Source organism: Mytilus edulis, chromosome 8 (assembly GCF_963676685.1).
Source record: "Mytilus edulis chromosome 8, xbMytEdul2.2, whole genome shotgun sequence".
Lineage (NCBI taxonomy): Eukaryota > Metazoa > Mollusca > Bivalvia > Mytilida > Mytilidae > Mytilus > Mytilus edulis.
Window position 1 is genome coordinate 8,800,024 of NC_092351.1, and position 72,089 is coordinate 8,872,112.

The window sequence follows — 72,089 nt, forward strand, 5'->3', positions numbered from 1 at the left end:
GCTTACAACAACAAGGGGACAGAACTCGTTAGTCCTTCGATTTGGTTCCAAATTTTTAATAAAAAAAAACTTTAGAAATACAAGAACAAGAAAAATACCCACTTACTCTTATTACAAAATATAACCAAATGGTGAAAAACTTTATTAAAATTATAAGAAAACATTGGAACAATCTGCAAAAGAATGCAGTGAAATTTTTACTCAAGTGTCTATTATAGCATATAAACGTAACAAAAATATGAAAGATTAACTAGCGAAATCAGAGAAACAGTTGGAAGACTTTTGAAAAGGGACACATGTTTAATTACTGGTAGTAATGATCTGAATTATAGGCAACAAACTTATGAATATGAGCGATGTTGAGTCTTGAAATTTATAACGAATGTTGGTTGAAGGAATCGCATTTCATTATAATGACAAGAGTTCTTGAGATCAAGATATGAATCTGTTGAATTATCAGTCATCTCATGAATATTCATTAGTAATTTGCATATTAATCTCAGTATGTATTTTTGAAATCTCAGTGTGTAATTAACAATTCTCAGTGTGTGTTTTTCAGTTTATTTCATCTCAGTGTGTCTTTTTAAAATCTCAGTGTGTAATTTTGAATTCTCAGTGTGTGTTTTTTATTTTTTTAAATCTCAGTGTGTAATTTTGATTTCTCAGTGTGTTATTTTAGGTTTTTAATTCTCAGTGTGTATTTTTTTTTTCGAAAAAAGGGTTTAAACATAGTTTTGACGAGAACGGCTTGCCATAGTTACTCCTCTAAATTAGGTCATTGTAGATTCATGCTAATGTCGTTACTCCTCTAAATTAGATCATTGTAGATTCATACTAATGTCGTTACTCCTCTAAATTAGGTCATTGTAGATTCATGCTAATGTCGTTACTCCTCTAAATTAGGTCATTGTAGATTCATGCTAATGTCGTTACTCTTCTAAATTAGATCATTGTAGATTCATGCTAATGTCGTTACTCCTCTAAATTAGATCATTGTAGATTCATGATAATGTCGTTACTTCTCTAAATTAGATCATTGTAAATTCATGCTAATGTCGTTACTCCTCTAAATTAGGTCATTGTAGATTCATGCTAATGTCGTTACTCCTCTAAATTAGATCATTGTAGATTCATGTTAATGTCGTTACTCCTCTAAATTAGATCATTGTAGATTCATGCTAATGTCGTTACTCCTCTAAATTAGGTCATTGTAGATTCATGCTAATGTCGTTACTCCTCTACATTATATCATTGTAGATTCATGATAATGTCGTTACTTCTCTAAATTAGATCATTGTAGATTCATGCTAATGTCGTTACTCCTCTAAATTAGGTCATTGTAGATTCATGCTAATGTCGTTACTCCTCTAAATTAGATCATTGTAGATTCATGCTAATGTCGTTACTCCTCTAACTTAGATCATTGTAGATTCATGATAATAACGTTACTTCTCTAAATTAGATCATTGTAGATTCATGCTAATGTCGTTACTCCTCTAAATTAGGTAATTGTAGATTCATGCTAATGTCGTTACTCCTCTAAATTAGATCATTGTAGATTCATGCTAATGTCGTTACTCCTCTAACTTAGATCATTGTAGATTCATGATAATAACGTTACTTCTCTAAATTAGATCATTGTAGATTCATGCTAATGTCGTTACTCCTCTAAATTAGGTCATTGTAGATTCATGCTAATGTCGTTACTCCTCTAAATTAGATCATTGTAGATTCATGATAATGTCGGAACTCCTCTAAATTAGGTCATTGTAGATTCATGCTAATGTCGTTACTCCTCTAAATTAGATCATTGTAGATTCATGCTAATGTCGTTACTCCTCTAAATTAGATCATTGTAGATACATGTTAATGTCGTTACTCCTCTAAATTAGATCATTGTAGATTCATGCTAATGTCGTTACTCCTCTAAATTAGGTCATTGTAGATTCATGCTAATGTCGTTACTCCTCTAAATTAGATCATTGTAGATTCATGATAATGTCGTTACTTCTCTAAATAAGATCATTGTAGATTCATGCTAATGTCGTTACTCCTCTAAATTAGGTCATTGTAGATTCATGCTAATGTCGATACTCCTCTAAATTAGATCATTGTAGATTCATGCTAATGTCGTTACTCCTCTAACTTAGATCATTGTAGATTCATGATAATAACGTTACTTCTCTAAATTAGATCATTGTAGTTTCATGCTAATGTCGTTACTCCTCTAAATTAGGTCATTGTAGATTCATGCTAATGTCGTTACTCCTCTAAATTATATCATTGTAGATTCATGATAATGTCGTTACTCCTCTAAATTAGGTCATTGTAGATTCATACTAATGTCGTTACTCCTCTAAATTAGGTCATTGTGGATTCATGCTAATGTCGTTACTCCTCTAAATTAGATCATTGTAGATACATGTTAATGTCGTTACTCCTCTAAATTAGATCATTGTAGATTCATGCTAATGTCGTTACTCCTCTAAATTAGATCATTGTAGATTCATGCTAATGTCGTTACTCCTCTAAATTAGGTCATTGTAGATTCATGCTAATGTCGTTACTCCTCTAAATTAGATCATTGTAGATTCATGATAATGTCGTTACTCCTCTAAATTAGGTCATTGTAGATTCATGCTAATGTCGTTACTCCTCTAAATTAGGTCATTGTAGATTCATGCTAATGTCGTTACTCCTCTAAATTAGATCATTGTAGATACATGTTAATGTCGTTACTCCTCTAAATTAGATCATTGTAGATTCATGCTAATGTCGTTACTCCTATAAATTAGATCATTGTAGATTCATGCTAATGTCGTTACTGCTCTAAATTAGGTCATTGTAGATTCATGCTAATGTCGTTACTCCTCTAAATTATATCATTGTAGATTCATGATAATGTCGTTACTTCTCTAAATTAGATCATTGTAGATTCATGCTAATGTCGTTACTCCTCTAAATTAGGTCATTGTAGATTCATGCTAATGTCGTTACTCCTCTAAATTAGATCATTGTAGATTCATGCTAATGTCGTTACTCCTCTAACTTAGATCATTGTAGATTCATGATAATAACGTTACTTCTCTAAATTAGATCATTGTAGATTCATGCTAATGTCGTTACTCCTCTAAATTAGGTCATTGTAGATTCATGCTAATGTCGTTACTCCTCTAAATTAGATCATTGTAGATTCATGATAATGTCGTTACTTTTCTAAATTAGGTCATTGTAGATTCATGCTAATGTCGTTACTCCTCTAAATTAGATCATTGTAGATTCATGATAATGTCGTTACTTCTCTAAATTAGATCATTGTAGATTCATGCTAATGTCGTTACTCCTCTAAATTAGGTCATTGTAGATTCATGCTAATGTCGTTACTCCTCTAAATTAGATCATTGTAGATTCATGATAATGTCGTTACTCCTCTAAATTAGGTCATTGTAGATTCATGCTAATGTCGTTACTCCTCTAAATTAGGTCATTGTAGATTCATGCTAATGTCGTTACTCCTCTAAATTAGATCATTGTAGATACATGTTAATGTCGTTACTCCTCTAAATTAGATCATTGTAGATTCATGCTAATGTCGTTACTCCTCTAAATTAGATCATTGTAGATTCATGATAATGTCGTTACTCCTCTAAATTAGGTCATTGTAGATTCATGCTAATGTCGTTACTCCTCTAAATTAGGTCATTGTAGATTCATGCTAATGTCGTTACTCCTCTAAATTAGATCATTGTAGATACATGTTAATGTCGTTACTCCTCTAAATTAGATTATTGTAGATACATGTTAATGTCGTTACTCCTCTAAATTAGATCATTGTAGATTCATGCTAATGTCGTTACTCCTCTAAATTAGATCATTGTAGATTCATGATAATGTCGTTACTCCTCTAAATTAGGTCATTGTAGATTCATGCTAATGTCGTTACTCCTCTAATTTAGGTCATTGTAGATTCATGCTAATGTCGTTACTCCTCTAAATTAGATCATTGTAGATACATGTTAATGTCGTTACTCCTCTAAATTAGATCATTGTAGATTCATGCTAATGTCGTTACTCCTCTAGATTAGATCATTGTAGATTCATGCTAATGTCGTTACTCCTCTAAATTAGGTCATTGTAGATTCATGCTAATGTCGTTACTCCTCTAAATTAGATCATTGTAGATTGATGCTATGATCATGTTATGCTTTGCATGGGCAGAAGTCAAAAGTCAACATGGTCAACTTGGTTTGTCAAATTTAGATCATTATTAAAACTACTGTTGACCCCCCACTTTGAAATGTAATCAATTGTGTCATCGACACACGAGTTTGAATATCTGTTGGTATATTCGTCTTTTCTTTTATAATATCTTAAGTGTTTAAACAACTTTTAAAATAACAAAAACTGATCACTCTTTTTTTTTAATGTTTCAAGTGGTGAAGTCGGCAAATCCACCCTTTCGTTAATGTTACCCGAATATGACCTACCAAATTAGACTTATTACCGATTTGTATTAACATGAGTAACACGACAGGTGCCTTATGCCGAGAAGGATCTGCTTAGAACCTTCTGGTGCAACTAAGATCACTCATACTCTTTGTTGGGTTCGTGTTGATCAGTCTTTAGTTTGTTATGTTGGCTTTTGTGTACCCAGCTGTATCAGTGTGTATTGTCTGTTGATCTAAGCAGGAACAGATATACTGTTCCCATGTCTAATTTTTCTAATTTAAATTTGCCATTGCGTTGTCGGTTAATTTTCGACTTCAATGAGTTTGAATGTCACTTTGGTATCTTTTGTCCTTTTTTGTTTCAACTTAATCATGTTAATGTTTCATCTCAAATTGTTTTATACACAAGAATGATTGACAATTTTATTTTTTTACATTAATCAGGACACGTGATATGTCATTGATAAATCGTATAATTTAAATAGTTATCATTGAATTAAACGGGAAACACTAAATACCCTGTTATAATTTGTAATATATCTTTTTTACCTTGAATGTGATAAAAAAATCCACAGCAAGAGAACTTTGAGAAGGATTTCCAAATATAATTCTTCAAAAAAACAAAAAATATTAAGTCAGCGTTTACTGTTGTAAATGGCCATTTGAAAATAGCATACACATTTTTTCTTTTCTTTCTATATTTCTATAGTGGTTATTGTACCTTTGACTTTTAAAAAAAATCATAACAATTCCATTTTTCGTCGCAGTTAATTTTTCCATAGCAGATAAGATTGAAAATGATGAAACAATCTAATATCAAGAAATTTCTTTTTTAAATCAATAATTTCTGTTGTCAACTGCATTTTGAAATGCATACTCCAAACCTCCGTTCGACAGATGTCTTGTGTACAGTATACAAATGAATCGACATAATAGAAAGGTTGACGTTATAAAAGTTTCTGCTTTGCCCACTTTCATTATTTAGAAATAAAAAGTTGTAATTGTTTTTGAAAGTTTTATCGAATTTAAAGAGATTTGATACAAAAAAAATGTATCAAAATGACGTTGTTTTTTTTATGAATTTGATATACCGTGCATGGCCATGATATATTTCAAGTAAAAAAAATGAACAATAGAATAACACAGATACATTTAAAACCGAGGTCAGTATGTTATTTTTTTAAATTTATGAAGATTTTTTTTTAACTTGGGTTATCTCGCTTGGAAATTTCCAATATTCTTGAACATGATGTGATGAACGGTTATTGTCATGTCAAATCATCGAATCATGTCCATAAAAACCCTTAATTGGAAATAAAAGTCGATTTCATCTCTTTTGTAGAAAGTTTAGTCTTCAACAAATCCTTTTTATCTTTAAATGTTAATCGATATGCAGTGGCAGATTTACCGTGGGTGGGTGGGGAGGGGGGGCACAGGGGGCATGTGCCCCCCCCCCCCCCCCCCCCCCCCCAGTTCAGGTCACAAAAAAATATATTCTAACATAATTTTATTGCTACTGAATCTTCTAATGAATCACAGCTTGATTTGACTTCTTAAACTGGCCGTTTCAGAATCTAAAGGACTATGGGTTATTTCATTGTTCGTACCCCAAAATTAAAATAACGTCACGTCATTGGTTGAATTTCGATTGTTTAGGACGTTTTAAACCAATCACCACGCTTTGGTGTACACTTTTGAAAATATTACCCAGAACGCATTAGATTCTGAAACGGCGAATTAATACCAGCGTCCACATGCGTGATTTATGACAACTTATCGATGGGTGTGTAAATATTGACACCTGTGTGTGTATAACGTCCAGTGGCAAATATTTGATGCATGTTTAAGACGAATATGACAGATCAATTAATTCAGAAGAAAATACTGTTTAAATAAAAACTTTTATTTAGGCTTAGCAGGTAGTCATAATTATATATACATATGTCAAGAATATAATACAAATGAAATACAAAGTGATCATAGATTATAACTGACAAATAAACTCTGAATTAAAGAACTACTAAGTAGTATCTTAATAAATTTAAAGAATGAAGCATAACAAATTAAAAATTCTATGAAATACAAATGAAATATAAATTTCATACCCGCCAAACCGAAGGTCCGCCAAAAAAAAATCTCAGAAACTGCAAATTGCAACTTTTATAATAATTCTAAAATAATAAGAGAGTAAGTCTACACCATCTTCTATAATCCAAGTCGAGGACTCGAACCTCGATCCCCCATCACAAGGACAGGTGTACTAACCATTGTACTACCAAGGATGCATGATAGAGTCAACAGTGTAAACCCTCAACAATAATAGAAAAAAAACAGGATTAAAAGTCTACTCTCTCTCATGCGGAGATTAAGAGTAAACCTTCTCCTAAAATTAAGCTGCAATTTACTAGTAAATTTAATTTAAATACTTAATCAAATTTCAAACACAATCAAAATTCATCAAAGAATTTAAACATGTGCAAGAGTATTAGCTATAAAGCTAAAAACCTTATTAAGACCAGTGGTGGACAAATGCAATTTGTCAACTGTAAACAAAGTGTTAATTGGCTTTCTCACTCTACTATAAAAAGTCTTCTCACATTGCATGTATTTGACATCAGTTAGAGAGGAAGCCAACTGTTTTAGAACATTGTTAAAATTGAAGACGAACAATTCAGAATGATTAAAATCACATGGTCTAGGTAATACAGAAGATAAAATAATAACACAATCTGGATTACAAATCCTCAATTCATGTATAATATCACGAATGTATTTTTCAAATAAATTAGCATTTATATTAAATACATCATTTGTACCAACATGTACAATTATATTGTTAAAATGGTACCAGGTGAATACTCTGTTTTTTTATTTCCTTAAAAGCATTTCACAACTCAGACCCCGCAAAGGCCTGAAGTTGCGTATTCCTCATCTCTGGAAGATACTTTAAAATAGAATCTGATATAACTAAACTGGGTTTACCCCATGCCTTCAAACCTACAATATAATTTAAAATATCAACTAATCAAATTATAACACCAAATAAAAAACATATATCACAGTCTACCCATCATTTTTGACGAGACTTGCATCTTGTCATTTAAACCATATCTAAGATACAATTTATAGGCGTCACTCTTCCAATCCCCTTGTAATTGAATGAGTTCAGAAGATACACCACATTGGAATGCCCAAGTTGCACCTCCTCTTCTGAAGCTATGAGAAGAGTATTTTGTTGGATCTAACCCAATTTTCTCCACAATGTTTTTCAAAAAACTCTGTAACATATTGTAGGACACTGGCTTAGTTTTTCTACCAGATAAAACAAGAAAAGCTGGGGAAGATGCTGAAGCAGGAAATCTTATGCACATGGCCTTAAATGCACTAAAAGCACACAACGGAGAGGATAAATTTTTAACAATTGGTATTTCTAAAACTCTCTCCCCAAATTGTATAGTCTTAGACCAACGAAACTGAACTAGTAAATAATCTTCAAAAACTGAAATATTTTCTCTATGCAAACATTTAGAGCTATCATCTACTGTCCCAACCAAATTGGATTTTCTACAAATCAAATAGAAAGCAAAAAGAAAAATGCACCAATATGTGTAACTATTGACATCATCAAAATTTAATTCCTCCCTTATTTTTAATAAAATACTAGGAGTGATTGGAAGAGCTGCCCGAACTGTGTGGGGATTGCATCGTTTTAATCCCTTCATAAATAATCTAACATAGAATGACTCAAAATGAATAAAAGGTAGATCAAAAAGTAGATGTAACACCTTAACTCCATTCAGATAATTTCTGATTGAGTCTACACTTTTGAATGATCTACTTAAAAATTGTGCAAACAAGCAAAGTGTATTTAACTCGCAAGGCAATGTCTTTAAATTATAAAAATGACAAAACAAGAAAAAGGCTTTCCACTGTATCTTCAAATTTTTTCTAGTTCCTGAAGCGTGTGCAGATTTCAAAGATTCTTGTGTTTGTGTTTTAAGCTTGAGAAGATCTACAGATAAACTAAGTTCACCAATTGAGACAGAATCTGAAAAAATTTGAATCTACATTAACATGTTGAAAATTTCTACCTTCAATTGCTTTATTAAACTGCACAGGGTAAATATCTGACAAACTCCATCTGGACAACATATTTGGTAACCTATTCTCAATACCGTCTATATGAATAGCTCTTAATTCACACTTTTTAATATTGCACAAATAAAAGATATTTCTCTAAGACAAGCTTGTAAAAAACGACTCCTTGATTTCCCTTGATTGATAACTTGAACTGAAACCATATTATCACACTGAATACATATCTTTCTGCCTCTCTGTCCCCACAATTTCAAACAAACAATAACTGACAATAATTCCAAAGCATTTATATGTAAGTTTTGCTGTACAATAAAATCTGGAAACACACAGTGAAAAAACTGTCCATTCGAAACTCCTCCACAACCAACCAAACATGCATCTGAAGTCATATACTCGTCTGGTTCTGTCCACTCTTGAAGATTCAACAGTGAAACACCATTATATATCTCCAAGAATTCTGACCACCAGAGAAAATCATGCTTCAATTCCACGGAAACCTCTAAAATACAATCCTCATTTTTAAACTCCCTAAGAAAATTTAAAATTCTTGATATAAAAATACGACCTGATCGAACACAACTAGCAATAAAATTCAGTTTTCCTATTAAGGACTGTACTTCTTTTAAAGATGCTGTGTCTTTGTTTAACCAAAATGACACTAAGTCGAAAATTTCCACTAATCTATCAGGAGTGACTTCCATAGTCATTTTCTCAGTATCAAACCAAACACCTAAAAAGCTCATTCTGTGAGAAGGACTACTAGCTTTCTCTACAGATTCTTCCAAACCACAAAAAAAAAAGAACAAACGACGAAACACAATGTTCTTTAACAAATTAGCTACGCTGATAGAAGTTTCAACGACAAACTAAAACATATTTAAACATAAAAATTCTAAATTATTAAAATGTTGACTACCTGTTTTCTGGTGTTTCTGAAAAGTGAAAATCAATAGTGAGTTCTACTTTTAAATTGAAATGTTTATCCAATATAAATTACTGTACTGCTTGACCAATAAAAAACGTGTTTAAATTAATTTAGAAAGCAGAGCGACTAAACCTTGACCAGAGATGTGCTCACTGTTAAATGAAGTGGGACCAATTGTCCATTTACCAATACTAAATTATTTTTCTGATTCCTCATTAATTAATCATTTTTAATCAAAAATTTACAAATTGGCAGGAAAATAAAGTATAATGTGAAATAGTAAAAAAATAAAAGATATAGAGATATAGAGATATAGAAACGATAATCTGCCCCCCCCCCCAGACATCAAGGTTCTGAATCCGCCCCTGATATGAAGTATAGCCAGTATAATTAGTTGTATATATGTGGTGACGTTTGTCAGTAAAGTACAAAGATAAAAGTGAAATCCGGAAAGTTTTGTCCGTTACTAAACTAAAATTATTCCTACCACGAACTGGATTTTTGGATTCTGATCTTACATTGCTCTTGGAAAAACTACAGACTGGTATCCAGTTGTAAACATCACACGTGCGAAAATCTCCTTGAAATTGAGTAAGAATTCTTATTGTTTGTAGATTTATAGCATATCATGTATATCCAAAGTAAACATGTCACAATCGTTTTAGTGATAGCCTTTTCGGACATTCGACATTAAAAAAAAAAAAGAAGAAAAACCGCTTCCACCCGCAAATCCAAATAGGAGTAAGAATTCTTATTGTTTGTAGATTTACAGCATATCATGTATATCCAAAGTAAACATGTCACAATCGTTTTAGTGATAGCATTGTTTAATTTTTCTAATAACTTCAACAAAAGGTCAGCACACCTGTCACTTTGAAGGGGGTCTCATTTGTGGGGTTCTGATCCCGGATCCCGCTTACTGTTTTGTCAGATTCCTGTATCTATGTACGTAAGCAATTCTCATTTTTTTTGTAATTTCCCGTGTCCCGCTAGACCTCATTTCCCATGACTTTCCCGTGTCACACTTACTAAAAATCGGCAATCATGCGTCACGCTTAGACCCCAATGAGACCCACTTTGAAGTAATTACTAAATTAATGTTGATGTACCATTAGTTCAAATAATTAGGACGTCTTGGAAGGCTATTTAAAATTTTTACTTTGACGCCTTCCTGCAATGATGTAAGGCATCAACGAAAAAAATATAATTGCTTTTCAAGACGTCATAAGGCCAATTAAAATTAATTGATAGATTTTCATCCCCGCCCGCCCCTCTGAAATCGTCCTGCCCCGATTTTTTTTATTTTTGAAAAATTAAAGATTTCCGGATTTTGTTCATCTCCGTTTCCAGTAACCATCAAGATTTTTGTTTCCTTCCAAACTTCCTGTTTCACATTTCTGTTGTCGTATTTCTTCGAGTAATTAAAAAAAGATTCTGTAGCTCTATGATGACAAAATCATCTAACGAGAATAGAGATTGATTTCGAGAAGTGCATGAAATAATTGTGCTACAAGTAAAACGCTGTGTCCAAGATGGCAAATCGCGGCATGACACAAATTTCTGTGATTAGAAAACGTTGATTTTTTTATTGATATAAAAACGATTTTGTGGCCGGAATTTTGGACTGTGAATTATACCCAAAGAGCAAGAATTGTGAAACACATTGGTACAAAAACATCACTGTATAAACAAAATGATACTAGCACGAACTTGTTAGATTTATGACAGTATATTGAGTTCAAAAAGTCGGCAAACATACACTTAGATTTACTCATTGCTGTTTGGTTGACAATCAGCAAACACCTTCTGTCCCAATACTCTCAATAGAGCTATTAAACAACTTCTCCTTTTTGGTGTAGTTCATGTTTTACATATTAAATATATTTACATCTATAAGAAGAATCATAAAAGCACCAACCCTATTGTTTTCATAAATGTTTCATTTTATTCTGTACTCTTAATTCTTTAGTTGCATATTTGTTTCATTTAATGGAGACGGGAGAAAAAATGTTGATTAGAAAGTCATATAAATTTGGTGAAGGTAGTCCTAAACTGAAGAGCATTCTTTTTTGTTTTGTTTTTGCTGTTAAGGTTTTCCAAAGGCGCAATTACATGTAGAACAGTGGTTGCCAATCAGAGATTTTTATGCATGTTATGATTTGAAATAATATGTAAGATTCCTTATACATTAATATACATGATATAAGCTTATTATTACACTTGCATATTTGAAGAACACGTCACAAGAGGGTTTAATCAGAAATAAAAAATAAAAAATAAAATCCTCCCACCCTCCCCATTTTTTTCAAAAATTTGGATGAAAATCTACTAATTAATTTTAGTTGGCCTAATTATTTGGACTAGGGTACCATATGATGATATTGAACTGACCTCATACTCAATAGACAATACTTTTGATAAGTAAAATATACGTCAATAGACAACATGCAGACATCTTATACGTTCAGGTATTTCACATCCAATCTTTTATAGTAATCATGGTAATGTTCTTTACAAAGCCCAAAAATGTCAGCATGTCATGTTTGCCTCAAAAGCTATCCGAACATTTAACATGTTTAAACAGACTTATTCGGAAGGTTTATTAAGGTTGAAGCTTGATAAGTCAGAACGGATACATGTCAACTTGTACTTTCGGCAACTCATACTCAACCAACTCATACCCTTTTTTACCAACACTTACCTCTACCAACTCGTACTTCTACCGAGTTGTACCCAATATTTTAAACATTATAATGCTTCATATTTTATTATTTTGTATACGTAGTTGATCTACTGATAGGATTTATATCTAAAAAAAAATCCTCAAGTCATGCAAGTGTCACATTGTGCTTGATCCATAGAATATTTGAAAATGATAATTTTTACAGAATATTGGGATGGACACGTTGTTTTGTTGATGTGTTACATATATTGTTTTTCATTCATTTGTTTATATAAATAAGGCTGTTAGTTTTGAATTGTTTTAAATTGTCATTTTGGGGTCTTTTATTAGCTGACTATGCTGTATGGGCTTTGCTCATTGTTAAAGAAGAATATCTATTTAAACACGACCAATGAGCGTGTTCAATACACGTGATAAATTTGAATACACATTGCGAAAGATATTTACGATGAAAATACAGAATGAGAGTATTTGTAGTTGAAAAAATTAAGATAAACTTTGATTAACGATAACAAGAAGTGATTTATTTTAATTGAAAGTGAAAAATGTTGCTTGCAAGGTAAATTGGTCTCAAACTGTCATATTTTTAGAACTAAAATGATCTTTGAACATCGATCGTGAATCCGTGTTGGAAATATGTGACAATTAACACGGGTACGAAATCGTAGCAGCTTAATTCTGTATAATGTCACCAGTAAATACTTTGAATGGTCTTAACTTTAACGAAGTTTTGTTTATATCTACTTGCCAAAGATAGGTTTTAACAATAATGCACACGGAAGCGTAAATAAATGTCAAACTACGGAAAACTGTCAACTGTTCATTAAAATATTTTTGTTTTAAAAAGTTGTATACCAAATATTAACCATATTCGATTTTATTAATTCTGAATGAACATGCTCTCTGCAAATAAAAAAGGGGTGAATTGTAAGCAAAAGGCAGATGATGAAAGTAGAAGTATTTTTTCAGACCAATGACTTCTAATGAAAAGGGAAATACTTCTCCGATCCGTCTACACTCAGCTGTCAGTATACGCAGATATTATTGCTTCCCTTAATCCCAACCGAGCTAAAGTTTTAGCAAGTGATAAAAGCAAGCACCATGTTTCTGGTTTCAGTGACAAGTGGCTGACTGAGTTTTCATGGCTTAGAAATGTAAAAGGGGGTATAAGCAAAAGTTATTGTGAGAGGGGGTTTTCAACCCCTAAAGAGGATAAAGACAAAGTTGAGGAACAGACTGTCCAACAAAATAGCATTATCTTGAAACAATATCCCTAGAAGGAGTAGAGAGTACAGAGATGAATATTTTTATTTTGACATCTTTAATGGACTGAATATAAATAACTTTTGTGTTTAAATCAATTTATTTCATATATATTACAGTCTGCGCCAAAAACTTTTTCATCTACTAGTCCGGACACTAAATATCAAAACTTGTCCTTATATGACTATATAAAATTTTGAAAATTTTCACTAGTCCGAATCAATTTTTACTAGTCTGGGGCATCGGACTAGTGGCTAACGGTGCAGACTGTATAATATTCTTGTAATTCATTAATACTTTGCATTATTAAACACACAACACAAAAGATTATAACTCATATTGCATGTCATGATTTATGACTGATTGATTCAGATCACAAAAGTTCAGTATAAAAAAGAGTTACGCGCCCTTGAATTTTGTGCCTTAGAAAAATCCTGGGGTTGAACACTGGTGCAGATAGGGCATCCTTGTACTGGGGACACATTCTTGTTTATTTATATGTTGCTATATAATGATATACGAAAGAAAGTTACAACAACTATGCATACAAATAATATAAAATAAAGCATGTGTACGAGTTGGTAAAAATAGGGTATGAGTTGGTCGAGTACGGGTTGCCGAAAGTATGAGTTGTCGTGTACCCGTCAGAACTAAGTTATGAAGTAAATACATATTTAAGTAATGACATTCACAGTTTAATTGAAATTCTCAGTGGGAATGTAAATGTTTTGTTGGTCTTAAATTTTTTTTTGGAAAGATGCAAATAATATGTATTATTTCTACTACTGAAAATTTACACAATTGATTTTTGTCGTATTTTTTAGAGGAATGTTCTATTAACAAATGATTAATTTGCAATTTATAAGCTATGTTTTCATAGATTATTCTTTATCAAATTTTATATCCCATAAAATAATATATAAATAGCATGCGACTAATTTAATAAAAAAAAAAAAAAAAAAAAAAATCAAATCAAATTATTGTGTTTTTGATCAAAATATTGCAATTCTTAAAAATGTATTTTAAATGTTAGATTAAATAAGGACAAATAAGACATAAAGTTTGCATCTTTCTTTCCAGGTTTTAAAACTCAATTGTGAAGACGGACAGAAGAGTTTAAAACTATTAACAAGAATGAATATTCCGTGTATGAAACCTAGTAAATTTCACCAAGCTTTATCACACATCGACAATGAGTTTAGAGATCCTAAGATTCTATTAGAACAATACCCAACAGATATTCCAACAACCCATGAATTAATTTATCTTATACAATCACAGTATGGAGACATTGAAGGGAAGATGATAGCTGACCTAGGATGTGGGGTTGGTGTGTTAGGTATAGGGGCAGCACTTTTAGGAGCCAGTTATGTCCTTGGAATAGATATAGATCAAGATGCATTAGAAATATGTCAAGAAAATATTGAGACATTAGACTTGGAGAACATTGATTTACTTCAGTTAGATGTTACAAATTTAACAAGTGAAAACAGCAGTTCTACTGTAGAAAGTGATTCTAGTGATAGTGGGAAAGATTGCAGTTCAATCTCGGGAAAATTTCATAAATGTTTTGATACAGTTATAATGAATCCACCTTTTGGAACCAAAAACAATGAAGGAATTGATATGAAATTTGTGCAAATAGCACTTGATATGGCAAACAATTCAGTTTATTCATTTCATAAAACATCAACACGGACATTTATACAGAGGAAAGCTAAAAAATGGAATATTGGAATGGAAATACTTGGAGAAGTCAGGTTTCTAATTCCACAGATGTATAAATGTCATAAAACTAAATCTGTAGATATTCAAGTAGACTTTATAAGATTTTATCATAAATAAATAATTACAAGTTTACTTGCGACTTAGTTTTAACCTTAGAATTTTCAATGACAATTGTGTTTTCCTGGTAGTTTTAGAGGAACCTAGGTCAAGGTCAAACTCTTGAAGGTCTTAAAAATAAAAATGGCACTAAAATACTAAAAATGTGAGGATTTTGGTGAAATCAGTATAATAGTAACCTCTGACATGTCTAAGGCTCTAACCAAGTTATTTTCAGGAGAAAGTCCGAGTTAAGTTACTTCTGTTGAACATGCTGAAATATCTGGATAAGTTATAAGATAAACAAAGTTACTGGTATCTAAAATCAAGCACCCAATTATTTTGATGGTAAAAGTTTAAAAAAGATCTGAGAAATAAGATAGTATAATATATAACTAGTGTTTTTGATGATCAGATCTGAAGTTGAATGTTTATAGTTACTCAGTAAACATAACTATCGACCAAAAAATTAAAAAAAAAAAGCATATAGATAATGATAAACATTTTGTAATGGAATCACAAATCATGTAATGTATATATGTATTTCATGTATGTACATCATGTATTAAAATTTTAATTGAGTTAATTGTATTAAAAATGCCAACACTTTTTGTAATTAAGGCAAGTACTTTTTTTTAAAGCATTTATTTTGATTAATCATTTACATTTTACACCTACATTCAATCTTTATCTTTTTAATTTTTGTAATATTTATCTTACTAAGAAAGCTATGAACTCCTTTCCTACTTTTTAAAACAAGATAAGTTGTCACATGCATGGAATGCTTTGGGTGAAAAATTTGGGTTCATTAATAACATGAATAAAGAATCACTATAGCATGACAGGAGTGGCCCCCTCTTAGGCTGTTGGTGGGCCCCACTTATAAAAATTTCTGGATCTTCCACTGCAAATGTTGAATTTGTTACCATGATTGTTATCTTTTTTTTGTGTTGTGGACTTGCTGTATGGATATTGAATAATGAATGGCTTAAATATCAGATGAACCATGGAGGCTTGGTACTAGGCACCATAATATAGATATGCATCGAAATTATAAAAAAAAGGGCAGTACTTACTAGTTGATACCAAGGGTGGCAAGGGGACAGTCGAAATCTTTCAATAAAATTGAGAATGGAAATGGGGAATGTGTCAAAGAGACAACAACCTGACCAAATAAAAAAACAATGTTCAGCAGAAGGTCACCAACAGGTCTTCAATGTAGCGAGAAATTCCCGCACCCGATGGCGTCCTTGAGCTGGCCCCTAAACAAATATATATATACTAGTTCAGTGATAATGAACGCCATACTAATTTCCAAATTGTACACAAGAAACTAAAATTAAAATAATACAAGACTAACAAAGGCCAGAGGCTCCTGACTTTGGACAAGCGCTAAAATGTGGCGGGGTTAAACATGTTTGTGAGATCTCAACCCTCCCCCTATACCTCTAACCAATGTAGAGACTAGTCGAGACAGGTCTAGACTGGTTCAGACTGAGTCGAGACTAATCGAGACAGGTCGAGACAGGTCGAGCCTTGGTCAAGACCATTTTAGACTAATTAAGTAAAGTCGAGAACTAGTCGAGTACACTTAAGTACAGTTAAGTCCAGTCGAGACAATGTCGAGACAAGTCGAGTAAAATGTGTGCTCGATTTTACTGGTCGAGCACAAAAACTGGTCAATTCAGACTCTGAGCAGTTTGTAGTGATATATAATGTGACTACAGACACAGTTGCTATTAATTTAGTGTATCTCAAATCTAATTCCCTTGTACCCCCAATAGGTTTTTCATTTGTACATTTAATATATTTTCAGACTTTACAATGAAACCATGGAAACGGATATTTGTTATTATTTGATGTTGTTGCCTAGTACCCTGATTGTCTTGGTTATTTGTATGTTTATTAGATGGTTAGGACTGAAGTTTTATCAGCATAATTAGTGTTTGGTAGAGAATTATACACTTGTTATACAACTACAGTATATCAAGCTTAAGTAAGGTAGGTTTTGGTAGAGAATTATACACTTGTTATACAACTACAGTATATCAAACTTAAGTAAGGTATGTTGAAATTTTTAGTAAATATTAGGTTAAAAGTTTCTATCATGTTATAAAATTGAGAATGGAAATGGGGAATGTGTCAAAGAGACAACAACCCGACCAAATAAAAAACACCAGCAGAAGGTCACCAACAGGTCTTCAATGTAGCGAGAAATTCCCGCACCCGGAGGCGTCCCTCAGCTGGCCCCTAAACAAATATATACTAGTCCAGTGATAATGAACGCCATACTAATTTCCAAATTGTACACAAGAAACTAAAATTAAAATAATACAAGACTAACAAAGGCCAGAGGCTCCTGACTTGGGACAGGCGCAAAAATGTGGCGGGGTTAAACATGTTTGTGAGATCTCAACCCTCCCCCTATACCTCTTTTCTAACCAATGTAGAAAAGTAAACGCATAACAATACGCACATTAAAATTCAGTTCAAGAGAAGTCCGAGTCTGATGTCAGAAGATGTAACCAAAGAAAATAAACAAAATGACAATAATACATAAATAACAACAGACTTCTAGCAGTTAACTGACATGCCAGCTCCAGACTTCAATTAAACTAACTGAAAGATTACCGTATGATTTCATCATATGAACATCAGGCACAATCCTTCCCGTTAGAGGTTTAGTATCATACCATCATAACATATATGAGAAGAACATAACCCGTGTCATGCCAACAACTGTTTTTAGAATAAATGTGTTTAGTTCCGATGCAAAGACCTTATCAGTGACTCAATATTAACGCCAAAATATGCAATCTTTAATGACTTGACAACAGTATCGTAATTATATCCCTTCTTAATAAGTCTATTCAAAGGTTTTGTAAGTTTCTGAGGTGAATACTGACACCTTTGTGCTTTATAAAGAATATTTCCATAAAAAATTGGATGTGAAATACCTGAACGTATAAGAAGTCTGCATGTTGAGCTATATTTACGAATGATGTCTTTATACCGATGATAAAATTTAGGAAATGTTTTGACTAGTTTGTGATATCGAAAACCCTGGTGTAATAATTTTTCAGTAATACATAAATTTCTCTCGTTAAAATCTAAAACATTGTTACATACACAAGCGAATCGTAAAAGTTGAGATATATAAACACCGTAAGATGGTGACAAGGGAACGTCACCATCTAACAATGGATAATTAACGATAGGAAATGAAAAATCATCCCTTTTATCATAAATTTTAGTATTCAGCTTTCCGTTAGTGATATAGATATCAAGATCGAGAAAAGGGCAGTGGTCATTGATAGTATTAGCTTTATTTAAAGTATTAAGTTCAACAGGATAAATTTCATTAATATACATACTGAAGTCGTCATTATTGAGAGCCAAAATATCATCCAAATATCTAAAAGTATTATTAAATGTGTTTATCTGATGTTGTTTCGATGGGTCTTTGCTTATTTTTGTCATAAATTGTAACTTATATCAATACAAAAACAGGTCCCCAATAAGTGGTGCACAGTTAGTCCCCATTGGAATTACGATAATCTGACGATATACGGAATCCCCAAAGCAAACAAAAGTGTTATCTAGTAAAAATTCAAGGGCATATATAGTATCAAAGCATGTCCAATTAACATAGTTTTTTTTGTTTATTGCTGCTAAAAAATGACCTAAAAGAGTTTGAACATATATATTCACATTCTGATTTTTTGAATGCCCATTTAATTAGGTGTGTGAATTTTTTCTTAATAAAAATGTGAGGAAATGTGGTATACAGGGTAGAAAAATCAAAACTTTGAACAGATTCAAAATCACCAATATAAGCATGCAATTTATCAAGTACTTCCAACGAGTTCTTGACACCCCAAAAGTAATTAATTCCACTATTTTCGAAGGCCTTTTTTGAACATTTTATTATCAGGTTTTTGATTGTACCAAGTGTGCTGGTAAGAAGAATAGGCAATTTAGTAGTTGAACAATGGCTTGAAGACGAAATAAATCTATATTTGTAAGGGGTTTTGTGTAGCTTCGGAAGCCAATACATAGTTGGGACTTTCATTGTATTTGGCTCTGCTTGTAAAGCGGTGGCTAAAAGTTTATGTTTGTTACAGATTTCGTTTTCTGAAAATGGAGTCAGTTGGAATGTTGGTGAATTGGTGATTTCCTTTTTCAGAACCTCAATGTAAAATTTACGCCAAACAATAATAATATTATTAGCAGCTTTATTGGCCGGGACAAAAACAAATTCCTTGGCTAGTTCTTTTAGTTTATGTTTGATACGAGAAATAGGTTTATTGTGGTTATTGTTAATAGTAAAATGTTCTTTAAAATGTTGAATACATATATCAGCTATCTTCATTACTGAATTAAAAAAAGAGTTCAATGATTTTTTGTCAGCTTTTTCCCGTTTTATCCATTTCATACAGTAAGTATGGAGTGAGTCGTGGATGATATTACGACACTCATTCCAATTAATAATTGACGGGGGACGATATTTAGGTCCTTTACTGAAGAATGATTTTAACTCTCGGTCTTGAACATTGTTTAGATCCTGTTATAACATGGGAAATGGGTCCATAAATATATTAGGAATTACTGCAATTACATGAAGTAGGTGTATTTTCACTGATATTAACATCTTTACACAATTGACTATAATTAAACACAAATTTCCGGGTAGATTTCTTGTAAATATAACAAATAAGAGGTAGCTCAGTATTGTCAAAATATCCAGGAATTTGTTCTTTAACAGAATGGTCGTTAAATATACTGGCAATATTTACAAAATCAAAGCCTTTATTGACATACTTAATTTTAATAAAATGTTTTTTATGATCTTCAGGGCGATCAATTTTGGGAAATAATTATGAATAACAATATGCCATAATAATTTGAACAATTTCATACTTAGGAAGTCCTGCTATATGAAATTGTGTTGCAATCCTCCAAAATTTTATTTAACTTATTAACCGGTAACGAACAGAGTTTTGTTAACAGATAATGTCTGCCGTTGTTTTTTGTAATAGAAATTAGGTCCGAAATATTGGTATGATTGGCCCGAAATTTTCTTTGATTGCGATTTGTTCTACGACTATGAGAACGTGTTTTACAAACAGTTTTAGAAACTATATCCAAAATGTTAACGGAATTGGTTCTAGATATATTACCAATTCCCATGATATTATCATTTAGACCGAGAGGGTAAACTGTCTGTATTTTTTTAATCCAATTTAATTCAATTATTTTCCGTGATCGTACAAACTTTGAATGCGATTCACCAGGCTGCTTATTTACTACTTCGAAAGGTTGAACTGCTAAATATTTAAAAGGATGGTTGTGCTTCTTAAGGTGTTGGTAAATGATACTTTTGAATTTATTAAGTCTTTTAAAACAATACAGATGTTCTTGAGTGCGTTTAGATAAATATCGTCCAGTTTCTCCTACGTACTGAATACCACACCCCGGTTTGTTTCATGTGAGTAAATGAATAATACTGTTTGTTTTTCAAGTTATATCAGTTTCAAAATTTAAAGAAAATGTGCGACCATTAAATTTTAGCGTATTGTTGGTGGAAAGACGGGGACATGTAAGTCATTTTTTGGCATAACACTTATTGATAGAAGGGTTACCACGATTTTTATTGTTAAAAATGTTAGCGATGGAAGTATTTTTAGATAACTGATTTTGAAGATTGAGATGTGTAGATACCCTTTGAACAAGTTTAGTATTTAGTAATTTTCCATTTCTAAGCTTCATAATTGTTTTGTTAGTGAATTATATAATAAAGGAGCAAAGATTGGCGTCCAGAATATGAACCCGCATACAATAATTTAAGTTATGTAAAATGGATAAATTTGTTCGGCTAAAAATGTTAAACGCTATCAGTATTAATTACCCGAAAAAGATAGGGTATATCAGGGTAGGACTGATGGCTGACTAAATAGTAGAATGGGGCTGAATACTGAAATACTAATTTTTGATAAATATTCCTAAAGTAATGAACTAGAGCAGTTCTCACTTGGACACACACTCCATCATCTAGTATATTATAAGAGCATAAACCTGAAGCACGGGGAGGCACTTCACTACCTCCACACGGCACTAAAGACAAACTCTGTAAAAAATAAAATTGAGAATGGAAATGGGGAATGTGTCAAAGAGACAACAACCCGACCAAATAAAAAACAACAGCAGAAGGTCACCAACAGGTCTTCAATGTAGCGAGAAATTCCCCCACCCAGAAGCATCCTTCAGCTGGCCCCTAAACAAATATATACTAGTTCAGTGATAATGAACGCCATACTAATTTCAAAATTGTACACAAGAAACTAAGATTAAAATAATACAAGACTAACAAAGGCCAGAGGCTCCTGACATTGGACAGGCGCAAAAATGCATGTTCGTCCATGGCTGTGTGAAATCAAACTTTTTTTTTCTTTGAAAAATTTCTGCATGAAAAAAAGTATATAACTGGATACATGTAATATGGTTCTCACCAGGGACTTGTTTCCTTTACCAATAAAAAATGACCACCACATAATTATAATAGCACAATAGTGTTGAAAATGGCGTTATACACCAATCAATCTACCAATCAATCAATCAATCAATACATGTGTTAAGAGAACCATTATGATGGTCTTCAGTGACAAAAGTTATAAGCTTTAAGAAATATGTTACACTAGATAGATACATGTATTTTAACATGATTAACACCTTTTTTGTTTTCTTCCATCTAGATTTACAGAATGGACTTTGACTTATCAGATTGGACAGTGGATAGCAGTGCAGTACAGTTAAATAAACAATTATTTGATTCTACAGGAGGTCCCTTAATAGATGACTTATTTCAAAAGGTAAGGATAGGGTTTAACCAGATTCTCCGCAGGGCACAGCTTTATACAACTGCAGAGGTCAAACCCTGAACAGTTGGGGCAAGTATGGACACAACATTTAGGTAGCAATACACAGTTAGGAAAAAAACTTAAAATTGACACTCATAATTTTTAAACACCCTCTTTCCCCTCCTGTCTAACAAAGAAGGCTTTATATGTGTGTTATGCATGTATATACTTATAGAAAGAGAATCTTCCATAGATTTGATTTCTAATGGTCATAAGGGTGAAATATAATCCCTCTTGGGTGTAACCATGGCAACAATCTGCATTTCTTAGATACAAAATATAGCAAAAAAGGGGGGTGAACATGTCACAAAAGTCTCCAAAATTTGGTCTAAAGGAAAATTTCAATCAATTACAGTAATACCTTTCCTGAATCCATAGGTTTATATCTATCAAGTGGTCCCAAAAAAATCATATGCTTATCTGCTCGTTTTTCCATAAAATTGAATTGAAAAGATCGAGCGCAAAATCTTTGTTGATAAACACTACAATAATGTATGGACCTATGAACGGTACGGATAGGAAAATACGGACTGTCAATCATATAAATGGCCTATAAAACATGTTAAAAACAATCTTAATGTTCATATAAACCCACTAAGAAGGCTATATTATTCTTCAATTATCTAAAAATCAATTTTATCGTACAAAAACTTTCATATTTAAAACATTCACAGGGGCCATAATGCGAAACTAAACTTCTAACTGTGTATTGCTACCTTAAGGATTAACATTTTTTTTCCCAATTCCACTTTAAATGGATTTCTGTTTTCTACTAGCTAAAACGAGCAAATTGGCCTGCTAGTTTTGAAAATCGGTTAAGAAATAAATATTTTATGAAGGTTAGCAGTTGACACTGAAATGCAACAAAAAAGTGATTTTATGAAACATGCCATGTCAAAGTGCATTTTCTCCTTTTTTAGTCAAATTTCTAAAACTATACCTTCTAAGCCTGTCTTTTCTTGTTTAAAAACTTAAATTGACCTTAACAGTAGACAAATTGTACAAGTTAAAGCTATTTTAAAGCTCTAGAATGTCAATTTTGTTGTGTATTACCATACCAAAGCCTTGGTTAAAATTTAGTAAATACTGAATTCATTTACAATAGCGGGAAAAAATTTAGGCTTAATTCATGGTAAATTGTGACTTTATACTTGCTAAAATAATAAATTTGATTTAGTCGCATGAAAAAATATAAAGCGTTCCCTTCTAAGGTTTCTAAATAACGCGCAATCTTCTTTTCCAAGGGGTAGCCAATAAAGTTTCAATTTATGACGGAACCAAGTCTTTATGTCAAAATGTCTATATTGGTTGCTAAGGACAATAAACAACAAAACTAACATATATTGTCATTCTAAAGGTTGTTTCTCCCTCAGAATTGTATCTATAACATAGTTATCAATAGATTTGTGGTATGATTTGTCTAAAAAAAAGCAATTCTTTGCTTTGTCAAATGCCATAAGGTAGCAATACACAGTTAGGAAAAAAACTTAAAATTGACACTCATAATTTTTAAACACCCTCTTTCCCCTCCTGTCTAACAAAGAAGGCTTTATATGTGTGTTATGCATGTATATACTTATAGAAAGAGAATCTTCCATAGATTTGATTTCTAATGGTCATAAGGGTGAAATATAATCCCTCTTGGGTGTAACCATGGCAACAATCTGCATTTCTTAGATACAAAATATAGCAAAAAAGGGGGGTGAACATGTCACAAAAGTCTCCAAAATTTGGTCTAAAGGAAAATTTCAATCAATTACAGTAATACCTTTCCTGAATCCATAGGTTTATATCTATCAAGTGGTCCCAAAAAAATCATATGCTTATCTGCTCGTTTTTCCATAAAATTGAATTGAAAAGATCGAGCGCAAAATCTTTGTTGATAAACACTACAATAATGTATGGACCTATGAACGGTACGGATAGGAAAATACGGACTGTCAATCATATAAATGGCCTATAAAACATGTTAAAAACAATCTTAATGTTCATATAAACCCACTAAGAAGGCTATATTATTCTTCAATTATCTAAAAATCAATTTTATTGTACAAAAACTTTCATATTTAAAACATTCACAGGGGCCATAATGCGAAACTAAACTTCTAACTGTGTATTGCTACCTTAAGTTTGATACAGCTCTGAATTTGGATTGTGATTAAATAGTTGACACAACATAGGTTTCTGACACAGAATGAATGTGGTCTAAGAATCTAAGAACTTAAACTTAAAAACTTGAAAATTTTAAATTGGACATTTACCTATTATGGTCCAATATCCAAAATCTAAATTCATGGTTAGATTCAACATGTCATAGAACCCCTAGAATTCAATTTTTGATGAAATCAAATAATGTTCAATTTTAGACCTTATAGACCTCAATGTAGACCAATTTGATAACCGGGCCCAAATTCTAAATACATGGGTTGATTCAGCATATTGAAGAACCCCATATATTCAATTTTTGTTAAAATCAAACAAAGTTTAATTTTGGACCCTGATTTGGGCCAACTTGAAAACTGGGCCCATAATCAAACATCTTAGAACATGTTTAGATTCAGCATATCAAAGAACCCCAAAAATTCAATTTCTGTTAAAACCAAACAATGTTTAATTTTGGACCCTTTGGACCTTAATGTAGACTAATTTGAAAACAGGACCAAAAATTAAGAATCTAAATACACGGTTAGATTTGGCATATATCAAAGCACCCCAATAATTCATTTTTTTGATGAAATAAGTATAATTTTGGACCCTTTTGGCCCCCAATTCCTAAACTGTTGGAACCAAAGACAAAAAACCTTTTGTGGTCATAAACCTTGTGTTAAAATTTCATAGATTTCTATTTACTTATACTAAAGTTATAGTGCGAAAACCAAATGTCTTCGGACGACACCAACGTCATACCAATATACAACCAAAAATTTTCAATTTGTGCGGTTGTATAAAAAGTGCTGTTATATGTTTTCACTTGTATCTTTTCAATATTGTAAATTTTATTTGACAGACCATCAACTATTCTTTAATTTAATTACAGCATCAACTTACTACCTCATCTGTTGTGAAGGTGAAAAAGAAAAAAAGAAAAAGCATATTACAAGTCGATGAAGATATACCAGTAAAACAAAGGAAGATTGCTGAGGATAAGAAAATAAATAATGGAATTACAGATATTAAATCTAAAAAGTTGAAAACTGAAAAAAAGCTGGGAAAGCTGGAACAATTTCAAAGTGAAGGGAAGAATATTGTAGAAGAGAAACAAAGTAAAACACTGAAAAAATTGAAAAGGAAACATGATCCAGAAAATCAAGTTGATGAAGTTAATCCTGAACCAATTGAGAAAGGTAAAAAGAAAAGGATGAAAAAAATGAAGAAAGAAAATTGTAAAAATGACAATGATGTTGAACAGTCTGGTGGTGAAAATGTTTTGAATTCAGAAACTTCTGAAATTGATGCAAAAAAGAAAAGAAGAAAAAAGAAAAAGAATTCAAACAAGAAAAATAAGTATAAACATTTGGATGAAATGAGGAAAGCAAAAACATTAAGTTCAACTGATGAAATAGTTCATGCTGAACAAACTACAGGTGCTTGTTCTGAACATATTAAAACATGTAAAGTGAAAAGTCCTAAGAAGAAGTCAAAAGATGAAAAAGTTCAATCTGAACAAACAACAAATGCTGAAGCTGCTAAAACATTAGTTCATTCGGAACAAACAAGTGGTGCTGATCATATTAAAATAAGTAAGGCAAAAAGTTCTAAAAAGAGGTCAAAAGATGAATTACTTCATTCTGGACAAGCAAGTGCTGCTGACAATATCACAATATTAAAGGGGAAAAGTTCCAAGAAGTCAAAAGATGAAATAGTTCATTCAGAACAAACAACCAATGTATCTTCCAAAGATATAAAATCACATTTACATAAGAAAAATAGTTCACAAAAGTCAAATAATGTGTCAGAAATTCCACAAAGCAGTAAAAAGGTTAAAGAATTAAGCAAGACAGAGGAGTCTGTTAAAACAGTTCCAGAAGGAAAAAAAACATTAAATGACTTTGAAAAGTTTAAAGCTTATAAAACTGAAAAGCATAACTTCAGAGATGATAAAGGAAGTAAAAAGTTACCTTTTAAGGTATCAACCCTACAAAAAGTTCTAGGTGAAAGTATCAGTGCAAAGGATAACTCTAGCAGTACAGGGAAAATAGATACTGGTTACCAGTCTACTGGTAATCAGGTAGACAAGAAAGAAAAAGATGAAAACAAACCAGAGGAAGATGAAAAGAAGTCAGGAAAAGACAAACATAAGCCTCCAGTATCTTTACGTGAAAGAATGATGGACCAACTGAAATCTGCAAGGTTTAGGTAAGTTATATAGGCTATGTTAAACAAAATATCTTTTTACCTCAACCACAGTCTTCCACGAATATGTTTTAAGGCATGATAGAGGTTTAGTTGCTTCTGAAAAATTTATAGTTGATGGCTTTTTTTTATTATACCCCCGCTTTAAAAAAGGGGGGGTATACTGTTTTTATCCCCCCGCTTTAAAAAAGGGGGGGTATACTGTTTTACCTCTGTCTGTCAGTCCGTCCGTCAGTCCGTCCATCCGTCCGTCCGTCAGTCAGTCCATCTGTCCGTCCGTCAGTCCGTCCCATGAAACTTTCGTCACATTTTTCTCAGGAACTACACATCCACCCTTTCTGTAATTTGGTATCAACATTTATATATATCAGCCATACCGTGTGACGCGTTTTCAGATTCATCACTTGACAACTTCCTGTTTACCCAACACTTGTCTGATTTTACACATGATAGCCAAGTTGAAAATTTTCGTCACATTTTTCTCAGGAACTACAATACAAGGATTTCTGAAATTTGGTTTCAGGATTTATATAAGTCAGCTATACCGTGTGATGCGTTTTCAGATTCATCACTCGACAACTTCCTGTTTACCGAACACTTGTATGATTTTACACATGATAGCCAAGTTGAAAATTTTCGTCACATTTTTCTCAGGAACTACAATACAAGGATTTCTGAAATTTGGTTTCAGGATTTATATAAGTCAGCTATACCGTGTGATACGTTTTCAGATTCATCACTCGACTACTTCCTGTTTACCGAACACTTGTATGATTTTACACATGATAACCAAGTTAAAAATTTTCATCACATTTTTCTCAGGAACTACAATACAAGGATTTCTGAAATTTGGTTTCAGGATTTTTATAAGTCAGCTATACCGTGTGATGCGTTTTCAGATTCATCACTCGACAACTTCCTGTTTACCATGTTTACTGAACACTTGCATATTTTTACACTATTAATATTATCCACTTGCGGCGGGGGTATCATCAGTGAGCAGTAGCTCGCAGTTTCACTTGTTTAACCAACTATTTTTTTTTATTATTTACTCCACTCATTTTAAAAGCAAAATTTTATTCTGTAAATTACATTTGAACAATAATTCGCTAATTGCATGATAAACATGATAAATAAAATTGTTGAAATTTAAAACACCAAAATATTTTGAGAATTAAATAGGAAATGCATGATATGTAATCAGTGCTTTAAAAACTACAAAGTAATGGAAAATAACTCTTTATTTTAGGTTTATTAATGAACAGCTGTATACCCAGACAGGATCTGAAGCAGTACAATTGTTCAAGGGTGATACAGAAGTAATGGGGGATAACTCTTTATTTTAGGTTTATTAATTAACAGCTGTATACCCAGACAGGATCTGAAGCAGTACAATTGTTCAAGGGTGGTACAGAAGTAATGGGGGATAACTCTTTATTTTAGGTTTATTAATGAACAGCTGTATACCCAGACAGGATCTGAAGCAGTACAGTTGTTCAAGGGAGATACAGAAGTAATGGGAGATAACTCTTTATTTTAGGTTTATTAATGAACAGCTGTATACCCAGACAGGATCTGAAGCAGTACAATTGTTCAAGGGTGATACAGAAGTAATGGGGGATAACTCTTTATTTTAGGTTTATCAATGAACAGCTGTATACCCAGACAGGATCTGAAGCAGTACAATAGGGTGATACAGAAGTAATGGGGGATAACTCTTTATTTTAGGTTTATTAATGAACAGCTGTATACCCAGACAGGATCTGAAGCAGTACAGTTGTTCAAGGGAGATACAGAAGTAATGGGAGATAACTCTTTATTTTAGGTTTATTAATGAACAGCTGTATATCCAGACAGGATCTGAAGCAGTACAATTGTTCAAGGGTGATACAGAAGTAATGGGGGATAACTCTTTATTTTAGGTTTATTAATGAACAGCTGTATACCCAGACAGGATCTGAAGCAGTACAGTTGTTCAAGGGAGATACAGAAGTAATGGGAGATAACTCTTTATTTTAGGTTTATTAATGAACAGCTGTATATCCAGACAGGATCTGAAGCAGTACAATTGTTCAAGGGTGATACAGAAGTAATGGGGGATAACTCTTTATTTTAGGTTTATTAATGAACAGCTGTATACCCAGACAGGATCTGAAGCAGTACAGTTGTTCAAGGGAGATACAGAAGCATTTAATTGTTACCATGAAGGTTTCCAGAACCAGGTGAACAAATGGCCAACTAATCCAGTAGATCTTATCATCAAACAGATCAAAGCAGGGTCAGTGTCTACTCTTTTTTTCTTGTAAATACTGAATACATGTATGCACACATATATATGCATAAGTTTTGTATTAGGAGGCACAGACTTTTTTTACTTATTAAGGAAGTAGGGTTGATCTTTTATTTTTGCAGACATTCAGTATTGGGCATTTTGTTGTGGGAATTATATTTTTTCAGGAATTCTGGAGATGACACTACTTTCTATCAAACCTATACTTGTCTCATCTTTTGTTGTTTGATTATTGATTGTTGTTATTAAACATCACTTTCAAACCAATTAGGCCATGGTTTTTTAATTTGTTGATTTACGAATTTTCCCCATGAAAAAGTCGGGTCGGTCGGTCAGAAAAAAAAGAAAAAATATCTTTCAAGACAAAAAAACTATGCAAAATAAATATATATTTCACCTTTCTAACAATATGTTATGTTATTTTGTTATCATTTCTTAAATTTGAGTTCGATGAAATATTATTGCTCAGCTGTCATAAACATCGCATGATATTGTCTAATAATTTCCCATAAAAACAAAGGGGTGTGCACAGACATAGACGAAACTAAATCATCATTTCACAAACAAGCAAAACAGATTCACGTAGCTCTTAATCAATTTCTGAGAACTTAGTGAATAATTATCTTCAAGCACGAAAACTGATAAAGAAAAAAAATGTAAAAACGTCGTTCGAAAATAAGTTTCAATACAAGTGTCAAAAACAAATAAACTCGTCCACTGGAAAAAAAGAAAATATCTGGTTAATTTGTTGTCGTGCATTCCTGTTTTCTATCAAATGGACGATATTGTTTTATTATCTGTGAAACAAGAAAATATTCCAAATGATTTGTTAATATTCAGTACTTTAATTTGATGTCTTCCACCTGTCCACATTTTGACAAGTCTATTTCTATGAGACTGGTGACAAATAAGGGAAACAAACTTTTGTGTAATTGGTTTTAACACAGGTTTCTTTCCGCAAAATTATTTGCGCAAGCGAAATTTCAAGGTCAATTATTATTGATTTGTCTATTTTTAGAAACGTAAACTGGAAGTTTTACTTTTTCACAACAGAAAGTTTTATCAATTTTGTTAGTGATTAATGCATTTCATTTCATAAAAGAAGAATATTTTAATTATTTTTCAGGGATAATGCATTTGTTAGGGTCGGGGGGAATAAAAAAGCATGAAAAGTCAATTTTATTTTTATTCTGGAAATCGGCAAAATGGGGTCGGTGGATCCGTAAACCAACAAATTAAAAAATCCTGGCCTTAGCAATATTGTGGTAGTTATTTTTTTATTGGTTTATGGAAACTTGAGTGCCAAACAACAACCACTGAATAACAGGTTCCTGACTTGATTAATACCTATGTTTTCCACTATTATTACTATGGAGATCAGAGCACAAAATCAAGATATCCAAGTAACAAAATGATGGGTATGTTTTTATCCATACTTGAAACAGTTATCAATATATATCCTTTTAAGTGTAAAATCTGTGACAGACCACATATTTTTGTAAGGAAGATCCTTTCCTTCTTTTTTAGTGCCAATACAGCTGTTATAGGAGATTTTGGGTGTGGTGATGCTAAGATAGCTAGAAATGTACCTAACAAAGTTCACCTTTCTTTTTCAGTGCCAGTACAGCAGTTATAGGAGATTTTGGGTGTGGTGATGCTAAGATAGCCAGAAATGTACCTAACAAAGTTCACTCCTTTGATCTTGTGGCTTTGAATGAACATGTGACAGTGTGTAATATTGAAAAGGTACCAGATTATTTGATGGTTAAGGAACCCAGTTAAAAATATTACTGGGGATTTGGATACTTGACCCATGTTAATCTTACAAGTATCTGTTTGTTCTGGTATCATGTGTCCAATGTTTATTTATTCATATTGACAAACATAAAGGAAGATATATTTTCTTTAATTATTTATTAAACTTATTTTTAAACCATTGATAACTTTACATGCATGTATTCTATACTTTTAAAAATACTTAAGAAATTAACAAAAATATCAAAACAGAAAAAGACCAATACAAACCTATATATGTTATTGCTTAATTGAAACTATTCTAAAAACAATTCAAAGTACACTTTTCTTTGTTAGTTAGTGTAGGCAGTTTTACTTGTTTAAAACATGCTAAAAATTAAGAAAACAAAGATGCTTACATGAAAACACATATCAACTGTTATACATTGTTTTTGTAATACATTGTACTCGTTTAAGTACTTATAGTTTAGTATCAAAAGATTTATACATAAAACATGTGTATTTATATATTTTTTTTGTGTTCCACAGCTTAATGCACTTCTGTTGTCAACGATTTACTTCACTAATCCAGCATCTAGGGAAAGGTCCCTTCTGTATTTAATAAAGTTTTGACATATATATCAATGGAATCAACATTTTTTTTCCAGATTCCATTGAAAGGCAGCTCATTGGATATTGCTGTGTTTTGTTTGTCATTAATGGGGACAAATTTGGTAGACTATTTGACGGAAGCTAACAGAGTGTTGAAGAAAGGGTATATATAATTTAATGTAGACATCAATATCCAAATAATGAATAATCTTAAATGGTGATACATTCTGTATTGTCATGATTGTAGATTAGCAGAACATGATGAGTCAGCTTTTATTTTGCATATTTTGATATATAATGCAATTTAGAAATAAAAAGTAAAATCACAAAAATACTGAACTCCGAGGAAAATTCAATCGGAAGTCAAATCAAATGGCAAAATCAGAAGGATAAAACACATCAAACAAATGGACAACAACTGTCACAATGGACAATGATGACAATGATGACAGTGATGACAATGATGACAATGATGACAATGATGACAATGCATGATACTATCTTTCATGTCCTAACCTCCCTTTTGGGAATAAAAGTTTTACATTGAAAGAGCAGTGATATGATTTTGTTTTAAACTAATATAAACATTCCTCCCAATATGATTTGAAGAAATATACATATGTTATTTTTATTAATTTACACACATGAAACAAATATACACATGGCATTGTAAACACAAATTCATAAATCAAGTATCTAATTGTAACATTACATTTTTTGACTTTACATGTTAGGTTATAGTGGTGTTAATTGGTATGTTATTTATTTACAGCGGAGTTTTAATGATAGCAGAGGTAACCAGTAGAATACAGAAAACAGGAAAATTTATAAGGAATATTGAAAAGATGGGTTTCCAGTTTAGCAGCAAGGTAATGTCAGCAAGGCACCTTAAATAGATGTTTTATTTTCTGTATCATATTAGAGCCCTGGCACATCAAGGATGCAAAAGGGCAGGTGTCTACTTTTTTTGTCTGTCTGTCTGAATGGGGAGTTTAAATCTGATGCTTTGTGTAAAAAGAGTTAATTTGTTCTCATCCTGAACATATGAAGTATTTGATTCTGAATGTTATGCAACCAATAATCATACATGTCAAGTGACATGATATTCGCGTGTAATACACGCTTTTTCAACGGTTTACACGCGAGGATTTTGTCACATGGCGTGTACACGCTTTTCGACACTTTACACGCAATTACACGCATTTTCGTTCTTTTCACTTTGTGGTCGTTAGTGATATCGCTATTCTCGGGTTTTTTCCTTATTCGGCGATAAATACCGAAAATTTCGAAGTAATTATTTGGCTGACATATTGTTTATTTTTCTATATGAACCAACAGTAAAAGGTAAGTAGTTTGTGATTAGTTTTAACGATTTTGTTACTTTCTTTCAAATTCACTTTATAGGGAAAATGTGCACAGAAAGAGGTCGCTTTTAGGCCTGTATCGTCGTCTAAAGCGCCAATTGTTAATTCAAAACGATGTGTACGTACCAAGATTCAGTGTTTATAAATTATATTTTGGAGTTCAGTTTTAATGATCGAGTGACAAGTAACGTATTGTGCATTCTTTGTTGCAATGATAAAAAATAATACATGTGAGAGGAGAAATACAATGTAGCTATTTGAATAACCATTTAACATGTTTATTTAATCGAAATCAAATTTATAAAACATTTTTTCTTTTTAATTTCAGTTTCAAATATAGCCAACAGATTCTACAGATGGAAATAACACAGAACTGTTGGATCAGCTCTCATATACCAGCTATCTTCTGATGAACTAACCAGTTTTGACCAGGCAATAGCAATGGCAGAGATAATGGATGACATTTTACAATGCAAAAAAAAACAACATAATGACATTCTGTCAAATATCAATTCCTACTGTGGGAGAGCATTTTCAATTATAAAGAAATATTGACACTGAATTCTGATCAGAACTTGACTATGTTACATTTATATTGTACATTGTTGTATGCTGTTATCGAATAAATGTAACTAAACTTGAAACTGGCAGTTGTTTTGAATATGTGCCTAGTGGTGGTGCTTTAAAAACAACATAACAGACCACTGTCTAATACAATAAAAGTTCACAGTAGTATATATATTGTTTTTTGTATATTAACAAATTTGTATGTGAAATTATGAACATTACCACATTCTTATAAAAAAGTCCGCATCTATGTCACGCGTTTTCACACACTTTTTGACATGTCATGTCATGTCATGACATGATTTTCCATTGTCAGAGGTTGACATGTATGCCAATAATCAATTAATCAATCTGTCTGTCTGTCTGTCGTTCTTGCAAACAAAAAACAAAAACTGGAAAGAAAAAAAAAGGACGATTTGGGATGAGTTTTGAACTGTTGTTATGCATTATACATAGATCTATATATAAGAATCAAGAAGTTCACTGTACAACCTTGAACAATTTGCAAAACCAATACCCTATATTAAGGTATAATATGCTATAAAACATAAAAAAAAAAATTCAAAGGAGAAAACATTAGATGCACTGATTTATGTACAAAATCATAAAAAAAAATTGAAAATAACATAGAACAACAAAAGACAACCTCTGAATTACATGCATATAACTATATGCTGCTTGGGACTGGCATATATGTATATATAATGCTTTTTTTTTATAAAAGTTAAGATAAAATATATTTTGGAATAAATTTATGTTTTCTGTAAAAAGTAATACAATGAAAAGTCCCTAATCATATCTCACAAAACATGAGAAAAATATTTTATACAAACCAAATCTCTGTATTTTGATCTGAGCGTCACTGATGAGTCTTATGTAGACGAAACGCGCGTCTGGCGTATAAAATTATAATCCTGGTACTTTTGATAACTATTTACACCACTGGGTCGATGCTACTGCTGGTGGACGTTTCATCCCCGAGGGTATCACCAGCCCAGTAGTCAGCACTTCGGTGTTGACATGAATATCAATTATATGGTCATATTTATAAATTTGCTGTTTACAAAACTTTTGAATTTTTCGAAAAAACTAAGGATTTCTTACCCCAGGAGTAGATTACCTTAGCCGTATTTGGCAGAACTGTAGGAAATTTTGGGTCCTCAATGCTCTTCAACTTTGTATTTGTTTGGCTTTTTAACTATTTTGATCTAAACGTCACTGATGAGTCTTATGTAGACGAAACGCGCATCTGGCGTATAAAATTATAATCCTGGTACTTTTGATAACTATTTACACCACTGGGTCGATGCCACTGCTGGTGAACGTTTCGTCCCAGAGGGTATCACCAGCCCAGTAGTCAGCACTTCGGTGTTGACATGAATATCAATTATATGGTCATATTTATAAATTTGCTGTTTACAAAACTTTTGAATTTTTCGAAAAAACTAAGGATTTCTTACCCCAGGAGTAGATTACCTTAGCCGTATTTGGCAGAACTGTAGGAAATTTTGGGTCCTCAATGCTCTTCAACTTTGTATTTGTTTGGCTTTTTAACTATTTTGATCTGAGCGTCACTGATGAGTCTTATGTAGACGAAACGCGCATCTGGCGTATAAAATTATAATCCTGGTACTTTTGATAACTATTTACACCACTGGGTCAATGCCACTGCTGGTGAACGTTTCGTCCCAGAGGGTATCACCAGCCCAGTAGTCAGCACTTCGGTGTTGACATGAATATCAATTATATGGTCATATTTATAAATTTTCTGTTTACAAAACTTTTGAATTTTTCGAAAAAACTAAGGATTTCTTACCCCAGGAGTAGATTACCTTAGCCGTATTTGGCACAACTGTTGGAAATTTTGAGTCCTCAATGCTCTTCAACTTTGTATTTGTTTGGCTTTTTAACTATTTTGATCTGAGCGTCACTGATGAGTCTTATGTAGACGAAACGCGCGTCTGGCGTATAAAATTATAATCCTGGTACTTTTGATAACTAAGTTACAGTAGGAAAAATGAACTTTTTTGGGTAGGTTTCAATGAAAAATAATAAATTGACATTACTAAACCTATGATATATAAAGGATAATAATATATTATATATCAACATATGCATACATTGAGGGAAAAAATAGTAATTTTTAAAAAATGAATATTTAAGATTTTTTTCAGCAAATATATTGAAGTCCAATGGACAATAGTTCTAATTGATTTGATTGCTTTCCCTCAGAACTGACTGTTCACTTACATACAAAATACTGCCATCTTGTAATGTGATTAACTTGACAGATGTTGATAATAATGTTAAGATTTGATGTCATCAATATAATCATGGCATTGTAGACACCTCACATTCCTTTTCAATGTACAAATGTACTCAGAAATATCATATCTAACTTAATTGACATCAATATAGTGATAATAATCATTGAGTATTACAAATACTTCAATATCAGAAAAAAATTATTAATATATTTGATTACAGTTCATTGAAGATTTTAATAAGTTTATTATCTACGATCACCAGTTTTCTATGTATGAGATTATAACCAATCTTATAATGCCAATCTGGAGTGGTTTGAAGTGTCTTTAAGGGTTTACACTGTTTACCATCAGATGACACATGTTGTACTGATCTATCACTACACACCACATACAGACTACCATCTTGTAGTGTAGTCATACTCCTGGGTAGTGATGGTAGTTTTAGGCTGCGATGTCTGTCATCAGTATAACTGTACCAGTACAGCTTGTTGTTGTTGTTGTTGTAATCACAGTAGAATATTCTGTCCCTAGAACCATGTAACCTCCAAGGATCACATTCAGTCTGTATTCTCTGTACCACCTCTCCTGTCTGATGATCTATGATCAGTAGTCTGTTGTCACCACCTACAATTAACTTGTTGTTTATAGTTGTAATACCTCTCCCCCACAACCTTCCAGGTAGTGATATTGATTTAAGTTTGAGTTTATTGTGTATGTCATACATCTCTATGCACTCACTATAATACAGTGTAACAGCTACTGTAGAGTTGTTGACTGCTGTAACACTCCATGGCATACCCTGTACATCTATAATGTCTACCTGTGATCCATCTGTATGACAGATCAGTAGTCTTCTCTTGTCAGTAATACACATCACCAGTCTACCATCATCCATCATTACTATATCTGTTACTCCTACCCTTTCACCAACTACTGATGTCTGGTTTATCTGATGATGTAGTGTGAAGATAGACTGTCCTAGTTTGTAGGGTTTAATGCTCTCTTTGACTTGTTTTACTGCAATATAGGTATGATACTAAAAATAACAGAAACATTTTTGTTATAAATAAATACACAAATAATAGATTTATGCTGATTCAGTTGTGTACAATGAACATATAAATAGCCTTATATAAATAATTTTAATTGTATGATTTGTTCTTACAATTTATATATTTTTTTAGATGAATTTATTTTTGATAATATTAAAGTAGAAAGAAACATTCATCTTTTACCCTTTTATTATGAAATTAGCGATATTCTTTTTTGAATTACACAATGGTCAATTTTGTAGCTGAATCATATCAATTACTTGTACTTTATAAACATCACTATACATATTTTTTAATTTCTTTCTTTAGTGAATTACTTATTATAGTGTATACTTTCAAAGTAAGACACTTTTAAGAAGTATTTCATTTATTGCTGTTGTTGGATTGCAATGTGATTGAATTTGATCCATATCTAAGGATCTAGATTTGGGTTGACAAAATAGAAAATATAGGCCCCAAAAATAATGGAAAGAGATAAATGAGCACAAAAGAATAAAAAAAATAGATATTTGTGGTTCAAAAGTATAAAAAATTAGCTGCCAAAAAAATTGCGAGAAAAAAAAAATTGTTTTATAATTTTCTCAAGAATTTTAATAAATAAGTGTTAGATTTAGGACCCCTCCATTCAGTTGACCATCATATCAATATTTGCATATTCATTGGAGATAATTGTCCATAAAACATAGACATTAAAATAAATACCTTGTTGTTGACACTTGTCTATAGAACATTGACATGTTATTCCTCTCTTTGCATAATATAACAATTCCTGTGAAAAGTAAACAGGAGATATATCAGGGTGCTATAAACAGTTTTGTATAAAAAAAACAAACTAGGGGTAATTCCCAAACTAAAAATAACCATGGAGGGAAACCCCTGTTTATTTACTTAATTGGTGAAAAAGTATCATGTTTTTTGTATTTGATTGTAAAAAAGAATAGTTAATTAGCTTTCAATTAAAACAGGTTGAATAATTTAAATCATTTTAGAATAATATTAAATATACATGTTTTAAGGGGAGACAACACTGTAAACATCCTGTTTTTTGGCAGTGAAAATTGAAAACTTATTTTCAGCCGCTGTACCTGTTTCCAAAGCAGGAGAGCAAACACTGAAACAAGATTTTTTTAAAGGCCAGATAAAAACCTATAAATTTCATACAGTTTTGATTATGTAAAATGTGAATGGATCATGTCTTAATGGGTGTGCACATGACCTGAATTCAGTTTGTATGCCCCACCTACGAAAGTAGAGGGGCATTATGTTTTCTGGTCTGTGCCTCTGTTCGTCCCGCTTCAGGTTAAAGTTTTTGGTCAATGTAGTTTTTGATAAAGTTGAAGTTCAATCAACTTGAAACTTAGTACACATGTTCCCCATAATATGTTTCTTTCTAATTTTAATGCCAAATTATAGTTTTTAAACTAATTTCATGGTCCACTGAAAATAGAAAATGATAGTTCAAAGGGTCCGAAGGGAAGGGCCAGGTGAGCTTTTCTCATTACTTAGCGGTTGTTGTTGTCCGTCGTCAGGTTAAAGTTCAGGTTAAAGTTTTTGGTCAATGTAGTTTTTGATAAAGTTGAAGTTCAATCAACTTGAAACTTAGTACACATGTTCCCCATAATATGTTTCTTTCTAATTTTAATGCCAAATTATAGTTTTTAAACAAATTTCATGGTCCACTGAAAATAGAAAATGATAGTTCAAAGGGTCCGAAGGGAAGGGCCAGGTGAGCTTTTCTCATTACTTAGCGGTTGTTGTTGTCCGTCGTCATCTTCCGTCATCCTTAACTTTAAAAAAAATCTTCTACTATGAAATTACTGGGCCAAATAATCAAACTTAGCCATAATAATCATTGGGGTATTCAGTTTAAAAATGTGTTCGTTGACCCTGCCAACCAACCAAGATGGCCGCCATGGCTAAAAATAGAACATAGGGGTAAAATATAGATTTTGGCTTATAACTCTGAAACCAAAGCATTTAGAGCAAATGTGAGGAGGTAAAATTGTTTATCAGGTCAAGATCTATATTCCCTGAAGTTTTCAGATGAATCAGACAACCTGTTGTTGGGTTGCTTCCCCTGAATTGGTAATTTTAAGTAATTTTTGCTGTTTTTGGTTATTATCTTGAATATATTATAGATAAAGATAAAACTGTAAACAGCAATAATGTTTAGCAAAGTAAGATCTAAAAATAAGTCAACATGACCAAAATGGTCAGTTGACCCTTTAAGGAGTGATTGCCCTTTATAAAATTGAGAATGGAAATGGGGAATGTGTCAAAGAGACAACAACCCGACCAAATAAAAAACAACAGCAGAGGGTCACCAACAGGTCTTCAATGTAGCGAGAAATTCCCGCACCCGGAGGCGTCCTTCAGCTGGCCCCTAAACAAATATATACTAGTCCAGTGATAATGAACGCCATACTAATTTCCAAATTGTACACAAGAAACTAAAATTAAAATAATACAAGACTAACAAAGGCCAGAGGCTCCTGACTTGGGACAGGCGCAAAAATGCGGCGGGGTTAAACATGATTGTGAGATCTCAACCCTCCCCCTATACCTCTAACCAATGTTTTTTATAGTCATTTTTTACCAATTTTTCATAATTTTTGTTATCTTTTGCAAAAATCTTCTCTGAAAATACTGGGTCAAATTTAAACAATCCAGCCACAATTATTATTAGGGTATCTAGTTTTAAAAATGTTTCAGGTGACCTGACCAGCCAACCAATATGGCCACCATGGCTAAAAATAGAACATAGGGACGAAATGTAGACTTTGGCCTATAACTCTGAAACTGAAGCATTTGGAGCTAATCTGACAAGGGCTTTAATTGTTAATCAAGTCAATATATATCCGCCCTGAAAGTTTTAGATGAATTGGACAACTGGTTGTTGGGTTGCTGGACCCCAATTAGTATTTTTAAAGAAATTTTGATGTTTTTGGTTATAATCTTGAATACTATTATAGATAAAGATAAACTGTAAACAGCAATAATGTTCAGCAAAGTAAGATCTAAAAATAAGTCAACATGACCAAAATGGTCAGTTGACCCTTTAAGGAGTGATTGCCCTTTATAGTAAATTTTTAACAATTTTCATTAATTTGGTAAATTTTTGTAAATTTTCTGAAAATATTTTCCTCTGTATCTAAAGGACCAAGGTTATTATAGATAGAGAAAATTAGTTTCTTAAAATACCCTGTACCGAGTCAGGAAAATTGCCATTGTCATATTATAGTTCGTTCTTGTGTGTGTAACATTTTAATGTTGTGTTCCTGTTGTGTCGTCGTTCTCTTTTATTTGATACGCTTCCCTCAGTTTTAGATTGTAACCCGGATTTTTTTTTTCTCTATCGATTCATGAATTTTGAACAGCTGTATACCACTGTTTCCTTTATTTTCCATGAAATTAATATGCAAATTTTGTTCATGTAACATAACATTATTACTTCATTGTTACCATTATTTTTTTACACCAATGAGTTTGTTTATGAAGGATGAATAATTTGCATAGTATAGAATATAAATACAAAAGTCAGTCATGAAGCAGGTAATCAGACAACAAAGATAACAAAAAGAAATATAGTAATTTCTTAAGATTTTTCTTTAACAATTTACCTCCATGGTAGCTTGTATTCCCATTACTGCTGTATTAGTTCCTGTGACAGTCTGGTCTATTCTATTTACAGCAGTTTCATTTCTCTGAACTGTTCTACCTATTGCATTAGTGGTGGTGTCAATTCTTTGAATGGTTTCATCAACTCCTTGGATTGATGCACCAATCTAAAATTAGTTAAATGACATTTTTATCAGATGAAATAGAGGAATGATAAATGAATTCAATTGCAAAAGGAAAGTATGATCGTTTTGCTGTCACTGGGTATTCTAGGTGTCACTCATACATACATATTCTTGAAGAATCTTGCATGCTACATATGTCCATATAAATTACAGTCTTACGCTGCCGCAGGTTCATTATCACGTTGTGATTGGTTAAAAGTTGTCATGTGGTGACCCCCTTTGGATCATGAGATTTCATAGGGGGTTCACGTCTACTATTAATGGTGAAGTCATCTATTTATGTTGTTGTACTTCATTGTTTTTCTACAAAACCCAGCAGAAAAAGTCTTGCATGCGATAAATACGGTTCACTACTGAAGCCATACAAATCCATAGGGGACTCGATCTTCGGCCTCATCCGGTATGGATTTTACTAACCCTCTATTTCCGGCAGAATATAAAAATTAGGAGATTGCAATGAAGTAACTATCCACTAAATCAATAACATACAACCATAAATCATTCATCAATGCGAAATAGATATAGGAAGATGTGTTGTGAGTGCCAATGAGACAACTCTCCATCCAAATAACAATTTAAAAAAAATATACCATTATAGGTCAATGTACGGACGACAACACGGAGCCTTGACTCACACCGAACAACAAGCTACAAAGGGGCCCGAAATTGACTAGTGTAAACTAATTCAAGCAGGAAAACCAACAGTCTAATCTAATTAACTTTTAAGCGTTTTTAAAGGCGAAGTGAAAATAATTTGATATATATATATTTTTGCCAAAAATCCAATATAACATCCTCCACAATACACAAAACATTGTCATGTGAATGTTGTGTGACTCCTGATCATGTGGTTTTCATTTGATTGATAGAGTTTTTTTCAAATCCTGAATTATAAATTCACCTGAGGGCTCTGTAGTCAGTAGCACATCATAATTCCATTACAAATGGTTGTGTAAAAATAACTTCTTAACAACAATTGCAAAAGTTACTGTTATTATTTAATTATTTATTTTTCCATAGAAATTTCTGCAAACTTATATAAATTCTCTTTAAAGGATTTATTAGTTGGTGATTAAGTTATGGTTCATATTTATATCTAAAGACACAAAATAGCGTTCTATGACTGAAGGAGAAAATGACGTCCATTATTTTACTAGTATACATATTTTTTAGGGGCCAGCTGAAGGACAAGGAATTCTTGTTTCATTAAAGACCCATTGGTGGCCTTCGGCTGTTGTCTGCTCTATGGTCGGGTTGTCGCTTTTACACATTCCCCATTTTCTTTCTCAATTTTATGATATCTATGTATATGTATCATTTTAATTTATATGAAAAGACACATTTTTCAAATAAGAGGATTTAATAATAGAAGATGATAACAGGAAAATGATACCTTATACTTTCATTGAGCAAATGTTTTTAAAACTTACCTCGTCTAGTTTTTGGTGAATATCTAGTAGTATAGCATTATATTTATGACAGAGTGCTTCATCTAGTGGTCTGTTCTCTATCCTAATTAAGTGGTCTTCCTTTGTATTATCAAGCTGTAAAACATAAGCTGTCAGGTCTGGCCATACTGATTTGTACTCATCTGCTGTTATTGCACCTTCAGTGTTGTGACTCAGAAAATTATTTTTCATCTGTCGTAAGTTCTGAATAGTGTTATATTCATTTGATGTAAGGTTACAACAGTTAAGTAAGATTATGCAGGACAAGCTGATGTCAGGGTCATCAAGCTGAACAGCATTAGCTGTGTATTTACAATGACAGTTATGACGACATGGACCTGTTGTCTTACTGTACAGGATGCCCCACTGTCTGTAGTTCAGTGGAAGTGATCCACTATGTACACAGTTATTGGTATTGTTACAGCACCAAACATTGTTATGCCTAAGATGAAATAGGATATGTTTGATCTGTGGGTTATTGAGGTAGTCTTGTAGAGTGCCAAACGCACGGAATGTTTGGTCATCCTTTATACGTTGTTGTAGTATTGGTGTGACCACTTCTATGATGACAGATCCCACCACAAAGTAACGTCTACGGTCTTCTCTGTCCATCCTGGAAACGTATTAAATTGTCATCAGTATAAGTTATTTCATGTTTTTTTTTCAACAGAACCTTTAATATCTTTTATTAGTATTTTTTTTATATAGACCAATCTTTCTCAATTAGTTGCATTTTTAAACCAGATATTAAATAAATTTGTCACTATCCTTATCAGACACAAAATTAATCAAGGACAAGGGAAAGGATCATATGAAGTTTAAAACGCTGAAGGATACAAAAAAGAAACCACTTAAAAATTGTCATTGATGTTCGCCTTTATTTAGAATTTTTGCCAATACAATGGATGTATAATTCAAGGTAATGTTTTGTATGGTCAAACAACTATTGATACAAACTGGTTGAAATACCAGTCCCTCAAAAAGCAGAATTATCACTTATGTACCGAAGGAGGGTAAAACAAGACAGTTCATACAAAACTGTATTGCCCTTTTATCTTGTAAACATGGTTCTAGATTTTTATACAGCCAGAACAAATAAAGGTTGTCTTGTCAATTCTAATAATGATATAACAGGTATTTTTATGCTCCTACGTGTTTTGAAAAGACATTTTGACTTCATTTCTAATACATGTACTAAATTTTGGTTGCTAAAACTTCAGTATTTTGTATAAATTTATTCTTAATGACTTTGTGTTTTTTGTGGTCCTAGTATTTCTTGCTATTATAATATTTTTACTGGCCCCTCATTGAGCATCGATCATTGTAAGACCATGGCATTGTATATTTAATACATACCTATTTATGATACTTAATATATATTATGTATAGTCTGCTCAGTAAATGTATAATTACAAAAAAAGGGATAAACGTTTTTGTTATATGACAAGTTATTATATATTATATTTATGAACCACCATTTTGGAAGATAAATGTGTGTGTATAATCAAAAGAAAATTTATAAGAAAAAATACAGGCTTACAAAATGTTATAAACTTTTAAGCTTAATACTGCACATCATCGCCACATTTGAAGATTGAAGTCTTTAGCATTACATTACAGTTAATTTGATGAAAAATGTGTTTACCTTATTTGTATGAAAAGTGAAAGTAAATCTGTCATTGAAAATTGTAAGGAATCTTTATGTAGTTAGCTAACTATATGAAGACATAAAGTCTAAAGACATTAAGTCTTGAAAGATGAATTTTATATATTGAAATCATGTTTCTTTACCTGATTTATCCAGTTATTTGGTTGAGCAGTAAATTCTTAACAATTTAATTTAATGGAAATCCCCTTTTCTATAAAAAGTAACATATCTAACAAATATATATGTTAAGAAAGACAACTCTTAATGGAAGCAAGTTAACTCGTACCAACGGAAACTCGTACCATGTTAACTCGTACCAAAAAAGTTAACTCGTACCAACGTAAAGTCGTACCACTGGGAAGTCGTACCATTAAAAATATATTCAAAAATACGAATGTTTTATGGTGTTTTTTCTTTGTAAACTTAATAAAACTTAGTTGAATTACTGGAATTTTATACTGGATTTTAATGAAAACTTAGACAAAAATACGATATTTTCTTAATTACCCTGCTAATTAATATTAACAACTTTGATTGTGTGATTAAATTAATACATTCCTTTGATTGTGTGATTATTAACTAATCAACTTGTTTAATCATATTATTACATTTTGATTGTTGATATATACTTTAAAAAAAAGTTAAATCACAAAAATACTGAACTCAGAGGAAAATAAATTCGGAAAGTCTATAATCACATGGCAAAATCAAATAACAAAACGCATCAAAAACGAATGGACTAGAACTGTCATATTCCTGACTTGGTACAGGCATTTTCAAATGTAGAAAACAGCTTGGAATTAATTATATAATGTTTATTATTAAATGAAATTCCTGATTATCAAAACACAAGCTGATATGAGTTTACTTCATATCTTAAAAGAATTGTCATATTTTGATAACATGCTGTCGACGTATTTCACATCCTTGTGCTGAATATTATATATAATAGATTTCATACTTTTAACTGTTGGTCATAAACAATTTACAACCTTTAAAACACAATAAATTAATTCTTTCAATGAATAAAATTCCTTTGAGAAACAAAAGAAAAGTACCCAAATCTATTCAATGTAACTACTTTGGAATGATTAAAAATTAAATCCAATAGTTATCAGTAAAAGTTTAAAAAAGAGTGTATTCAAGGGAGACAACAAAGCAAATCTGCCACCGTATTGTTTATGCAATACACAAGGAACATTAGCTACAAATTGTTCATTGTACTTTCAAATTATATACATTTTACAGACTTAAGAGGTATTGAGTGAAATAACATTATATATTCATCATTAAACACCAATCAAATGCATTTAAATAAGTTAGTACGAGTTAGCAGTGGTACGAGTTTGCATTGGTACGAGGTTTTTTTTAGTGGTACGAGTTGACGTTGGTACGAGTTAACAATGGTACGGGTTAACTATAATTCCTCTTAATGATATAGCACATCATAAAAGTACAAACCAAGAAAGAAATAGAGATTGAACCTAATTATGGGTTGACATATATTCACATATTAAAGGCAACTTACAGTATGTATCAGTCTGGATAGTTGGTGTTTGATAAATAACTACCAAATTTATTTTAAATGGAAAATGATTTTTAACTGGAATGTTTCATTTGTAAATGTGTCAAATTGAGATAAAACACAGGCACTCGTGCCTGTGCTATAAAGAGTTTGAATTAGCCATAAAATATAGAATTTTTTAATCTGGCCAAATTTATACAAATTTCACATAGAAATAGTTGTAATATAACTATAAATACTAAACAAACTGTTTCTGAATTTATCACATGTACATTATATTAAATGATAAAGAAATGACACCTCAATTATGCATTATTGTTTTTGAAACGCGTTTGTTTTGGTAAAATTTTCAATATTTTTTTTTTTATCATAATTTACTGATCCATGTGTCTAGGGTTTATTATTATACTATCATCATTGGCAAATTTTGGATACAGAACATTTCAGATCCTGGGTTTATCAAGCCACGAAGTCAAGAATGCAAGCAAATGACAATACATGTATATTTAAATGTGCTAACTTGGCAAACTAGAACATACTCTAACGAAGAGATTTGTTTAACCTAGTAGCCTTTGAAATATATCAAAAGAACCAAATTATTGCCATTTTAAAATTTTATCATGACAAGTTGAAAGTCAAACAATTTTTGACTTAAAGTGAATCTTTTATTTTTTTTTTTCTAACAGTGCTTCAGTGTGATATGAACTCGAGCCACATTATAGTATAATACCTTTCCCAAGTTATTTTTCATGACTGTTATCTTCTAAATATTTTGCATGTGGTTTCAAAATAAAGTCGATTGATATCAAGGGAAATTAAAAATCATAAGTCCAAAAAAAAAATGACTGATCTTATAAGCAGATTCTGCTCCATGTATATCACCTTTGATGTTGCTCAATTTTAGTAAAAAAGGTCTTTAGTTAGTAGGTGGAGTTTGGGGTAAAGGGGTCCATATTGTAGGTACAACATTTGGAACATATCCACTATCATTTTTGAAACGGATATTCCATAACAGTCAACCATTCAACTTGTAATGAAGGAATGATTTCTACTTCACCACTTCCAGTTCTTGATTGAATAGCTTTCTGTGAGCAGCAAGCCTCTTGTTTATGTGTATCTTAAGAAAAAGAAATAAGATATTGTTTCAATAGAATTTTCATATGAAAATTAAAGAAAGACATGATAAGATAGACTTATAAAATAAAACTAAAATGATTAATTAATTGATGTGATTTTTTTGTTTATTTTAGGACACAAGCAATGCAATGTTTATACTGGCAGACTTTAAGAAGATTGGTTCACCAGAAGAACTAACACCTAACATACAGCTAGACCCATGTGTTTACAAGAAAAGATAATGTCACACATATACAACATGACAATAAATATGAAATAAATGTGATGATAAGACTATAGAGATCTTATAAAAAAAAGTTAGCAGGCCTATGACGTTTTAAGGAATCTTTTTTATAATGTTGTTGATATGACATTGATGCACTACATTTTAAAGGTCATTATCTTAAAGTTGCTCAAATTATGCAATCAAATTACAATCATGGCATGTATTAATGTTTTGTATTAATGCTTTATTTTACAAATATGGAATCTTAATAAGAATTTATGCAATTTCATTATTTACAATAGTTGCTTTTGTCCAAATAAAAGTACAGTAATACTACATTTTAATCCACATGTACTTGTTCTTGTTATTTTAATATTTTTATTTTGATGCTATTGAATTTTTGTGTACATATTCAATGTTAAAAAAAACTGTTTAAACATGGAAAATGACACAAGTGACTCATATTTCTTGAATATTTACTACAGCGGTACTCAAAATGTTTAAAAGAGCTAGTAAAAATACTAGAAGCACTAATGAAGTAGTTCTAGTATTACCAGATGTATTCTCATTAGTGATATTGGCAGGTTTAGTGGATTATTTTTTACTTAAAGAGTATTAAAACACTTGGGTATACTTTTCTGTTCTTTTAAAATACTACGGTAGGCAATAACCATCTGATGTTAACCATGTTGACCCGAGATTTCATAAAACATGTCAAGTCTTGTAGTATTTTCAATTTTAGTTTCTTTTATATATTTTCAGAGTTGAGTATGATGTCCATTATCACTGAACTAGTACACATTTTTGTTTAGGGGCCAGCTGAAGCACTCCTCCTAATAATGCTGTATTTAAGACCCATTCGTGGTCTTCAGCTGTTTGTCTGCTCTTTTGTTGGGTTATTGTCTTGTTGACACATTCCCCATTTCCATTTTCAATTTTATGATATAAAGTTGTGTACATTGAATACCTTTAATTCCTCAAATTACCGAAATCCATAATAAGGTATCGAAATCTAAAATTTATAGTGGATATATTGGCAATAAAGACTCATTATTTTTTAAAGGGTCATGTATAATTGTATTCACTTCATTCACATTTAATATAAGCAAACTGTTTTATCAATCATCTGTTTCAATATGTATGCTAGTTCCTTGTGTAAAAAAATGGCAGCTTTAATTATGCAAAAGACAACTTTTCATCTCAATTAATTTATTTTATTAGTTCGGTACTTTATATTTATCAGAGATAACTACAATAACCTTAAATGATAGTGGCTGTGTTTATTGGGTTTTTTTTTCATTATAGTTTTTTGGAATTTGATGTACTCCATGAAGTTATTTATCTGATGTGCCTATACTTCCCATGTAACCCTTACTTCAAAATTTGGTTACTATGTTGAAGGTGTCTATCCCATTGAATTAGAGATAAAGGATACAATAGATACAGTTAAGTCGGTCTCATATCTTGACTTACATCTAGAAATTGACAATGAGGGTCGAATAAAAAAAAACCTTTAAAACAAAAGAGATGATTTCTGCTTCCCAATAGTGAACTTTTCATTTCTATGTAGCAACATTCCATCAGGGCCTGCATACAGAGTATATATCTTCCAATTGATACGATATTCCCGGGCTTGTATTTCCTATCATGATTTCTATGTGGCAACATTCCATCAGGGCCTGCATACGGAGTATATATCTTCCAATTGATATGATATTCCCGGGCTTGTACTTCCTATCATGATTTCTATGTGGCAACATTCCATCAGGGCCTGCATACAGAGTATATATCTTCCAATTGATACGATATTCCCGGGCTTGTATTTCCTATCATGATTTCTATGTGGTAATATTCCATCAGGGCCTGCATACGGAGTATATATCTTCCAATTGATATGATATTCCCGGGCTTGTATTTCCTATTATGATTTCCTTGATAGGATTGTGCTGCTCACAATGAAGCCATCAAACCAAGAGTTCAAAATGGTGAAGTTTAAATCATATCTTCATAAATTTTACCAACGCCATCACCAGTTGGTTGACCGTTACTATTATCCGTTTCACAGATGATAGTGGATATGTTTGGTTTGTTGGAACTATAATTCCGTTCCTTTTTAGCTCACCTGGCCCGAAGGGCCAAGTGAGCTTTTCTCACCACTTGGCGTCCGTCGTCCGTCGTCGTCCGTCGTCGTCCGTCGTCGTCGTCGTTAACAATTTACATTTTGAACTTCTTCTAGAGAACCACTGAATGGAATGGAACCAAACATGGCATGAATGTTCCTTATGAGGTGCTGACTAAGTGTTGTTACTTTGTAGCCGATCCATCATCCAAGATGGCCGCCAGCGGGGGACTTAGTTTAACATAGGACCCTATGGGAAATGCATACAAATGACTTCTTTTAGAGAACCACTGAATGGAATGAAACCAAACATGGCATGAATGTTCCTTATGAGGTACTGACCAAGTGTTGTTACTTTGTTGCCGATCCATCATCCAAGATGGCTGCTAGCCGGGGACTTAGTTTAACATAGGACCCTATGGGAAATGCATACAAATGACTTCTTTTAGAGAACCACTGAATGGAATAAAACAAAACATAGCATGAATGTTCCTTATGGGGTGCTGACCAAGTGTTGTTACTTTGTAGTCGATCCATCATCCAAGATGGCCGCCAGCAGGGGACTTAGTTTAACATAGGACCCTATGGGAAATGCATACAAATGACTTCTTTTAGAGAACCACTGAATTGAATGAAACCAAACATGGCATGAATGTTCCTTATGAGGTGCTGACCAAGTATTGTTACTTTGTTGCCGATCCATCATCCAAGATGGCCGCCAGCGGGGGACTTAGTTTAACATAGGACCCTATGGGAAATGCATACAAATGACTTCCTCTAGAGAACCACTGAATGGAATGAAACCAAACATGGCATGAATGTTCCTTATGAGGTGCTGACCAAGTGTTGTTACTTTGTTGTCGATCCATCATCCAAGATGGCCGCCAGCCAGGAACTTAGTTTAACATAGGACCCTATGGGAAATGCATACAAATGACTTCTTTTAGAGAACCACTGAATGGAATAAAACCAAACATAGCATGATTGTTCCTTATGGGGTGCTGACCAAGTGTTGTTACTTTGTAGCCGATCCATCATCCAAGATGGCCGCCAGCGGGGGACTTAGTTTAACATAGGACCCTATGGGAAATGCATACAAATGACTTCTTCTAGAGAACCACTAAATGGAATGAAACCAAACATAGCATGAATGTTCCTTATGGAGTGCTGACCAAGTGTTGTTACTTTGTAGCCGATCCATCATCCAAGATGGCCGCCAGCGGGGGACTTAGTTTAACATAGGACCCTATGGGAAATGCATACAAATGACTTCTTTTAGAGAACCACTAAATGGAATGAAACCAAACATAGCATGAATGTTCCTTATGGAGTGCTGACCAAGTGTTGTTACTTTGTAGCCAATCCATCATCCAAGATGGCCGCCAGCGGGGGACTTAGTTTAACATAGGACCCTATGGGAAATGCATACAAATGACTTCTTTTAGAGAACCACTGAATGGAATGAAATCAAACATGGCATGAATGTTCCTAATGTGGTGCTGACCAAGTGTTGTTACTTTGTAGCCGATCCATTATCCAAGATGGACGCCAGCGGGGGACTTAGTTTAACATAGGACCCTATGGGAAATGCATACAAATGACTTCTTTTAGAGAACAACTGAATGGAATGAAACCAAACATTGCATGAATGTTCCTTATGCCGTGCTGACCATGTGTTGTTTCTTTGTAGCCCATCCATCATCCAAGATGGCCGCAAGCATGGGACTTAGTTTAACATAGGACCCTATGGGAAATGCATACAAATGACTTCTTTTAGAGAACCACTGAATGGAATGAAATCAAACATGGCATGAATGTTCCTAATGTGGTGCTGACCAAGTGCTGCTACTTTGTAGCCGATCCATTATCCAAGATGGCCGCCAGCAGGGACTTAGTTTAACATAGGACCCTATTGGAAATGCATACAAATGACTTCTTTTAGAGAACCACTGAATGGAATAAAACTAAACATTGCATGAATGTTCCTTATGAGGTGCTGACCAAGTGTTGTTACTTTGTAGCAGATCCATTATCCAAGATGGCCGCCAGCAGGGGACTTAGTTTAACATAGGACCCTATGGGAAATGCATACAAATGACTTCTTTTAGAGAACCACTGAATGGAATAAAACCAAACATGGCATGAATGTTCCTTATGAGGTGCTGACCAAGTATTGTTACTTTGTAGCCGATCCACCATCCAAGATGGCCGCCAGTGGGGGACTTTTGAATGAAATTAAACATGTTCCTTTCCTTATCAATGAGGTTGTGTTGTCACTTTTAGCCAAATTTTATATTTTTTCATATGATTTCAAAAACCCAAGTAGAATCAGGTGAGCGATACAGGCTCTTGAGAGCCTCTAGTTCATGAATATGACCTATCGAATAAAACTAATTACCGGGTTTGTACTAACATGAGCAACACGACGGGTGTCACTTTTGGAGCAATTCAGAGGGGTTGTTTGCAAAGTCTTCGTTTTTGGAAAGTTTGCTATAGCTTGCTATTGCTACTTTCCTTAGGCGTCGGCCTCAACTTCCGGTGAGACAGACTATCCCAATGTTCTGCTCCAAGATAATGTAGTACTAGTGCTAGTGTTCGACTTCTGATTCTTGGATACTTTGAGTTGCTACTCTTTTGAAAAGATTACAGCTTGAATAAAATAAGGAATGAATGTTCAACGACAATTCAGATGAATTTAGCTTCATATTGAAAATAAGTATCACAAACACTACTTTGCGGACCGGCCATTGGCTGAAGAGAAAATCAAAGAAATCTACGCGAGACGGCGTTTCATTCATGAATATTTCATGAATGAACATTTTCCCGCACTATTTTTTACTATATGTACGATATTTACAACTGTTTATTATTGAATAAGTAAAAGCCCGAGTGCATCGAAAGAGTCCGGTATGCGAGAACAAGTTAATATTTGACAAAATTGTCGGATAATTGACAAGTGATAATGGTTTCATTTATTTTAACAATACACAGGTGATAGAATATAAAATAATCGATAATTATATGGCTTATGTCTCACGCCAAGGACGATTAAAGGTAAATACCGGCTTATAGAAATAAATAGAAAAATGCATTGTTTTTGTCAAACTGACATCGATCTGAAAGTTTTGATGCCAAAAATCATTTGAAAACTTTTAATTCGTTAAGTACTAACTGTTTCACATTCCAATGTGGATATAAGGACCTTCACTCGTTCAGCATGTTCAACTGGATCATACTGACAACAGAAAAAACATTGTCTTAATGACAATTAGTTTCATAGCATCCGTATAATTTAAAAGCAACTGAGTCATCAACTACTTCTAAGAATATTATAGTTCAGTGTATCAAGACAGAGATCAAGCTAAAGACAAGTGCTGTAGAAATTATTATAATGATTTAATAACATTTGTCCATGTACTAGCAAAATGACTTTCTTAGTGCTTAACAATGCAGTGGCGGATCCAGAACTTTTTATCCTCACTTTATTCCTGGGGCAGTATGATTTTTTAAGATTGACCTATAATTAATAATGTGTCCCCACAGAGGCAATGATTAAATAAATGGCTTAAAACAAAAATCTCAAATGTCATTGCCTCAATGGCAATTACGCAGCAGCAACTAAAATGTGTTTCAGGGTTATAAGCACGTGTACCTCAGATTAACATTGTATGAATCTAGTATATATAAACTTTTTTATTCCTGAGGTCATACTACTATTGTTATGCCCCCACCATATTGAGTTTTATCCTTGTTTTTGGGATACGATTGCTTTTAAGCAATCTGTAGACTTTTACCGTTGACTCAGGGCTCATTCCCTCACGTCAACTGTTTTATTCTAAACATTCAGCAACATCTCAGATTCTTATGATTGTCTTGCTTTAAAAGGTAAAAACAAGCAAAAGGATTGAACATAAACAACTTTCCTGTAATGTTCTTCTCATAATCTTCATGTTTGATTTTTCCCTTGACTTATATGCGTGTTTTTAACAACACGGAAAATCAGAATTAAGCAGTATTTATATTTAGTGTTTTTATAAATTTAGAAACACGTCAGAGGGAATTCCCCAGTTTTGATAAATGCGAGAGTTCTTTGAATTCCGATAATTCTATTTCTGTCATGAATATAAGAACTGAAGCGGAGTTTTCTATATTTTACCGTTATGAAACTGATACTGTACTCTCATAAAGAAATTGAGACTCATTCATCATATCATAAATTAAATAAACGTTCTTGTTCCAAATCGCAAGTCGCGGGTTTGTTTATGTATTAATGCGCATGCGTATAGTTTTCTTGATTTCAAGGGGTATCAGATTGAGTGGTTGTTTTGGATTCCCCGCTTATTAATTAATTTGAAACTCATTGGATTCTTTCTATGTCTGCCTGCTATTGAGGGTTTAATATTGTTGCATAATTTAAAATCATATGCATCATTTAAATTAAAATCAATGAAGTTTTACCTATAACACCCCTTTAGCCGAAATGGAGTCTTCCATATTATCTTTTCGAGTTGTCTCCCTTTCAGAAGTATTTTCCGTCAAGAAAAAATTAACTCGTTAGATGTCGATAAACGTCGTATTATATTAAGAACGATCTCAATTTAAACAGAGGAGTGTGTACGGAAGGATTCATGTCCACTGACCCAAAGGAAATTAATAATTAAAGAGTTAGAAATGGGGTTCCTCCTAGAATATAACGGTGAAAAGATACGAAGTGAATAGTCCGAGATTACGGTACGCACTGAAACCCGGACCGGACCGGACTCCGGACCCGGACTTTGGTATGAAACCCGGACCCGGACCCGGACTGGCCGCCGGACCCGGACTTAATGCCGGACCCGGACTGTGGATTTTTTACCACTTTGATTTTTCGTCGGAAACATTAATAAAAGATGTTTACCCGATAATCAACAAATTAATATTAGGCGAGTCCGGACTGTGACCTGATATAACCCCGGACCAGGAGTATACGGATTGTATATAAATATACTAAATTATTTGTTTAATTGAAAGATTTTTTTCCCCTTTTTGCTTTTTACTTTTCCTTTATTCATTTCTCTATTTCGTAAGTTATTCGATTGTCATTGGAAAAATCAATAAACGACACTTAAGCGGCGTTCAACAATGTAATACACAATCTTGAACAGGTGAGTCCGGACTGTGACCTGACATGACCCCGGACTAGCTTAAAGTTTACTATACCTGCGTGTATTGCATTACGACGACTATATATAAACTGTTTATTGTCGTAAAGTATATTGACGGGACATTTGATCAAGCATGTAATACATAAGAAAGTTATAAGATATTTATCCGACATTTAACGAAAAAATTAAATGTTATAGGCGAGTCCGGATGGTGACCTGAAGTAACCCCGGACTAGGTGTATTCGCAAACTATAGACATCGATAGAGAAATAAAACTTCACAAATTATTGGATGAGACGAACTTATTCATTTTTATTCATTCAACTTATTTCTTATTGGATTGTCGTCGGAAACATTAATAAAAGATGTTTACCCGAGAATCAACAAATTAATAGTACACTGTAAATATACCTGACGCCTGACGCGTCCGGACGCGTTCAAAATTTGTACACTGAATGTTCAATATTTTAACGTCATATGTTCATGCTTAGAGACGTGTTCAAAGTTTTAACGTTTGTGTTTACAATATTAACATGTGTGTTCAGACACAGTGAACACCGGTGTTCAAATTCTGATCTAAAAAAGAAGATAGTTGTTTGTCCGATTTTCTATCCTTCTAATTGGCAAATTTACAAAGAAATTCATTAAAAAATATGAATGTATACGCAGGATGATGATCTTGTAATTTTTTTACCAATAATTTAGTACTTGTGAAATATTAAACTTCAAAGTTGGCATATATGTATAGTTTATGAACTTATTTGATTATTATTACTAGTTTTACTTATAAGTGACATAATTATGCATATCAATGAGGCCTGTTATGATGATATCGTAATAAAAATATGTCGATGTTTATCTTATTTCATGATCCGTTCAGTTTATTAACATTACATGTTCAATCAGTGTTCAAATCGTTCGAAATTTTGAACACCTCGCGTTAAAAAAATTATACCAGGTACCAAATACCGGAAACAGATATCGGCTGGTGATTTAGGCGGTTAAACGAAGAATGGATACACATAAAGAAGAGAGCTAGAGAAGGGACTTCTATCCCACATGAACAGGAAAGAAGTGAGTAACAAGTTAGGATAATCTCTATAGGTAGTTCGATGGCTTCCTTGTTATTTTCTTATGTCAGATATATATTTGTCAAATATTCATAACTGTTATATCCAAATTTTCAATATTCAACATAAGACGAATTAAAGAACAGGATTTAGATTAAACGTAAATAACTGTCGGCTTTGTTCTGATGATTTCCTAAACTGATAAATAACCAGTCTGTCATACGGAATAAATGATAATGTTTGACATCCACGTATATTAGCTGATCACTAAGTGTTAAGAACTTTAACATCAAGTGTTCAAAAATGAAACACAAAGGCATTAAAAACTGAACACCACACATTCAATTGATGAACAATTAAGTGTTAAGAACTCTAACAGGAAGTGTTCAAAAATGAAACACAAAGGCATTAGAAACTGAACACCACACATTCAATTGATGAACACTCAGTGTTAAAAACTCTAACATCAAGTGTCCAAAAATGAAACACAAAGGCATTAAAAACTGAACACCACACATTCAAATAATGAACACTAGTGTAAACATTTAGAACACCATTTTTGACTTAGAAAATGCATTCGTGTTTTTTTTTTATTTGCAGGAATCGTTAGATTGAAATGTTTGAATTAGGAACCGGTAGCCAATAATCCCACAAAGGTCATTTCTGCATGCTATAAAGTGTTGGAAAAAAGAAAGGTGTCAAAAAGGTATAACAATATATATATATATATATATATATATATATATATATATTAGCTTATGTAGGTGTATCATTTCTATATCTGTATACCTTAGGTCAAGAAATCGACTTTTGTAATTAATAATGTCAAAACTTGCATTTCACTGCCATAGAATATCAATTTGTACTCTAGTATATATCGAAATTAAAGCATAACAACCATTGCATAATTTGATGCTGTATGAAATTTAAAACTCTCTTCTATTAATTTTAAATTTTATTTTGCAGGATATATAGGCTCAAAGACATTCACTTGTTGTGGAGGATATTGACATTGGAAGTTGATAACAACACATAAAATGCCACCCAGTTGATAGCTTTAAGTGAAAACGCACTGAAAAGTGGAGCGTACATTGTATGTGATCGTACAAGAACTGTTGGAATTTGCAAACTTTTAAACTTTCATTGTGACAAATATCTGTATCATAAACTATCTTCTTATCACATTGACATGGTTTTTTGTTAGGATGCACATGATGTAGCAACTATCTTGTTATGTATACATGCAGGGGAAAATCATCATTTGTGATATATTTAAGTCAGCCTAAAAACATTATGTATGTAATTTCACTGACAGTTACTTGTGATTTCATAAGGTATTCTTGTGTACTTTTCTTAAATATATGTTCATTTGATTATATAAAGAATTACTTGTTAAAATATGTTTTATTGTTGTATTTTGCCTGATTGAGTATAGTTTTTATAACAGTTTAATTAAGTTTAGTTCATATGGAAAATTATAAACCCTTAACAATAGAACATGTTCCACATTTGAACACCTATGTCAACTGTTCTGAATGTAAACGTCTGGTGTTCTGAATCTTATCATTTTGGTTTTTAAACATGTTCTGTGTGTTCAAAAAGTGTTACATGGCTGTTGAACGCGTCGACGTATTAAGATTTTGAACATTCGGACACGTTAAATCGTTGAACACTAGTGTTAAGGTCTCTAACATCAAGTGTTCAAAAATGAAACACAAAGGCATTAAAAACTGAACACCTCGCATTCATTTGATGAACACTAGTGTAAACATTTGGAACACCATTACACGTTCAAAAAGTGTTACAAAAAAGCGTTCAAGCAGTGTTCTATTTATTAACACTTAGGTTTACAGTGTAGGCTAGTCCGGACTGTGACCTGATATAACCCCGGACCAGGAGTATACGGATTGTATATGATTATACTAAATTATTTGTTTAAATGAAATTTTTTTTTCCCTTTTTGCTTTTTACATTTCCTTTATTCATTTCTCTATTTCTTAAGTTATTCGATTGTCATCGGAAAAATCAATAAACAACACTTAAGCGGCGTTCAACAATGCAATACACAATCTTGAACAGGTGAGTTTGGCCTGTGACCTGACATGACCCCGGACTAGCTTGAAGTTTCCTTTACCTGTGTGTATTGCACTAAGATAACAATTGTATGTAAACTGTTTATTGTCGTAAAGTATGTTGACGGTCCGGACTCGCCTAGTATTATTTCGTTGATTCTCGGATAAAAGTCTTTTGTTAATTTTTCCGATGACAATTTGAAAAGCAAAAATTTAAATGAATAAAAATGAAAAAAACATATTTCCATTAAATAATGTGTGAAGTTTTATATCTCTATCGATGTCTACTAATATATAATAGAATACACCGAGTCCGGGGTTACTTCAGGTCACCATCCGGACTCGACTACTACGACCAACATTTGATTATTTCGTTAAATCTCGGATAAATGTCTTTTACATTTCCTATGTATTACAGGTTTAATCAAATGTGGAACAGTTCCGTCAACATACTTTACGACAATAAACAGTTTACATACAGTTAGTTATCATAGTGCAATACACACAGGTATAGAAAACTTCAAGCTAGTCCGGGGTCATGTCAGGTCACAGGCCGGACTCACCTGTTCAAGATTGTGTATTGCATGGTTGATTGCTGCTTTAGTGTCTTTTATTGATCATTCCGATCATAATCAAATAATTACAGAAATAGACAAATAAATGAAGAAAAAAGAAAAAGAAAAATGGAAATACAATCTTTCAAATAAACACTTAATTCAGTATATGTATATATAACTCGTATACTCCCAGTCCGGGGTTATTTCAGGTCACGGTCCGGACTCGCCTAGTATTATTTCGTTGATTCTCGGATAAAATTCTTAATTAATTTTTCCGATGACAATTTGTTAAGCAAAAAGTTAAATGAATAAAAATGAAAAACATATTTCTATCAAATAATGTGTAGAGTTTCATATCTCTATCGATGTCTACTTATATATAATAGAATACAACGAGTCCGGGGTTACTTCAGGTCACCATCCGGACTAGACTACTACGACCAACATTTGATTATTTCGTTAAATCTCGGATAAATGTCTTTTACATTTCCTATGTATTACAGGTTTAATCAAATGTCCCGTCAACATACTTTACGACAATAAACAGTTTACATACAATTGTTATCATAGTGCAATACACACAGGTATAGAAAACTTCTAGCTAGTCCGGGGTCATGTCAGGTCACAGGCCGGACTCACCTGTTCAAGATTGTGTATTGCATGGTTGATTGCTGCTTTAGTGTCTTTTATTGATCATTCCGATCATAATCAAATAATTACAGAAATAGACAAATAAATGAAGAAAAAAGAAAAAGGAAAAATGGAAATACAATCTTTCAATTAAACACTTAATTCAGTATATGTATATATAACTCGTATACTCCCAGTCCGGGGTTATTTCAGGTCACGGTCCGGACTCGCCTAGTATTATTTCGTTGATTCTCGGATAAAATTCTTAATTAATTTTTCCGATGACAATTTGTTAAGCAAAAAGTTAAATGAATAAAAATGAAAAACATATTTCCATCAAATAATGTGTAGAGTTTCATATCTCTATCGATGTCTACTTATATATAATAGAATACAACGAGTCCGGGGTTACTTCAGGTCACCATCTGGACTCGACTACTACGACCAACATTTGATTATTTCGTTAAATCTCGGATAAATGTCTTTTACATTTCCTATGTATTACAGATTTAATCAAATGTCCCGTCAACATACTTTACGACAATAAACAGTTTACATACAATTGTTCTCGTAGTGCAATACACACAGGTATAGTAAACTTCAAGCTAGTCCGGGGTCATGTCAGGTCACAGACCGGACTCACCTGTTCAAGATTGTGTATGGCATTATTGAACGCCGCTTAAGTATTGTTTATTGATTTTTCCGATGACAATCGAATAACTTAAGAAATAGAGAAATGAATAAAGGAAAAGTAAAAAGCAAAAAGGGAAATTTTTTTTTCATTTAAACAAATAATTTAGTATATTCATATACAATCCTTATACTCCTGGTCCGGGGTTATATCAGGTCACGGTCCGGACTCACCTAATATGAATTTGTTGATTCTCGGGTAAACGTCTTTTATTTATGTTTCCGACGACAATCCAATAAGAAATAAGTTGAATGAATAAAAATGAATAAGTTCGTCTCATCCAATAATTTGTGAAGTTTTATTTCTCTATCGATGTCTATAGTTTGCGAATACACCTAGACCGGGGTTACTTCAGGTCACCATCCGGACTTGCCTATTACATTTAATTTTTTCGTTTAATGTCGGATAAATATCTTATAACTTTCTGATGTATTACATGCTTGATCAAATGTCCCGTCAATATACTTTACGACAATAAACAGTTTACATACAGTTAGTCGTCGTAATGCAATACACGCAGGTATAGTAAACTTCAAGTTAGTCCGGGGTCATGTCAGGTCACAGTCCGGACTCACCTGTTCAAGATTGTGTATTACATTGTTGAACGCCGCTTAAGTATCGTTTATTGATTTTTCCCATGACATTTGAATAACTTACGAAATAGAGAAATGAATAAAGGAAAAGTAAAAAGCAAAAAGGGGAAAAAAATCTTTCAATTAAACAAATAATTTAGTATATTTATATACAATCCGTATACTCCTGGTCCGGGGTTAAATCAGGTCACAGTCCGGACTCGCCTAATATTAATTTGTTGATTATCGGGTAAACGTCTATTATTAATGTTTCCGACGAAAAATCAAAGTGGTAAAAAATCCACAGTCCGGGTCCGGCATTAAGTCCGAGTCCGGCGGCCAGTCCGGGTCCGGGTCCGGGTTTCATACCAAAGTCCGGGTCCGGAGTCCGGTCCGGTCCGGGTTTCAGTGCGTACCCGAGATTACTGGGTACAAGGACGTATATTAGTTAGTTATACGTCCTTGCTGGGTACAAGTCAAATCGGCACCCATAGAAAAAGTCAAATCGGCACCTGGTTAAATCGGCATCTAGTCAAATCGGCACCTATTTAAAAGTCAATTCGGCATCCAATAATATTTGATATAATATAAGGGACTGGGAAATGGGGTTCCTCCTAGAATTAACGGTGATAAGATACGAAGTGAATAGTCCCGAGATTACTGGGTACAAGTCAAATCGGCACCTGGTCAAATCGGCACCCATAGAAAAAGTCAAATCGGCACCTGGTTAATTCGGCATCTAGTCAAATCGGCACCTATTTAAAATTCAATTCGGCATCCAATAATACTTGATATAATATATGGGACTGGGACTATTTAAGTTTGTAATTTAAGTATACTAGCATAAAAGTCCCCCACGGTCCCAGCTTGTCTGGCAAATCAGCCGTCGGACATCAGAGTAATCTCGAACTATGAATTGACGGAAATACCTTCTCTCTCTCTCTCAGTGACTGCTGTGGAAAGTAAACTTGGAATTGATAGCACACAAATAAAACACAATAAGTACATTGCTCGTACACTTGTATCCGGGATTAGCTATTTTTAAAGTTGAGTGACTATTCAGATTTATATTACCTTTGCATGTGCAGTTGAATTAGTTTTGAAAATAATACTATCCAGCTGTACCAGGCCTTGCGGTCATAAAACTTTTGGGTCAGTTTTTTTGTACTCATACTCGAAAATCAACCAATGAAATTGCTTGATTTCTTGTTTCGAGCATGATTTTTGTGCTCCAAGCACTGAGCAAAGTTTTATGCCATAGTCCAAATAATTATGACGTCTTGGAAGGCTATTATATTTTTTTTCTTTGAAGCCTTACTTCGACGTTGAAGTAAGGCGTCAAAAAATAAATAAATATAATAGCCTTTCAAGACGTCATAATTATGTGGACTATCAAGGCCAGTGCTGCCAAAAATGCGTGAGACTCACGCTTGTTCATGCTTTTTTGCAGCAGTATCCTTGGATCAATTTTTTCCTCTTTGATCTTTTCTATTTTGGACAAATCTCACGAATTTGCTTAATGAAAAGTTGGCAGAACTGCTATACATGTGTCAATGAAAACTATATGGCAATCGTATCCCTCAGAGCATTCTGCTCTTTGATTTTCTGTAAGTATGTACGTCTCTTACTTGTACGTACGTCCATACACCCCAAAATTGATTTCTGTTCTCTTACTTTAGTTTGCCTGAACCAAATTTTATGAAACTTATACGCAACCACAAAACACAAGTCAAGTTTGAATTTTGTTGGCGTCACTTTTACAATTCTAGATGTAAAGGGGTGAAATTTTCAGTATGCCCTATCAAGTATATATACCTTTATATATAAAACATACATAAAAACGGTCTTTAGATTTAGAAGTATAGATACATAAGAATGTGTCCCCAGTACACGCATGCCCCATCTGCACTATCATTTTCTATGTTCAGTGGACCGTGAAAATGGAGTAAAAACTCTAATTTGGCATTAAAATTAGAAAGATTATATCATAGGGAACAACTATAATACTAAAATGACGAGGTCCAATTTATCAGCCGTCATGGGGTAAAAACGACAAATCAAAGAATTCAATTTTATATATATCTAATATAGGACAATGGTGTTGATTAAAAAAAATTACAGCACTCTTCCACATAATTAATATTCACCTGTTACCTATTACTTATCGGTACGTTTCTCATCTGACAGGCGCACCACCAATTTCGGATTTTGCCATGTACACGGGTCATAGTCACAGGGTTGACACTACTAAATTCAATCATTGTCAAATTGGTCCCTATTGTAGTATTTTAAGCAGTAAGACTTTCTAAGATGACAATACGAGTACTAAAAATCTGGACTTAAAATAAGAATCAAATAAGGCGTATAAATATAGTTTTCAATTTGTTAACGGGCATGACATTAAACAGCGAATCAAAGAATTCAACTTTATTTATAACTAAATTAATAAATATAGGACCATGCTGTTGATTAAAAAATACTCCATTACCAGGACCTTTTGTTTTCAATTAATATTACCAATAATTGATAAGTTCCAGGTCGACTGGTTCAAACAGACAGATTTTGAAAGCAGAGAACACTGTGCATCTTATAATCGGCATGACTTTATCAGATGGCAATCCCAATACTAAAATAAGGCGTAGGCATAGTTATATACTTTAATTCAGTCACAGACCCGCGATATCACGGGTGTGTTCTAGTGTGTACTAAGTTTCAAATTAATTGGACTTCAACTTCATCAAAAGGTATCTTGACCAAAAACTTTAACCTGAATGGGACAGACGAACGGACGGAAGGACGGACGGACGAAGGGACGCACAGACCAGAAAACATAATGCCCATAAATGGGGCATAAAAAGTGATTTTTGGAAATTGCTGGCGAGACAATGGTTTAGTTTGAAAAATCAAAACAGTGATTTGAATACATATTTAAAATAATACACGTCAATAATAGTTATCAAAAGTACCAGGATTATAATTTTATACGCCAGACGCGCGTTTCGTATACATAAGACTCATCAGTGACGCTCAGATCAAAATAGTTAAAAAGCCAAACAAATACAAAGTTGAAGAGCATTGAGGACCCAAAATTCCAAAAAGTTGTGCCAAATACGGCTAAGGTAATCTACTCCTGGGGTAAGAAAATCCTTAATTTTTCGAAAAATTCAAAGTTTTGTAAACAGAAAATTTATAAAAATGACCATATAATTGATATTCATGTCAACACCGAAGTGCTGACTACTGGGCTGGTGATACCCTCGGGGACGAAACGTCCACCAGCAGTGGCATCGACCCAGTGGTGTAAATAGTTATCAAAAGTACCAGGATTATAATTTTATACGCCAGACGCGCGTTTCGTCTACATAAGACTCATCAGTGACGCTCAGATCAAAATAGTTAAAAAGCCAAACAAATACAAAGTTGAAGAGCATTGAGGACCCAAAATTCCAAAAAGTTGTGCCAAATACGGCTAAGGTAATCTACTCCTGGGGTAAGAAAATCCTTAGTTTTTCGAAAAATTCAAAGTTTTGTAAACAGAAAATTTATAAAAATGACCATATAATTGATATTCATGTCAACACCGAAGTGCTGACTACTGGGCTGGTGATACCCTCGGGGACGAAACGTCCACCAGCAATGGCATCGACCCAGTGGTGTAAATAGTTATCAAAAGTACCAGGATTATAATTTTATACGCCAGACGCGCGTTTCGTCTACATAAGACTCATCAATAACCTATTTGAAATAATACACATATACAGTTGCAAACTTTCCAGAGGTGCTATCCAGCACTTTGATTCTATGTTGTGTTTTGTGTACAATTGTTTTTGTGTTTCGTCTTTTTTAGCCATGGCAATGTCAGTTTATTTTTTATTTATGATTTTGAATGTCCATCTGATATCTTTCGCCCCTCTTTTATGTGTAAGCCTTGTATTATGTGCATCTTTCAAATCCATGAAGTAACATTTTAACATATACATTTAAAAAAAAGATTCAAAATTTCTTGTGGATACGCACATCTAAATAGTGTGTCATTATTATGTACAAAGTTCAAATTCTGTAGTTTGGTTTCAGAGGAGTTGCAATGAAAAAACAGGACTGACAGATGGGTAAAAAAAATTCTACCCTACACAACTTTTTTTGTTAGGGTATTACATATAGTTGACCTATTGCTAAAAGCATCTGAGAAATAGATCAAATCACAAAATATTAAGTGTCCAGTACACCATGTATTATAAGGCCATGGTCAGATGAAATAAGTCAATCAGACAAGTACACCTTGTAATCATTCTGTGCACCATGTATAGTTGACCTATTGCTTATAGTTTCTGAGATGTGGACTTGACCAAGAAATATTAACCTTGATGACTTATCCAGAACATAATATGAAGTCCATTCAATCCTGCATTAAATGGATCCTGTATACCAAAAATAGTTATCATTTTACTCATATTATGTCAGCATTTCCCATGACATAAAAAAATATGTGATTTTTTCAGGCAGTTTTTTAATGAAAATGAGGTTTAGGATCATGGATTCTGTACCATCTGGCATCTAAAATGTAAAGATTATAACAAAAGCGTATGACTAAGCTTGATAGTACTGGTAATCCCAATGTCGGGGAATTGAAGTATGCACAAAAAGACACTCTTTTCACATATCAAGCTTATCGCACCTGCTATAGTGTAATGCCACATTGCATAGAATAAACAAAAAATATAGTAAAGAATTACAAAATATTAAAATAAAACACAAGAAAAAACAGTAAAAAACATATCTTTTTTCTGACTTGAGAGGGAAATGACACAAGAAATAAATAGCACAACAGTATAATTTCTTTGTACTGAAATTTATTGTATTCTTAAAAATTATGACTTCATATTTACACAAATGTAAACAAATAACAAAAACAACAGATATGACAAACCACTTCAGTTATATTTTCAAATGGTACCCAACATTGTAATGTTACATATGAAAATCGACAGTTTTATATTTATATATAGGGCAATATACATTCATATTGTTGCTCGGAAAACTAAATAAATTTAAGAAAATTTCAAACTTGTGAAAAGTTGAATATAAATTCTATTCATCATATCATTTCTTTTTCTTAAACCATAACATCTGGACATTGTGAGAATAATATTATATACCTTGATTTCTATTTTTTAATTGCTCAATAGGTAGTTTATACAATTTTAGTTCATTTGTAAATATTTAATATGCTCATCAAATACTTTGCAGTTAGACCCAACTAAAAATGTGTCTTCAGGACATATTTCTGAAGCTTTATGTGTTGTTCATAAGTGTTGGTATTGTTTGTATATCTACAGAGCTGTCTGTTTCATGGGTGGTGTGGTCTGTTTTCCTTCAACTTTTGGCAATTCCTATTGTCTTTTTATGCATTAATTTATAAATTACAGTTCAATAAAAATAAGAGTATAAAATATGTTTTTTTACCAAAAATAACTAGTATATTCTTTATACTATGTTTTCAAACAATTGTAAAATACTAACATATGTTACAAGTCTGCTAATGTAAGCAGATCCCAAAAGGAAAGAAATATGTACCAAGTTAAAAAAAAGTTACATTAAAATATTTCACAATGATATCAAAATTGGAAACAAAAACAGTTTACATTATAAGATGTAATGCATTTCAATGCTGCTTATTTAATGCATTGTTAAAATGACAAAACAGTTCACACAGAATAATATAAACTTCAAAAATGTATGGCTTGAGAAAATAAGGACTCTTAAAAAGCTGCTATGCCAAAAAATCAAAATTACATGATTTCAGTTTAGAGGGGGTGGGGTTGATCTCTCTCTTTGAAGGTTTCAGAGGTTGGCAGGTATGGTAGATCTGAATAATTAAGGGTTGTATTACCAGACAAAAGGATGGTTGAAAATATGCTGATCCTACAGTATCCAGGAAACATTAAAAAAAATATACAATTGGAAAAGACAAATATACCATCATGAATATTGCAGTAACAATTTAAACATATATTTAAAATAAAAATTATGATGACAATGTATTAGAAAGAAAACCCACAGGCATTGCAAAATATATCAATGACTGGTTAAGGGGAAATAACTCCTGTATTATCCAGATCTTCAAAATGCATTGGTAATATATTTTTTTCAGTGTTTATAAGTAAAAAAAATCTGTTTATGTCTATCTAAATAATTCTGGTTTTATGTTAATTATCTACAATAATAATAAATAAAGTTCTTAACAAAATATCTTAAGGAATGAAAGACTTAGGAATATAGATTCTGGTATAGGGTTATGGCTTTTTCAAAATTAAATGGATGGGGGGATGGATTAAAAGACACTTTTACTGAAGATCACCACCCATACAAATTAAATTAGAAATGTAATGCATTATAGTAGAGTTGTTTTTAACCTCACTACTGCTTTAATTTATTATTAAAATTAGGTACATTCAACTCTTCCAGCCCCCCATACAATTAATTATTAGTCTAAATATATTTCAAACTGTTTTACTGGTGGTCCTATCAGAAATTCTTATTGGAAAGCAGTTTAAATCAAAATTCTATATACAGAATGAAATGTATTTCTTCTATATCTAATAAGTTCTAGCAGATTTTTAAGAAGTGCAAGACTTAATGTTTTGCACAAAATCTAAAATTGCACATTCTATAGTGTATGAAAATATTTCTTTTTTTTCTACAAAAGAGGAGGCATGATTTAGTTATTTGAATTTGAGTGTCGCAAAGAATTGCAATCTATAAAACAGTACCTTCAGAAATATACAAGACAGAATAGAAGTCTCCTATATCTGTTACTGTAAATTCAGAATTTTTAAGATTATATTATTGTTGAATTTTAGATCCAATAGCTTCAGAAAAACTATAAACTCTGCATTTTAATTTTTGAAGACATTTTTGTCTTCAACGTTACCTGGAATATCAATTATAAATCTCTTGTATTTGTTCATTGTTCATTTATCACAATAAAGAATACATGGAAAGGTTTCTGAATTTACAGTACAGTATCTTGTATCTGATATTTTCCAATGTATAAACTTCCTACATGCTAGAAATAACTTCAATCCTATTGATTCATATGTTTTAGATATTTTTTCCATTTTTGAATATGAGAAACAACAACACTCAAAACAGATTCAAAACACAAGACCATGCTGATGTCAGTCAAACATTTATATTTCACTTTAACACATGCAGAAAACAATGTTTACATTGGTCCAATATCAGTAATGACATCACAGTGGGGTATCAACACAATTGGGTCCAGATTATATCATGATTTAACTCTATTTTTAAAGGATAACTTTTGTTCTATTTTACAAATTTCAATTCCATGAGATTTTATATTTGTATGTACATCACATAAATAGAAAGTGGAAAATATCAGAGAAAAAGAAAATAGAGGGTGTTTCATATTATATCTATCAGACAATGAGAGTTAACGTGAAATAAATAATTGTTTTATAGATCATTTATTGCAATTTTAATATCATTGCAAGAAATAAATGCCCAATATTCCTACTAACAGGAATACAGTAACATTTTTCACTGTGTTGAAACAGCATTATTTTCATCCAAATAAGTTATTTCTAATTGCAATATAGGAGTTAGTCCCAGTTACAGGTGAATTTTAAACACAGATCATTTCATTCATAAAAAGTTGTCAGAATCTGTACAAGAATGTATTGATTTATTCATTCTCTTGATTGATAAAACAAAATATATCCTGTCTCTGAATTTTTCTGTAGATCTGAGGGCAGTCCATAAAAGTCTTCTATTGTAGAGGGGTCAATTTTCTGTAATGAAAACAAATTTTAAATTAAGAATTTCATTGGACAACAGGAAACCTGTGAATCTAAGTGGATTGAGAATATAACTGTAATGCTGTATTTTGAGAATATTACTGTAATGCTGTATTTTGAGAATATAAATGTAATGCTGTATTTTGAGAATATTACTGTAACGCTGTATTTTTAGAATATAACTGTAATTCTGTATTTTGAGAATATAACTGTAATGCTGTATTTTGAGAATATTACTGTAATGCTGTATTTTGAGAATATAATTGTTATGCTGTATTTTGACCAATTTTAGTGAATAAGCTATAGAATAAATGCAAAATTGAGATTTACAAAAAAAGAAAAGCAGTTGCTAAATGTATTTTTCTGTGACTACAGAACAGTTTTCAAATATTGCATGGCATAAAGTATGCTTGGCTTGGAGCAAGATACTTATTCTAATGAAAAATGACTGTGTTTTGTTTCTAAGAATTATAAATTCCTGATTGCTGCTATCTTATTACTTGCAGTTTTGAGAATGGTTAAGTACTGTATATACACAATATTTTGTAGTGAAATAATTCTCATGCAGAGCTAGAATACCTTGAATGTAATTTAAGTACCAGTAACATTAGTTAACCATCCTAAATCAACAAATTCATTTCTAATACATATTGCTTCTATAAAGTAAGAAAGAGAATAACTCCATACATATTTGTTTGTTAGACAGTTGCTATGGTAACCAATACTTACATCAACAATATCATCATCAAACAATAACCAGAATCCATCACTTTTAACAATACTGATATAATGACCTCTGTTTAAACTGCTACCTATGTGTATCACCACGGCAACAAGGTCATACATTCTATCAGGGTTAAAAGCATCATCTGACTGAAAGAACAGAAAAAGGAATTAAATACTGTGAAAGTACTTTTATTCGTGGGGTACCAATTTTCGTGGTTTTCGTGGATGACTTTATCCACGAATTTAAGTGTCCAACGAAATAAAACAACCATTATCCAAATCAAGACATGGAAAGATCCCCATCGGTAGGTTTGACTACTGAGAATGATCTAGAGAATATATTGAAGAACGCCAAATCTGAGAATACTTTAATAGCAGTCACAGAACTACAACCGCATGCAGGATTATACCAATTTAATCTTTAATAACCTAAACTGTACAACTGTTGATCTTTTAATTCTCATAAAAAATATTTTTTGATCGATTAAAGACAGATTTCTGGTATTGATATACTAGTATGATAAAGTGTTCATTTCATATCCTCATAGTTCTCGTACATATTGGAAATAATAATTTCATGCTGGGCTTGATTTTGATAAGAATTATTTGACAATTCAAGATACATTTATAGCATTTATAGCATTTGTTTCGTTAATGTTTTCTTCAGGTGACATGTTTATGGCATAATTAACACCTCCTTTGATGGTCTTTAATCTGTTGATCACTTTATCATGGGTTAATTAGTGTTATCACTACGATTACCACGTGTCAATGTTTACTTTGCAATTTTCTTCAATCCAGACTATTTGTAACCTTCCTTTCTAAAGGCTTTCATTTTTAGCTCACCTGGCCCAAAGGGCCAAGTGAGCTTTTCTCATCACTTTGCGTCCGGCGTCCGGCGTCCGTCGTCGTCCAGCGTTAGCTTTTACAAAAATCTTCTCCTCTGAAACTACTGGGCCAAATCAAACCAAACTTGGCCACAATCATCATTGGGGTATCTAGTTTAAAAAATGTGTGGCGTGACCCGGTCAACCAACCAAGATGGCCACCACGGCTAAAAATAGAACATAGTGGTAAAATGCAGTTTTTGGCTTATAACTCAAAAACAAAAGCATTTAGAGCAAATCTGACAAAGGGTAAAAATGTTTATTAGGTCAAGATCTATCTGCCCTGAAATTTTCAGATGAATCAGTCAATTGGTTGTTGGGTTGCTGCCCCTGAATTGGTAATTTTGAGGAAATTTTGCTGTTTTTGGTTATTATCTTGAATATTATTATAGATAGAGATAAACTGTAAACAGCAATAATGTTCAGCAAAGTAAGATCTACAAATAAGTCAACATGACCAAAATGGTCAGTTGACCCGTTTAGGAGTTATTGCCCTTTATAGTCAATTTTTAACCATTTTTCGTAAATTAAAGTAATCTTTTACAAAAATCTTCTCCTCTGAAACTACTGGGCCAAATTAATCCAAACTTGGCCACAATCATCTTTGGGGAATCTAGTTTAAAAAATGTGTGGCGTGACCTGGTCAACCAACCAAGATGGCCACCACGGCTAAAAATAGAACATAGGGGTAAAATGCAGTTTTTGACTTATAACTCAAAAACCAAAGCATTTTGAGGAAATCTGACATGGGATAAAAATGTTTATTAGGTCAAGATCTATCTGCCCTGAAATTTTCAGATGAATCAGTCAATCGGTTGTTGGGTTGCTGCCCCTGAATTGGTAATTTTGAGGAAATTTTGCTGTTTTTGGTTATTATCTTGAATATTATTATAGATAGAGATAAACTGTGACAGCAATAATGTTCATCACAGTAAGATCTACAAATAAGTCAACATGACCAAAATGGTCAGTTGACCCGTGTAGGAGTTATTGCCCTTTATAGTCAATTTTTAACCATTTTTTGTAAATTAAAGTAATCTTTTACAAAAATCTTCTCCTCTGAAACTACTGGGCCAAATTAATCCAAACTTGGCCACAATCATCTTTGGGGTATCTAGTTTAAAAAATGTGTGGCATGACTTGGTCAACCAACTAAGATGGCTGCCACGGCTAAAAATAGAACATAGGGGTAAAATACAGTTTTTGGCTTATAACTATGAAACCAAAGCATTTAGAGCAAATCTGACAAGAAGTTAAATTGTTAATCAAGTCAATATCTACCTGCCCTGAATTTTTCAAATGAATTGGACAACTGGTTGTTGGGTTGCTGCCCTCCAAATGGTAATTTTTAAAGAAATTTTGCCGTTTTTGGTTATCTTGAATACTATTATAGATAGCGATAAACTGTAAACAGCAATAATGTTCAGCAAAGTAAGATCTAGAAATAAGTCAACATGACCTAAATGGTCAATTGACCCCTTAAGGAGTTATTGCTCTTTATAGTCAATTTTTAACAATTTTCATTAATTTGGTAAATTTATGTAAATATTTACCAAATATAGTTCTCTGTTACTAATGGGCAAAGTTCATTATAGATAATATTGTAAGAAGCAAAATCGTTCAGTAAAGTAAGAACTTCAAACACATCACCATCACCAAAATACAATTTTGTCATGAATCCATTTGTGTCCTTTGTTTAATATGCACATAGACCAAGGTGAGCGACACAGGCTCTTTAGAGCCTCTAGTTTAATTATTATTTTTAGAAAACTAAAATCCACGAATTTAAAAACCCACGAACATGTAAATATTACTCAAACCACAAAAATTGATACCCACGAATTAAAGTACTTTCACAGTACTTGAAACACCTAAGTTCATGCTGCTTTGAGACCTATGAGTTGATATCATATATGTAAATTGTATTACCAGATCAGTTTTCACAACCATTTTTAGGGATAGGAAAAGAGGTATCTTAGTTTCCACAAAACTAGAAAAGAATTTTCAACTGATAACTAAAATCAAGTTAAATATATTAACATTAATGTATAGTTGGGAGTAAATCCATTTAATCAATGTCTTACTCTCTTTATAAAGAATTAAAGACCAATTTATTTGTTTCACACCGTTAGTATCTCACTAAAAATTAAAAATACAAAATATAATTTCTTTCTACATCTGATCATTGTACCCGGAATGGTAATTTTTCCTAAATATTCATCGGGTTAGTAAACTTCATTTGTTTTAGAGGTGAGCTATGGTTTACAACAATTATACTTACTGTATTAAATAATCGTAATTCTAAAGGAAAGACAACTCTGTATGAAAGTTTTGTAAATCTGTTCATCTGTTCCATGTATTTAAAGCGTTTTAAATGTAAGGCTAATATCTGTGGCAGTTTTTTTACCCTCATTCTGAAAATGCAATGTAAAATTGAGAATGGAAATAAGAAATATATATCAATGAGACAACAACCCAAAGCAGACAACAGCCAAAGGCCACCAATTGGTCTTCCACATAGCAAGAAATCCTGCACCAGAAAGGTGGTCCTCAGCTGGCTTACTTTCTTAGGAATCAGTATAAAGTGCTGTGTATTAACAAAATATCAGCAACCATTTTGTGCATGTTGACTGTTTCAGTTTCCTTGGACTGTACATTTCATTACTGTCACCACAATATTTATAGATTATCAATGGGTTTTCAAACAAGAGAGTGTTTCTCAGCTACAATCTCATCAAAGGGGGACAACCCTGAGATGTTTTCAAACAAGAGGGTGTTTCTCAGCTACAATCTCATCAAAGGGGGACAACCCTGAGATGTTTTCAAACAAGAGGGTGTTTCTCAGCTACAATCTCATCAAAGGGGGACAACCATGAGATGAGATGTGGCCAAGAAACATCCCAGAGTTTGAAAGACCATTGATAATCTATTTATCGCTATTTTACCTACGAAAACATTAATGTTTACATTGACAACTACATATGAGCTCTTTTCTGACGATGATTTACTATCTCAAGCATGCAGCATGATATGAAAAATAATCACAAGAAAAGAGCTGCTAAAGGAAGAATGCACAAAATGGAATTAAATTTCATTATTAATCTCTATATATCAAGTTGTGTTGACAAGAAACAATATCTGCATAATTAAGGTAATTATGTCTAGGCCAAGAAACTTATGAAGATGAAAATTTAAATCCTATTTAATATTAATCAATAATAAATAGCAAAAGTGTGTATGGGACATATATGATGCCCCCCACTTGCATATTATCAGATAAATCAATAAAGAACATAACTGAAGAACGCCAAAGTTGCGCTATCCCAATTTGTACTTAAATGGTTTACTTTTACAAATTGTGACTTGGACGGAGAGTTGTCTCATACCACATCTTCTTATATCTAATATCTAATAACACTAGAACAGACATAGTGAAGCCACCAAAATTCAAACTTGATCTGCATTTTGTGGTAATAAGTATTGTGTGTAAGTTTCATAACATTTGGTTAAGGCAAACTAAAGTTAGATAATGGAAACCAACTTTTGGACATACATACAGATGGACAGACAGATGTTCAGACACAGGTAAAACTTAATGCCCCCTTCGCTACAACAGGGGCATTAAAATGTTGTACTTT

The 72,089-nt window shown here is 32.6% G+C and overlaps 4 protein-coding genes across 6 annotated transcripts in view; 2 read left to right on the forward strand and 2 right to left on the reverse strand.

Moving 5' to 3' along the window:
* Positions 1-9,959: 9,959 nt before the first annotated feature.
* LOC139486739 (rRNA N(6)-adenosine-methyltransferase METTL5-like) lies at positions 9,960-15,277 on the forward strand. The gene is made up of 2 exons (XM_071271671.1): positions 9,960-10,062; positions 14,498-15,277. The coding sequence occupies exon 2, from the start codon at positions 14,552-14,554 to the stop codon at positions 15,260-15,262; it is 711 nt and encodes a 236-aa protein (XP_071127772.1). The 5' UTR covers positions 9,960-10,062; positions 14,498-14,551; the 3' UTR covers positions 15,263-15,277.
* LOC139486737 (ribosomal RNA-processing protein 8-like) lies at positions 10,015-46,511 on the forward strand. 2 transcript variants are annotated; one of them, XM_071271668.1, is made up of 10 exons: positions 10,015-10,212; positions 17,058-17,183; positions 17,247-17,299; positions 21,994-22,110; positions 25,196-26,514; positions 28,628-28,789; positions 30,418-30,547; positions 31,204-31,310; positions 31,920-32,016; positions 46,072-46,511. In XM_071271668.1, the coding sequence occupies exons 4-10, from the start codon at positions 22,003-22,005 to the stop codon at positions 46,177-46,179; spliced, it is 2,031 nt and encodes a 676-aa protein (XP_071127769.1). In that variant the 5' UTR covers positions 10,015-10,212; positions 17,058-17,183; positions 17,247-17,299; positions 21,994-22,002; the 3' UTR covers positions 46,180-46,511. The 2 variants fall into 2 exon arrangements, with proteins under 2 accessions (XP_071127769.1, XP_071127768.1); XM_071271667.1 differs by lacking the exon at positions 17,247-17,299 and having other exon boundaries at positions 10,086-10,212; positions 17,058-17,242.
* LOC139486738 (uncharacterized) lies at positions 35,434-43,523 on the reverse strand. The gene is made up of 5 exons (XM_071271669.1): positions 43,440-43,523; positions 41,631-42,261; positions 40,018-40,182; positions 37,100-37,166; positions 35,434-36,362 (listed from the first exon to the last, which is right to left on the reverse strand). Exons 2-5 carry the CDS (start codon positions 42,258-42,260, stop codon positions 35,560-35,562), a joined length of 1,665 nt encoding a protein of 554 aa, XP_071127770.1. The 5' UTR covers position 42,261; positions 43,440-43,523; the 3' UTR covers positions 35,434-35,559.
* Positions 46,512-63,848: 17,337 nt separating the features above from the next.
* Positions 63,849-72,089, reverse strand: part of LOC139484725 (ubiquitin carboxyl-terminal hydrolase 46-like) — a 17,289-nt gene continuing 9,048 nt past the window's right edge. For both annotated transcript variants that reach the window (XM_071268618.1, XM_071268617.1), the window contains exons 7-9: positions 70,733-70,865; positions 67,568-67,711; positions 63,849-66,832 (exon numbers count right to left, since the gene is read on the reverse strand). In XM_071268618.1, the coding sequence (XP_071124719.1) occupies positions 66,731-66,832; positions 67,568-67,711; positions 70,733-70,865 (379 nt within the window). In that variant the 3' untranslated portion in view covers positions 63,849-66,730. The remainder of the gene's footprint in view (positions 66,833-67,567; positions 67,712-70,732; positions 70,866-72,089) is intronic.

Excerpts from the sequence above, each read along its gene's own strand:
- LOC139486739 (XM_071271671.1), top strand. The coding sequence starts at position 14,552 with ATGAATATTCCGTGTATGAAACCTAGTAAATTTCACCAAGCTTTATCA.
- LOC139486737 (XM_071271668.1), top strand. The coding sequence starts at position 22,003 with ATGGACTTTGACTTATCAGATTGGACAGTGGATAGCAGTGCAGTACAG. Across the intron at positions 22,111-25,195 it reads TAGATGACTTATTTCAAAAG|CATCAACTTACTACCTCATC; the intron begins GTAAGGATAGGG and ends ATTTAATTACAG. Across the intron at positions 26,515-28,627 it reads CTGAAATCTGCAAGGTTTAG|GTTTATTAATGAACAGCTGT; the intron begins GTAAGTTATATA and ends TCTTTATTTTAG.
- LOC139486738 (XM_071271669.1), bottom strand. The coding sequence starts at position 42,260 with ATGGACAGAGAAGACCGTAGACGTTACTTTGTGGTGGGATCTGTCATC. Across the intron at positions 40,183-41,630 it reads TTCACCAAAAACTAGACGAG|ATTGGTGCATCAATCCAAGG; the intron begins GTAAGTTTTAAA and ends AACTAATTTTAG. Across the intron at positions 36,363-37,099 it reads AGACAAGTGTCAACAACAAG|TAAAACAAGTCAAAGAGAGC; the intron begins GTATTTATTTTA and ends CCTATATTGCAG.